We start from the raw sequence: 72,089 nt of genomic DNA, 5'->3' as shown, positions 1-72,089 counted from the left end.
AAATTGTTACTGATGTCGCTTGCCAGAGCCAAATTTAATATTCAAGTTCAAAAGAAAACTTGTACAGAAAACCTCTGTCTAAACCAAGATGGCTCATTAATCTGATTGATAGAAAAAATACCATGGGAAGGAAAAAGCGTGCCTTTTTCCTCCTAAACATTAAGATCAGTACATTTAGCGGTCAATGTTTCTGAAGTTTTAATTCAAGTGAATGAAAGGAATTGATTTTTAGAGGTTTAGAGTTGGCACTTTTGTCAAATCCAGCAGTTTTAGTTGAGGTGTCAAGGTGCATATTTAAGAAAGATGTCCCAAATGATTTGTTGGCTTTGAAAGGTACTGGCCAAGATTTGCATTTTAGTATTTGATCATTCCAAAGACTCCTAAAATGCTTTGTAACCATATGAAATTGGGCACAATTAATAACAATATCTTAGTCCTTCTGTTTTGTTATTTGAACCAATGACCCTGAGTTTGTAAAGAGAACCCAAAATCGAAAATTAAGGTTCTTGGTGCCATCAAAAAGAATATATATGACTGAAAAACAAGGTCCTTTTAGGAGATTCAAACCTCACTCTAAAATCTCTAAAATGAGAGATGATCAAAATACCATCTATTATATGTGATTCATTGGACTGGAACATAAACATTAAAATCACACTTAGAAAAAAGTTAATAACAGCTAGAAGAAAAAAATGTATATTTTCTGTGTTTGACAATCTGTTTTTACTATTAAACAGTCTCCAGAGATGCCAAAGTCCAAACCAGCCTCTCCACTAGCACCTTTAAAACTAAGACCATTTTATTTTAAAGTCCCAGAATACAAGATATTGATACAAGTAATGAAGTACAATTAAGGCAACTGCAGAAAGAGTGGCAGTGATCGATAATGATACACATAGTGTTACTTGTCAGTCTTGAGTTCAGATCCAGATGAAATGAGTAAGATAATATGTTGAGTACCCTGCTAAACTACACAGAAATTAGTAACCAGACTAACATTAGTTACTCAGTGCAGAGATAGAAAGGCATGTCATTTTAAATGGTCTCTCCAGGTCTTCCAATTCATCAACACAATTTTAAGCGTCAGGTGTATTACTGAAGCCTCAGTTTTACTGATAATAGGCCTTTACTTAAAATCACAGCAGATGCAGCAATTTTATAAGTACAGAGCAAAAGGCTCCAGAGCTGTTGCAGATGTTCCTAGAGATTTCAGACTTCAGAGATACTCGTGTCACATAACTTCAGCTGTCTAACAGTTAGGTACCCAGCCTCAGTTAGTGATTAAGCTCCTTCTCTAGTCAATGGGGGAAGTGAATCACCCGTTGAAATGCCTTTCTCTGCCTCTCTGGCCATTTATGGAGGCTATTTCATAAGCTTAGCCTGGACCTTACATCTAGATGATCGAAGTCAGCCTTCCATGACTCCACTGCTCTACAGGTACAGACCTGCACAGAGGGGGGTCTCGGAGGTGTGAAGAAAATGTCCAGGGTGACATTGCATCCCAGTGACATTGAGTTCTCCAGCATGTTTGCAGTGTATGAGAGTAGTCTGCCACTAACCAGTCAGCAGTTTTGGGTACCTCATCTCCTATATTCAGCACTTCACATAATATCATGTTGCCAACACTGACTTTTCAGCTGTAACCGGCACATGTGAAAAAAACAGATGGAATTAACTGCATAATGGAAATATTTGATTTAGAAATTACTCTTTGTTAGAAGAAGCCAAGTTTCAGAGTTAATAACATAGAGGGAATCAAACTAGCAAGATAGACGAGATATATAATCAGTGAAGTTGTGTTGATTGAAACAGTGCTTTAATAACTTCTACTTTTTAAACACTGTCACAAACAAATCAATGGATGTCAGTAAATTTATCATTTTCTGTGGTTAGAGATTAGTTTGTGGGAAATGACTGCAATATCTTAGCATGATTACACAGCATTAAATAATTATTCAATGTGAAGGAATACTCTTCACCAGCACTGCCAACAATGCTGAACGTTGTTTTGCCTAAGTAAGGACTAAAAGTCCTGGTCCATGATTCTATTATTTTTGACTCCTTTGTTCAAATGTGAGGATGTACTCTGAAGTCACAAAGGGGTTCATTTAGTGAAAGTGCCTTCTGGGTTTACCCACTGATGCCGCTGTCTCAAGGTATGGTTAGATAAGGAGATAAGGGTAGTTGACCCAGGGTAGCAAGCAGTTGCAGAGTATCCCTGTACAATTAGGCATGTACTTCACAGAATCATCTAGGTTGGAAGAGACCTTGAAAATCATCTAGTCCAACCATTAACCTAACACTGACCATTCTCAACTACTCAGTGCTATGTCTACCTGACATACAACACCTCCAGGGATGGGGACTTACCACTGCCCTGGGCAGCCCATTCCAATGCCTAAGAGATGTCTATATGGAGTTAGGCACCTAGGGCCCACTGTGGTCAGTGGAGATACTGGACTCAGTTCAGATAAGTGTTGAATGCCATCTGACATGGCTGGTCCTCAGCTGCTGCTACAGAGGTCATTAGTCTCCTACAGGTCCTGTGCCACATGCACCAGCCCACATGGATGTTTTAGATACTCAGGGACATCTCAATCAGTACTACGTACCTATGTCCAGACAACTGGATTGAATCCTGAGGAAGTACAGCCAGCAGACCCCAGAGAATAATTCAGTTCACCCTGACATATTTACCTACTGCTTGACTCAGATTTCCAGACATTAGGATTTAGTGCTGTTTGGGGTGCCATGGGACACCCAAGACGTCCACATGTGGCTGGCAGATGCCCTCATGACCTATGAGGGACCATGGCCTGCTAGACACTTGCCACCTTAAATGAACTATGCACAGGCACCCAACCAGGCACGCAGTTCTCTAGTGCCTGGCTGCTGAGCAGCTCCCTCCACCCCAGGGCTGTCTCAGCTGGGATGCCATCAGCCACAATGGGATTCTCAGCACTAGAGTTCTTGGTCTGATATATTTAGGTTTCATAATCTCAAACTGAGATGTGCCCTGAATGCTGGACAATTATGTCTTGTCTTTTACTATCTTGCTGAAAAAGCTGGAGTGGCCTCTGCAGAGTTTTATTTCTCAAGGACTTAGCAATACTCATGGGTCCAAAAGGCCTGGAGAAACTCTCTTTTCCACTCTTTCACAGGTCCAGGGAATACAAGGAGAGTTGATAGTGCCTTCAACTCTCATGCAGAGGACTCCAGGGTAAACCTTCCCTGATGTCACTTCTCCTCTGACCTGCTCTCCTTTCCCACAGCACATTAATCAAATCAGCCTTCACAACCTCATCCCAGTCTCACCTGAAAGGCACCTGCTTCTTACTCTGCGTGCTGCAAAATCAGGGTGCAGAGGAGAAACAGCAAAATATAAAGAGGGAAAGGACAGCATGTCAAGGAGTTGTCTGAGAGGTTGATGACTCTGCTAAATTAGTTCTTGCTGTAATCCCACTACATGTAATATACTGCAGAGACAAAGCCACCTCAGTGCCCAGGATCTCTCATAAATTGTCTCCTATGGGCCCAACCCAAAATCCGTGGAAATCAATGTATCTCTTTCCCATGACTTCAATGACCTTGACATCATTTCTTCTGCTTCCCATTTTTCTCCTCTATTTTTCCTCTGCTGCAAGATTTTACTGCCTTAAATATGCTCTGAATTATGGCAACCAGCTACAGAAATCTGATTCTTTCAGAAGTCTGTATTATGTTCTGCCAGATAATCCATCTGTGCAAATCAGCCTGAAAACAGGAATTTAGCTCTGCTGAAATTAAGCTGAGAGAAAACAGAAAGAAACTACCATTTGAAATGTAGATCTGCTACTGAATTTTAAAAAGATGTGGCCATGATCTCAGTTAATCTGTTCCACCTGTGACAACTCTGCTATAAATAATACCATTTTCTCTGGGTTTGCATGTCTTCATAAATCCACTGCAAGTGGATCGTGTCAAATTTTAGCTACAAACGCTAAAATTCTTCATTCATATATTGAACCAGCCCCGAGTGCCACTTTCTCATTTCAAATTTGGGGTGGCCGGACCAGGCTTATACCTGAGTAAAAGGCTAGGTCACTTCTCACGTCCCTCCTACCGCAAGGGACATGCCAGTTGATGCATCCAGCCACAACACATCCAGCTAATTTGTATTATCCAGACAACCAAGAGGCATGATAATGGCTTTGAATTAGTACAGCTGGGCATATTGCTATGAATTAGCCAAACCAAGATGAAAAGTGCTGCCCTTCTTTCCCAACCTCCTGTGTTGAAACACATTTTAACAAAGACAACAAAAACAGAAACAGGAAAAAATCCCCAACAAAATCAGAAAAAACATTTCTGTTTTTCCATAGCATAATATACTTCCATACTTCCACAGTTCCCAGTTACAGACACATATATAGAAAGAAAGATGAAGCACTGCTCACAAAAGGGAGAAGCACATAATGAAGAGACATAAATCTTCCTGGGAGTGAATAAACTGGAGGTGAGCGAGCAAGAAAGCTGTGGAAAATGCTCACAATCAGCTCAGAGCAGGTGAAGTCCTGGCTGATCCCTGCCCATCCCCATCATCCTTAAGAACATATTGGAGAAACATGTTTCAGGGATGGCATAATTACAGTTCATTTTCACTTGGGTGGAAGGACAACTAAGTGACCTGTAAGGAGCCATCCAGCCCTGTCTTTTCCAGCTATAATTCTCAGCTGTGTAGGAAACCAGCAGAAGAAAAGGGGCTAGTATGTCAATTATCACACCTGGGTTCCCATCTATTAGGATAGAAGTAGGAGTATGGCATGTCCCGTGACATCCACAGCTTTGACACTGCTGGAAAAACATCTAGTTAAAAGGTTACTGGTTCTGTTTCCATTTAAAACAATAGCAGTTAGTTTCCTGTGCTCTTTCGTATAACCTAACAAGTAATTATTTAAGCGGCTTCTTCAATAAACAGGTGAAAGTTTTCTTTGGCTGAAAGATGTTAAATATTACCATTAAATTACAATGAAAGCTGTGAGCAGAAAGCAAGCTTTGTTGCACTGATTTGTAAGTACATAGCAAGAAGCATCTCCTATGACCAGGCTGAGAGTTTCCACACTTGAGAACTAAGGTAAACTGCAGAAATAATCTACTGGATTTCTATTCTGCTATATTCAGGTAAATATTTAGCAATTTCACTGACTTCAACAGAGGTTGAAGTTAAGCTAACTAATCCATGTTAGAGCTTTATCTGTATTAGATGGAAGTCATTTCCTTGTTTTTGAAGGACCATAAGATCAGGCCTGCATACTCTTCCTGAGTCAGAATCTGGCCAGGAGAGTTAAACTCAGATTTTATACTCAGAATGTTCAATATAGTACGTGTACTACCCGCTGGACATCTGGGATAGAAGTCTTGTTCTCTTAACAGTGAAGAACTGACCTTTTACTGCCTTATGTAAAAAAATGTTGAATCATTCATTAAATTACTGTTATTAAGGCTGTCAGACAGATAACAGTAAATGACTGAGAATTTTTTTTTTTTCACCTTTGCATCCTATTTCATTGCTGCCATGCAACACATGCCCTTGCATACCAACTGAATGAGGAAATGTAGCATGGTGTAGCAGCAATGAATTATTGCTTTAAGGGACACTGCTCAATGGGGGGACCAGGATTTTGTAGGGTAATTAATCACCTTCCTTTACTTTGAGTCCTTGGCTTTACCTGATTGGCTTGAGGAGACAGTAAACATGGCAGTGAGTGTTCCTCTGCTTTATCTCAACAAAAACATAAGTGGGTTTGCTGGAAGGCTTAACTGAAGATGTTGAGGCCTTTCTATCCCCCAAGATGCCCATTTATCTCAGTCCTCTCAAGATGCAGTAATTTTAGAAATGATTAGGGGTTTGATCCCAGTTCCACTATTAATGGGAATTTATCTGCATCCCAAAAGCTGCCAGCTTCAATCAGCAGACTGGGATGAAGGGCAGACGGGCATCACAAGATAAACATCATGTCTAGCCTGCTACCGGCACCTGAGACAGCTGGCTAAACCTAGCCTATATTTGCCCTTTATGGCCATCACCCCTGAGGTTGTCTGATAGACATATTTTCAGACAAACTAAAACTATCACAGCCCCTCCAGAAGGACTCTGTGAAATAAAAATTAAGCCCTATACATCATCTTGTGGACTACAAATGTATATTACTTAGGCTTTGTGAGTAAACAGAGAACATCAACCACTAAGTTGCCATTGTGCATCAACTCGTGAGCAGACAGTGCTTTACAGATTGCCACTCAGTAGGTGACACAATATTGTTCATTATGTTTGATGGAAAATGACACTACATTTTTCACAGTGCTTGGATGTGATTTGTCCACAACACAAGTACATGGTGAACATTGCGATTGGCATTTCTCACTAATTATGTGGAAAAATCCACTGAGGGAGAAAGAAACTCTTGCACTACCTTCTTAGTTAACAAGAAAAGGAAAAGGATATAAAAGGTAAGTGTACATCCCCAGAAACAAACAGAATATTTTCTTCATCCATAAAAATGGAGAACTACTACCAGCAAATTGGTTTTTGCCCTCAAGGGCTTTGAAGAAAAGGGAAGGTTAGATTCACTGAGAAGCGCAGGGTACTGAGTCAGTGCACAGAGCATGACAAACTGTGCCCAAGGCATTGCTGCTGAGGCAAAGCTACTGGTAAAGTTGATTGAACAGGACAACAAACAAGAATGTGTTCAGGTGCTCTGGTTCCTACAAAGGGGTATGTGGGCAAAGACTTCTGTGGGGTTGCATTCAAGAGATTGCACCAGAGATGTCAATAGTTCTGGTTCAGACAGGGGATCGAAAATAACATTAATTAAGGTTTTAGCTATGTTAATAACTTTGTGCCCATAATTTCAAGGACAAAATGTTCAGACTGAATTTCCCCTCTCTTGCCTACTGTTTCTACAAATTAGGACTGGGTATCATCACAAGTAATGACCACAGGACCATTCAGAGGTGTTAAATGCAAGTAGAGTTCAGACCTGCTGCTGGAATTGACCCACCAGGAGAGGAGTTCAGCTAATGGAAAAGCTACATTTTGTAATAGGGAAAAAAAAGATTTTTAATCAGTTCTTAGGACTCACGCATTTCTCATTGCTTTTTCTGAATCCTCTTAGCAAAAAAACCTAAAGAGATAATAAATGATAGTCTAAATTTTAAAAATTTCATTTTATGTACCAATTTTTGACATCTTTGGGGCACGTTTTGCAGAAGATGAATAATGAGCACTGCTTTTATTCACTAATAGAGTTAGTGGAAAAGAAACATCCTGACAACTTTAGACTCAATCAGCTATGTCCACTTCAAGGCATTGCACTCTCCTACATTCATTTGGAGTTTATCTGAATGGTCTTTCAAGTCTAGGTAGCAGGATGTATGCAGTATAAAGTGGACTCAGAGCAAGCCCATGCAGGACAACTAACAGCAGGTCTAATCTTGACATATACAAACCAAAATGTGTGCAACAGGCTGACAGCAGTCATCAGCAAAAGACATAAGAAAAAACATTTTTCTAGGCATCTTAATTACTCTCAGGAAAAAAAAAAGAAATCCCAATCCAGTTTTAAACGTATGGTGATTACTTGCCACAGGCAATCCCACTAGTGAGTCAGGAAGGAGGAGATATCACCTTGATGCTCCTTAATGCCTCCTTGGATTTGCACATAGCTACAAAACTGCTCCTGTACTCCCTCATCCTCAGCCCTGCTCCTATAAGCCTGCTAAAACAGACTTTGCTGCCTGTTTTTGCATTTTTCCTTTGCCCTCTGAACTCAACTGAAGGTCTGGGAGTGGGGTCTCCACCCTTGGCTGAGGCTGAAATCTCTGGTGTCGGCTGCCACGCTGTTATCCCAGATCCTGCCTATTTCCAGCTCAATGCCCGGGACAAGTGCTTGGGTAAAGAGTGTGGCCTTTAGTGCAGATTAGTCCCATTTCTAACTCTTGCTATGGGGGAATAAAGTATGGAGATATGTCCAGGCAGTGGGGAGGGAGCACCAGAAAAGAATTTTTTTTTTTTTATTTTTTTTTTTTTCCTAAAGAAAACAGCACCAATGTGGAGGGGAAATCTGAGTCACAACTTTTCAGCAACTGAATCTGGTAATTTTGTGAACATCTTTCTCATCCTTTTCCCCCTCCTTTGAGCTGCTGCCCTTCAAAATAATCACTTAAAAGGGCTACTAGCAGCTAGTCCCTACTGAGTACTAGGGATGGGCAACCTGCTGTATAGAGACCAAGGAACCCAACAGGCAGGGTCCGCATGGCATGCAGGGAGCTGGAGCTCAGGGCCATGACATCTTGGAGAACAGGAGAAAGAAGGACTTCAGATTCCTGTTCCTCCAGCCCATGCTTCACCGTGACCCAAGATGCTTCAGATATCTAATAAGTGGCATCTTGCTCTGGCTCCTACAACTCTCTGCTGGCAAATTTGACCATTAATTTGTAAAGGAAACATTCAGCCTGGCCTTCTACCTTGGAAAGGATGCTCACACCTGCCACATATTTTCACTTGGAAAAGAAAGTAATTCCTGGTCTCTTTAATACAGTAGATAGCTGGGGTGACCCACGGGACAAGCTAGATGGATATTTTGGGAACAGTGATTCTTAACTAAAAGCTCAGCTTGGAAGGGCTTTCCATGTTTGTGATGCTGCAGTTAGTTTCCATCTAGCTGCTAGTGTGTGCGAGTTCTTCTGACACTAAACAAACTCCAGCACATTCCGGGCTTTAAATATTCCTCTCTCAGACCATGGTACTGCCTTTGACCTTGAGGGAGCTGGAGTAAGCCTGGCTATGGAACAAGTGCAGAATGTCCTCCAGCAGAGGACATCTTCCATTGCACACCACTCCAGGAACAGCAGGGGCCCAGGAAGCTCATGTTTGAGGGGACATTGTCCATCAACTAGGCACTATACTGGGAGGGGAGACAATAAAGACCAGAGCACAGTCATGAAGCAAATATATTGTCACTTGGCACAATAAAGTGTTGTTTTTAAGCTGTCTGAGACTTAATGAGTTATAATAATGAAGCTGTAAGAGCTCTGGTGTATGGCACATCACAGTTCAGTCTGTGTTTACATGATCAGGGGCAGCCGTTGGGCCAGCAGGGATGGAGCAGCATGTTGTATTCTTCCACTATGGCTATGTGTTAAAAGTACTGCAGGAGAGACCAGAAGGACACCTTGGATACAGAAAGCTGGTTTTGGGATGGTAGCACACTGCCTGTTTATTTAAAAAGGACTTATAAATGCTTTTCCCTATGTCAAACAAGGAAACAAAGAGTAACAACAGATAGTAACAAGAGGCTCATTCACTCTGAACAGCAATTAAAACATTCACATGCTTTACAATATAGTAATACATGCCCTTGATAACATGGTTATTTTTCTGCTATCATTTACTTTAAGGAGGATGGCTTACATGCATTTTCTTCTCCATGCTTTTTGAATGTCATTTATGCTGAGCTAGCAAGGACAATGAAGTAGAAAAAGAAATGGCAGATTCATTAAATGTAGTGCTGCAGTTAATCAATAGTGCTTAAGTATTCCTGGTAGCCACATTTTCTGAGCATCTCACAGCCTTTTCTCAATGTATTCATTCTCATAGCACTTCTGTAATACTTTCTAAACCCATATGACAGAGGAATAATTAAAATACAGATAGTGAGGCTCATTTGACTATCCATTACACCACATCTGTAAAAGTAAATAGAACAGCAGCTCAGGGACCCTTATCTGATCAACTGGCACAGTACAGCCTGCATCCCTGTAGATACCCTCCATCCACTAAAACAGAGTGGCCTCATCCAAACTGCCTGCAGGGAACAGTCCCAAGCCTGTGCTAAACTAGGCTTTGCCTGACACAGCATCAGCTGGCCCAGGCCAAAACGATGCAGGATGTTACAAACTCAGCACAAACAGAGGTGATGGTGGTACAGTCACTCTGAGCACCCTGAGCTGGCATTTGGGAGCACCCACTTCCCGCCTGGGGCTGCACACAGAGCCAGGCACCCACAGCTCTGCACAGCGGCTGCTCGGAGTGGTCACTCACAGACAGCAATGCCACCAAAAGTGACAGCAGTTGAGGGTACTTTATGCAAAAGCAACACACATCAGAGATCCTGTGACCAACACAATCTGACAGGTTATAGGATCAGTTTTCTGCAATGAGTGTGGGTGCAGAATTAACAGAAACATGACCCTGACTGGGTTGCAAGTTACCACAATAAGCCTGTGATAACTTTTAGTTTAATGCAAAACCCATTAGCAGTTGCATTTGGAGCAAACAGGGCTCTTCCCATAACCGCTAGTGCATAACCTCTGTTTTTCCCTTAAATGTTGATACCACCACTGAATTCTTTCTCTGGACAGAAAAACAGATCAGAATTTCATAAAGCCTGGATTACCGAGCAGAGGGGAAAAATAACCCTCTATCAAAATCTTTGCTGGTGAAACGACATTCATCAAATAAGGCGAAATATCTGGCAAGATAAAACATTTTTTTAATGTATTCAAAAGCAATAAATAACAGAAGCAACAGGTGTAGAACATCACATGATATGGGTAATTAATGCCACCCTCCCTGATACTACATGGATGTCAGGATCCAGTGAAAAAAAAAATGTATTCAAAAACAAACCTTATTTGATTGTTACCCAATGAATTAAAACATGGAGTTCACAGATGAATATGAAGGAAGTATATAATTTTATATTTATTTTTATATGTATATATATATATATAAAAAACCTCCCCCAAGCATTAGCTGGAGCTCTTAAAAATACATGAGCACACATAAGATATCTTTAATCTAGCACCAGCTGGAGTTACTGTAGTTTGCAATAACAAAATGAAAACTCCCAAAAGGCTCAGTTTCCTTTGCATCCCCCACAACAGAGTGGTGGAGTACAAGTGCCATCAGGCCAGGAATAAACAATGAGAAGCTGCACCACGAAGCCGCTTTCTCAGCTGAACAAGACACCTCCAAAGTAAGGATTTTGCAACTGCATCTGCTCAGTATAAAATTCTCTTTCCGGTGTAATGGTAAGTGAAGTTGCCAACAGCACAGAACTGATTGTGTTTTATCAGCTTTCTAGCACACATCATGGCATCCCAGTGTCAGAAAGCCAAACCTAGAGGACCACAGGGAAATCAAGGAGTTATTTACCACCAATACGCTATTGCTCCCACATTTATTTTGGTATCTTCATAACTATTATTATCTATAAAGCACCAGTAATCACTTATATTTTTCAACATTTGTAAACATAAACATTCTGTTTCAGAGGGGATACTCAAATATGTTCACATAAAATCTCATTTTCAATGGCTACTTTTTACAGTTATAAACTGTACTCCAAAAGACCACCAGAGGTTCACCTGAGGACTTCCTTGATATCTTCCTTGAAGGTTTCTGGAGAAAATGATGACATAAGAATAGATTTGAACCAAAATCAGAATTCACTTCAAGACAAGCAAATTTGAGGGTGAGACTCATCAAAGAACAGGATTCAGTGAGCAACCTGAGAGCTTTGCAGCTGAATGAAAAAGAATGAACCTCACATATTTCTGTGTATTTGACTTTAAATGAAGCAATGACTTTCTCACATCTTCTGCTTTAGTGTAATATACGTTTTTCAGTTCTTACTTTTAAAAATGAAGTTCTCATAGTACTAACACTCATAGTGCTATGAGTGATTTTAGGGTAGCTGGAAAAGTAGGGACAAAAATACACCAGAATTAGGTGTGATCCTGAAGAATAACGGTTCCCTCCCAGACTCCTTGGAGCCCTAATAGATAGTTTAGGTGTCCAGGAGTGGGCACATGTGAGCAGTCAGACTGATGCCAAGTGTTGGTGGCATGCAACAGTACAGTGGGGAAATTCTGAGTCACTAGAGCTTCCCCGAAGTCATGCTGTCAGCTTTCACAGCTCATTCAGGGTACCATGCTGGCATGTTGAAACTGCCAGTGGCACTTAAGCAATCTAGTTTTAAACCTGCTCACACACACTACTGTTAGCTAGAGTGAAGTTATAGTCTTAATCTGTTTAGAGAAAGCTAAACTGAGTATTTTACAAATCTCTGCCCTGTATGGGTGAGAAGCCATAGACCAAGAGGCTGCATTTGCACTTGTTTTAAACTATAGCCTTCTTCTGGACACATAACTCTCACCCAGCCAAACCATAAATCACATTAAAGAAGGAAACATTCATACACTCTCAAATAAAAAGAGGGTTAATTGCAGGGTATGACACTATTTGAATCAAATTTAATTCATCCTCAAAATAAGGACTGATATGGGGAGAGTTGTTGTGACATCACAGCAAGGACCTGGAATTTTCCTGATATAGAAGACTGTCACCTATGTAAAAATAGCAGATTAATTATACTGATTAAGCATGATGCAAATATACATGCAGTAATACTAGCAGATGATCGTGAACATGCCTTAACAGAAAATAAGGCAAGAACAGGAAGCTTCATACAGGTTTGCAGCAGGCTCTGTTCAGGTAACAGGTTACAAATGTGACCTTTTGCAACCCATTACTGGAGCATCATCCTCCTGCAACCATAACCTTCAGCAGCACATTTGGAGAAGCATACAAAGAGTCTTGGTTCATGCAGCAATATGTCTAGAGCCAGTCCTGGTACATATTATGCTAATATTTTGGCAAGAAGCTTATAAACTGTTATCAAGATGGCTAAGCCAAGCCCAAGCTGCAAGGTTCTAACCTTTGGTTAACAATGCTCCTTGCAGAAAAAGGTAACACTAAATTCATGGCCTGACTGATGTCAGGCAACTGTCTCATGTTAAAGTCTCACTGCTACCTACTAAAAAGAAGCAAATATGAGAAGTGATTCTCTTCTGAGTAAGAGGTAGAGAAGGCAAAGATGGTAGCCTTGTGATTTCTTTTCAGTACTCTCTTGGTTCCCTCTAACATGAGATTAGATTGTTCTAGGAACACCCAGCTCTGTCTCTAACAGGTTATAGCTCTAAGAAGCAGCCTGGGTGTATTGGGATTGCTTGGCAAGGTTTTGGTAGTGGGGAGTTACAGGAGAGTTTTCTGTGAGAAGCCACCAGAAGCTTCCCCCGTGTCCAACAGAGCCAATGCCAGATGGTTCCAAGATGGACCCGCCTCAGGTCAAGGCCGAGCCCATCAACAACAGTGATAGCGCCTCTGTGATAACATATTTAAGATGAGGGAAAAAAACCCTGTGCAACAGCCACCAGAGAGAAGAGTGAGAATATGTGAGAGAAACAACTCTGCAAAGAGGGAGGGGAGGTGCTCCAGGCACCAGGGCAGATATTCCCCTGCACCCCATGGTAAAGACCATGGTCAGACAGGCTGTTGCCCTGCAGCCCACAGAGGACCACAATGAAGCAGATTTCCACCTGCAGCCTGTGGAGAACTCCAGACTGGAGCAGGTGAATGCCTGAAAGAGGCTGTGATCTTACAGAGAGCCCACGCTGGAGCAGGCTCCTGGCAAGAACTGTGGACCCATCGAGAGAGGAGCCCACACTGGAGCAGGTTTGCTGGCAGGACTTGTGACCCTGTGGGGGACCCACACTGGAGCAGTTCATGAAGAACTGCAGTGCATGGGAAGGACTCACATTGGAGAAGTTTGTGGAGGACTGTCTGCTGTGGAAGAGATCCCACACTGGAGCAGGGGAAGAGTGTGAGGAATTCCCCTGAGGAGGAAGGAGCAGCAGAAACAACAGAGGATGAACCCCTTCCCTGTTCCCCTGCACCACTGACAGGGTGGAGGTAGAGAAATCAGGAGTAAAGTTAAGCTGAGGAAGAAGGGAGGGGTAGGAGAAAGGTGTTTTAAGATTTAGTTTTTATTTCTCATTATCCTACTCTAATTTGATTGGTAATAAATCAATTTCCCTCAAATTGAGTCTGGTTTGCCTGTGACAGTAATTTCATTGTATTTTCTCTCCACTGTTCAGCTGAGGAGGGGACTGGTGGAGCAGCTTTGGTGGGCACCTGGCATTGAGCCAGGGTCAAGCCACCACACTGGGGATTTGTTTTTACCATGTTATGAAACCATTCCTCTGCTCAACAAACCAACATAGTTTTGTTCTTTGCCAACCAAAATCCCTGTGGAGAGAAACTACCCAAGGACACAAAGTGAACATAAACCTCATGCAGAACACCTAGGTACCAGAACCCTGAACACACCCACTCCATAGGACTGTTAGCAGGGACAAAACTCACAAATAGACGTGAGCTAAAATCAAAGCTGTTTCATGTTGCCATCAAGCAACTCCTGACATCCCCAACAAAAAGGACGCTAAAGCATCATGTGGATCTGGGACACCAAGCAGCTCACTATTTTTCCCATCTATCCCAGGAAGAAAGTGGCTCTGCACTCATCCCCTCAGCAAACATCAAGACAGATTTGCCTCCAGTAAGACAATATTCAGGATTTTGCAGTAGAGGCCTGTCCTAAATCGGCCCAGATTTCAGTAAACGCAGAAACACAAGTGCTCTGGCACCAAGGCATATACGTGGTCCAGACTCTTCCCACCACTCTACTTTCTGCTGGATTAGTAATTTTACTAATGTTTCAATACCAACCTGTATCTCTCCCCAGGACACAGCATGGATGTTTCTGGTATATGGTGGAACCTCCACCACTAGTTGCTGAGCTCTTACACATACGATCAATAAACAATTCATTGAACTACATAACCCTTTGAAGCTGAGGATACGCTTGTTAGCCAGACCGTGCTGTGGCATACATCCGAGGTGTATTGCTCTTGGGGCCATTGGCACAGTGTGCAGTGTGGACTCTTAGCAGTTCCCAGAATAGTACTCTTAACAAGTGTTCATTTTTGTTTGAACAGTTGCTTCAAGCAGTGAGACAGACAAGCCTCCCCCGTGCTGTGAATGTTTATGTATAAATGTAAATCTTTCTTACCTTTCATCTGTGAAGGCTGAAACATCACCAAATGTCCTCGTTTACTGAAAACCCACAGGCTGCTGCTGATAGAGAAGCAGCTTTCCATCCGGCATTAGGTACATTCCTCTGGATCTGCACTAAATTAATTTTGGCTTATAATAAATAATTGCAGCTTTATTTTTATCTGAACCAGAGTGGCAATATATTGTAGTTAATGAGTTGTATAGACAGTGAAACACAAGAACACTTTTGGGAACTTGAAGACATATAAAAGACTAGACATCCCTTTTTAGGTTAGGTCTAGCATGGGGCAAGTATATTTGCATTAGGAAAGCATTTCTGAGCCATCTTTTCACCTCTGCCTAAGATGTCACCCTTTCAGAATGTGTTTACTTTGCATAAGTAATTTTGGCAAATTGCACACACAGCAATAAAGCCAGCAAATTTTGTAGTAGGACATATTAAAACATCAAATTGGAAATTGTTATGCCTCTCTAACGTATTAATCTTTTCACACTATCACTTGTAAATAGATGGTGAGATTTCACCCCACAACAGTGTGTCAAAACAATAACATATTGTCTGCTAACACAGAATCAACCCTACTTAATGTCACTCTGCCTTAAGTTCAATAGCCTGCAATGCTCAAGCAAATCCAGACCAACCACAGATAGAACAAACACCAAGTAAAACCAGTTGTAGTAACAAAAACTAACCTGACATTTGACAAGAGAAAAAGAGAAACAGTGTTGGGGCTTTTTCCACATCCTACTTCTCAAATGCTAAGCAGTGAGCCACGGTTTCAGTTTGTTCATAACGCTGCTTCTCACAGTGCGTCTAGAGAGCAGCTGTCCTATAACACAAGTCACCTGTAACATGGTTAACTCTACATTTTGAAAACCATTAGCAGCATGTTTAGTAGTTTCTATTAAGTATTACTTGAAATAAGACAAAATCAGGGAGATTGACTATAAAATTACTTGATTTATTCTATGCATCCTTGTGTTAGTGCAGGCTGTGCCACAAGACCCAAAGAGCCTTCCCTCATCCCACTTTCCACTGGGGAAGAGGCAGATGGGAAATAATTTTCCCACCTGGGGAAAACTTTCAAGAACTGAAAAAAATACTCCACCCCAAACCAGGATAAATATGGAACTGTCTACACATAAATCTTGATATATGTCATGTCATACCTCCAAAACCAATGGTTATTCAGATCACATGCTCTGACTGTGGCATTCATCTATCTTCTCTTGTTCTAAGTTAGGTGCTATGGAGAGGACAGAGATCTTCATTCTCTGAGTGTTGTACAAACACTCACTCGGTGTTTGTACAACATCTAGAACAAGTCCTCATTCTACTACTAAGCCTTTAAGTGAAACAATAATACAAACAATAAATAGTAACTGAATAACTGGAAGAAGCAGGTTGTCCTTTATGTCTGCAAGTTCTGATCAATGTGAAGCTTTATAAAGACAAAACTCATACCTGAAAGGCCATGGAGAAACTCAGAAGAAGTTAGTACATCACAATAAACTGATTCTGACTTGCCAATAACTTTAAAACTATATCAAGTAGCAGTAAGAATAGTAAGAGAATACTTCAGGAGAGATTTATTAATGAATAACTATGAATTCAAAGCACTTTGCAACATATGGTGCGAGTGAAAAATCTTACGTATTATTAGACAATATCAAAAAGCAGAGGATATCAAATCAATATCTTATATCTTGATTAGTCTTCAACTTCAGAATCGCAAACCCAACCAATTCTCGCAAGGTTTTTAACAAAAAAGCCTTCAGTCCATGTGTCAGGTCACATGCCATAGTTGGGATTCACCCAGGATCTTGACTCTTCTTCAAAACAACCCATCAGAAAGCCCACTCCAAGCCTCTAGTGGGCTCTGCCCTGAGGATCTGGAAGTGCAAGAACAGTTCAGACTCAAAAATATAATACAGCTGTCTCCACAGAGAAGAGGAATGTCTTATCTTTCCTCTCAGGTGAATTTGAACCCAGAGCATCAAAGCAGTAGAATCTAAATATGATGTTCCTAGATGAATGAACAGTGGAAACAGCATATAAAGTAAATTTTCTATCTTCTATCTTGGTTTCTATCTTTCAAATTGTGATGATTCCTCTAAACCAATAATATTCATGTGAAATTCAGAATCCCAGGTTACATGTGCATTATGGTCATTATTAGTATCATAATGCTATTAAAATCAAGGTATGATCAAAGCGTTATGGATTTGCTACAAATACTCTTTCAAGATATTAATGAATTCTCCAACAGTCCTAATATCAGTCTGGCCATTTGTATTTTCTTTGTATTTCCTCTGACCTCAGAAAACTTTCTCCACTTGAAGTTTGTTCCGTTATTCTCAAAAAACTGTTCTGAGTTTCTTATAGACTGATTGACACACGAACAGTTAGAAGATTCAGAAACAATTATCTCCCATCATATGATGTCCTATAGTAATAAGGAATTTTTTAAAGGAACTATTATAAATCATTTAAGCTGTTTATAAAAATAGAACTGAAAAGAGTAATATTTCTGAACACTGAGCTACAATGGAGCATATTTTTAGATGAACTTGCTTTTTAGATATATATAAAAAATCCTCTCAGTATTCCTCCCCCACAGGTGAACTTGAAAATTTACTCCACAACTTCAGGAATGAAGGCAATACCTTCTTAAACTAGCGATTGAGATAATAAAGTTTCTGAAGAGCACTTTTGGTTTCTTATTTTTGCGAGCATCTTTTTAAAAGTATCGTAGACATGAATCATCAAGAAACAGCCAGCACACTTTTGCTGATGTGATGCCTGCTGATTCTGATACTCTCTTACCAGGCCTTGTGGCTCCCTGGTATCCAGCGCTCAGCTTTACAGTAAGTATGGCCTGAAGTGAGCTCTACACAGCTGCATGTACTGCTTTTGCTTCAGTGGTGATGTAATGGAAGAGAGATTTTTCTCTGATTAAGTTCCTCACACACTGTCCTAAAAGATAAGCTGGGGTTCACGCAGTGTACATTTAATGCCATGCAGTCTCTCTTTCACCACATGTTTAGTTTCGAGATCCTTATTATGAGAACTATGTAAACCAGCTGGAAGGAGTCCAAAGAGGAACAAAAAGGATGGTTTGAGAATAAACAGTGTTTAAAGAAGTAGTGGACTTGTTTAGCCTACAGAAGATGACAGGCGTCATGATAAGGGTAAAGGGTACAGTAAAGAGGAAAGGAATAAATCACACTCTGTGCCTGTCCTATGGTTGAGACAGAGCGAAATGGCTTTCGATATAGGTGAGATATTATGGGTGCTCTTTCCATCTAGATGGTTCTAAACACCTATCTGTAGACAACTGAGTCAAGATCCAGATCTCCACTTCTAGCAGAAACTTAGAAACCTATAGTATTTGTAGATATATGCCTGTAGACACCTACTCTTAGAGAATTAATTCCGCAATGACTATTTGAAATACATTTCCCAGGAAAAATATTCAAACAGTACAGACCAGTCAGTGCTGGAGTGTTTTGCCTAGAGTATATGCTCTCTTTATCACCAGGCATTCTCAAGAATAAGTAGGATAAACACCTTCAGGACTAATTTAGGTGGAGATGATCCTGCTGTGGAGTATACTGATGGGCCAAATGATGTCTTTTCTCATACTACTTTCTATGATTCCTATGATTCTGCTTATAGAGACATACAAGGGGGCATACAATGGGAAATAAGTCCCAAGAGACTCAAAGACTGGAGCAAATGAAGAGGTGAGTATATAAAGTCATTATGACCTCCCAACTAAAATAGACACTGGAAACTGTTCTGTTTGTTCAAAAATTGGAAAAGAATTCAAAGTGAAACAAAATCTGAGAACATGGATGTTCAGTCCCAGCTATCATAGTATTGCTATCTCAAATGCAATGAATAAATAAATACTGAGACAATTTAATGCTTGTTTGGTTTCAGGGCTTTGTTCAAAAAAGGGAGGCAGGAAAATTATATAAATGGAAGGAATAAAGAAAGTAGAGATTCTAATCTCCCAGGAGATAAGGTATAAAAAACAGTAACCATCAGGAGAGAAGATATTACTGCTATTTCATTAATGATATGCAAAACCACTAAGAAAATGGTAGCGTGTAGTTAGCAGCTTTTGGCCAAACTGCATAGTTCCTGAAAAAGATGAATTTTCACTGCAGCTGAAAGCTGTTTTGTTCATTTGTGGTAACTGTGGTGTTCTGTTCACTTCTGAGACATCATGAAGCAAAACTATGTATGAATACACACCACCACCACCACCCCCCCCCCAGGAAAAAAAAAAACACAAGCATTTATTCTTTTTTTGCATTAGTAAGATCAGACTTTAACAAAATGAAGGAAGCAAAATGGTATCACTTCACCTTACAAAAGCACCAACTAACCATGGCACTGAGCTATGAAACTTACGATAAAAAATACTGTCAGGTGAAACAGCAGAATATGACTAAGAGCCATACTGGCTGAAGAAGGACAGAAAAGAGCTTGTTCCTCTGTAGTGCTCTGCCAATTTTTGCCAGCTGTGAAGAAAATAAAAGAGTTAAGGTTAACATTTGATGATCTAAAAATTATCACACAAGTGCTCTTTAATTTTTATTTTTGGCATTTAAAATATTTTCAGATAAACTAAAGGAAATTTCAGAATGAAATTTTCTTCCTAATCAAGGAATCAAAAAATCCAAATAAGGACAGAAATTATTTTGCTTAGTGAAAATTCTGTAAAATGTATGCATCCAAAAATGCTTAATGTTTTAAGGTATTTGACTCAAAAGTTGAAATTTTGTAGGAACTACTTTTGTTTGAACTTTCGTTGCTTCGAAATACAAACACCCAATAGTAAATACATAGGATGAAGGCATTTTACACTCCTTTATCTTTCTCTCCCTTGTTCATTAAGCCACAGCATGACAGTAGCAATAGATAAATATATGGGGTAATAAAGATCTTCCTAAAACAGGGACAAAATTATTTTTATTATGCTAAGTTTGGATTTCTCTATCACACTCTCCCAGGGCTCTTCTCAGGCTAAAGGGAATCACAGGTATGAAGAATCCCTCAGCACTGACCTTCTTCCTCTGGCTATACAGTGTCTCACAGTACTCCAATAAGCTGCCGCTTGAGGTGACTTCTATCCTTCCTGGTCTCCAGAAGCCAACATGTATGCATCCTGCTAAGTGAAAGCTTGTTTAATATTCCTGTCAGTCAGACTTCTTCAAACATTAAATTCTTGCTTTCCTGTGCTCTGCTTGGAAGAATATTCTCATGCTAGCTTTCAGTCGTACCTCTGGATATGTTGACAGTGGATAATTCTTGCTGATGCTCTGGAAATCTTGAGAGCAGCGAGCACAACTCCTGCCCTGACCCACTTCAGGGATTCCCCAAGTGATGTCTACCAGCTGCAGAAAGTAGGTTTGCATCTGCTTGATTCACTCTGGCAGGCACAGCAAAGGAATTTCTTCACTGCTTCCCCCACCTCCAGCATTACTGACCCATTTTGTGGCTTTAAAGCGCCTTAGGATTTTGCTTGGCTTTTTCATGATGAAGGAGAAGGTGCTAATGGAGTCCAGCATCTGTCCACGCTTGTTTGTGTCCACAGATGTGGGAGGCAATCTTTTTTTTTACTAAAAAAAAATAAATTAAAAAGCACTCAGACTTATCAAGGGCAGATTTCTGCCTCCTGCTTATTCTTTTGATCACTTCTCAAGCTAACTGTCTCCCTCAGTGCTGCAAGGTTGCAGAAGCACAGCCACAGACAAGTCAAAAGGTTTCAGAGTTTTCTCAATGAACAGGCTAATAAACAACAAAGAATGCTCACACTGGAACATGTATCTTGGTCCAGCCCAGGACCTCTCTCTGACAGTAGCCAGCTGAAGATGTCCTCTGCCAAACACAAGAACTAAACAAACATATAAAGACTCCATCAGGGCTGGAACTCGGGGCTTAGGGCTGTCTTAGGGACAGGCTGAAAGAGAGATCTCTGTACTTCAGTTTTTAATGGCTCTAGATGGACTTTTTACTCCATGAACATACCCACTTTCTTCCTGAAAACATTGGTAGTTTCAGGGAATTTCTCCTTTTGTCTCTCTGAAACCTGACATCTGACTATTTTATCTGATGGTCCCTAAATCCTATATTAAGAAAGACAAGTACTCTATTCATGGTTTTGTGCCAGCTGTGGTTTAGAGACCCCTCTCACACTCTCTCTTTGCTGTGTCCTTTCCAGGCTGAAGAGTCTGTCTATTCAGCCATACCTCATGGAGAAGCTGTCCCATATCCCTGAGCATCCGTACTACTCTTTTCTAGTTCTACTGTATCTCTTTTGAGATATGAAGGCAGGAGCTACTTGTGGCATTCAAAAATATGGAGCACTATAAACAGTGGCATAATGATGCTTTCTGCTTCCTGTTTTTTCTTAATACCTATTTCTTTCAGGCATAGCTGAACACTGACATTTTCATTACAACTCAAATGTCCTTTGCCTCACATGAAGTCAGTGGTTCTTCATTGTAGATTTTAGCCTCAAGAAACCCAATATTATATTGAAAATTTTCCACTTTATTACCCATCTCTTCTTACCCATTACTTATGAATATGTTGATCAGCACAGGTACATGGGCAAAACATGTTCTGTGTAGAAAAGCACACTATTAATCTTTAACAAGAAATCAGTACAGGATAAAAATCCTCCTTCCCTGAAAGGTTAAAATCACTATAAAATCTTCCAAAGTTGACCTTAAGGGGAAAAAAGGTAGGTTTAAACTCCTGATGGAAATTGTCTTTAAAAGCTCGACAAATAATGTATTCCACATTGGCAATGACTGCATTAGATTTTTTATTCTAGGGTGCCCAAAATGTACATGGGTCTGCTCTCATAGACATGATGCTTTAAGACTGTAACAGCAAAAGTTTGTAGAAAAAAGTAATACCTAATTAGAATAGATAACATGGCTGGAAAAATAGAAAACCTATCACAAATTCTGTCTGTTGATCGGATCTGCCAAGTAAACAAATGCCAGTTGTTCTTGGTATAAGATATTTAAAATTGAAATGTAGAAGTGAGTGTCAAGCTACATTTTTTAAATATACAAGACTTTTCAAAATTAAATCATGCCTAGAAAATAAGTAACATAGTACAGTTCACAGTAAAAACTTCTATGGGTTCCTGTCAATGGAGATCAGAGAATTTAGGATTATATGTATTACGTAGGTCTGGAATGCAGTAACATTTTATGAATTGAGCAATTTTATCTAGTATATGTCTAAAGAATCTCAGATTTATGTTAACATTATGTAGGGTTTATGTAGAATGTGTTTGAATAGACTGACAACAGTCATCTAAACCATTTTTATCGAACGCTTGACTCACATAAAATTATCATATTTGTCTCAGCAGCTCAATGCAGTACAACTCACCAGTCTATGTGTGTTGCAGGCTGCCAGGACAACAAGAAAGGCTTTGGTCTTCGACTAAACTCAGAGAAAAGTGGGCAAAATATTTTTTGTCTTACAAAGAACAGAGGAATGACTAGGGATCCTACTTGAAAAGAAAACAAGATGTACAGTGGGACTGGATAAAGGAATTATGATTAATGAGAAGCCTCAGGTTATACGTAATCACAAAAAAATAGGTCCAGAATGGACCTTGATTGGGCACCTTGTCCATCCTCCAATTCCAATGCCAGATCAATAGTACTTGCTGCTTGCTCAGTATGTACTTAAAGACATTCAGCAATGGAGACACGATTACACCCTCTGCAATATAAAGCTCTGTCTCACTAATGCTACCATAAAAAAGCTTTTCCTTCCTGATGCAATTTAAGTCCATTACATCTTACCCTACCTATCAAGAATAGATTATTCCCCTTCTCTTTGCAATGGCCTTTTAAGTACATAAAGACTCTTAGCATGTCTTTCTTCTGCCTTCTTTTCTTTATCCCAAACAACTTCAGCTCCTTTAGTCTTCCCAGTCCTCTGTTCATTATTTTGCCACTTGCCCTGTCTCCTGTTGGTCACATACTTCTTGAGCTATGGTGCTCAAAACTTCCCTAACCCTTCCACTGATGTCCTACCTATACTGCATAGAGCCCACAGACTGCTTCCCACACATACATCTTCCTGGGACATGTACTATTTTTGCCATGAAAACACATTGCTGACTCATGTTCAGCTTGTGATTTATGATAGATTCCAGATTTCTTTCCAGAATATTAATTTTTCACTAATTGTTTCTTTTCCTGAATTTGTGCAATTTTTTATACCTGCCCAGGCTCAGCAGCTTTCCTTTGTCCCCACAACACGTGACTTATGTTTTCTAGTCCAGTTTTGTATGATTCTAATCCCCTACTCCAACATGCTTGCAATTCTTCCCAGAACTGAAAAGAACTAGATTCAGATTCCTAGAGCACCCTACCTGGTAAACCCATTTTGACACCAGCTGTTGACACCTACTCTGTAGGCATGGTTATCTACCTAGTTAAGCCCCAGCTCCATAGCACCTCTACACAGACTACGTTTCCCTAGCTTTTTATCAGAATACCAAGGTACAGTACCAAACAACACATTACATTTTCACATGACTCAGTCACTGTGGTAACATAAATTAACAAAATGTACGTTGTCGTAGCAGCTTTGTTATATAAAGTGTGTAGGCTTTTCTACGCAAATAACAGCAGGAGCAGCACAAGATTCTGACATAAAGAAGTAACTGGACAAAATGTGGTGGCTGAAAAGGGAAAATAATGGCACATGGAGGCTAAACAAAGAGCTGACAAATCATCTAGACATTTTGAAGATGTGAGTTTAGAACCAGGGACCATAACTGTGGCTAAATAGAAGGAAAGTATGAAGGTCTACCTGCAAAGGATACTCAAACAACTGAAGCAGAAAGCCAGCGAGAAGTAGACTTAAGGTTTAGGAACTTTAAGGAAAGCAGCAGTTATTTATGAAGGTAAAGCAACAGGTACTAACAGTAATGACATTCTGCTGAAACCAATTATCTGCTCTGGCAGATATATGATATCATTTGATATATCATAATCTCAAGAACAAGCTGGATCAAGAGAGTTTTGGGCAGGGGTTACTTGAGGAGTGGACTATTGTGGATGGAGGAATGAAATGCAGGTTTCCCAGGTCAAGACAGAGAGTAGTAGGTTCAGTTACAAGGGGTGGCCAGCTGTTGGACTGCTCTATGTCACAGGCAGAAAATATTAAAGTCATGGAAAACAGCTGTAGCTCGTAAGGGTGAAATGGAAATGGCAGATTAAATGCACAACATAATTAAAAAATAAAGACATTTTGAAAATATGTGCATCTTTTTATTTTAAAAAAAAAGGTAACTGATGCAAAGCTCCTAAAGCAAGTCTGACTTGGCAGAGATTCATAAAGAAGGAAAATCAGAAATAACATGTATAGGAGGCCAATTTTACAGAAAGAGTATTGTCTATAAACTTTTGCTATTCTGTATTGTTACATCGTAGTTACGCAAACAGACATTCTGGAAACAAAGAGGTTCTGGTTGCAGAATGGGACAGCTGGTCCTGTTTTCCCTCTTCTTGCTTTTAAGCACTGATTAATCCCACGAGTGCATTCTCATTTATTATCAACTTTTTCCTCCATTTGCTGACCAGGAAAGTGTTATGCAATGTGTGAAAGTCCCAGAGAAGCTACGGAAATCCTGAGTTTCATCAAAACCTGAAGAACAGTGATGTGGGAAAGACTGTAGACATACAATGGGGAACCAAACCCAGAGGAAGAGAGAGATGTGGGAGCCCCTGTGACTGTCCTGCCCAGTGAAAGTCTTTTAACACTTACAACTCTCCCTTCCAAGGTACTACTGCGGTATTTGGGCTTTGTGGTCACGGGACAGAAAAATCCTGGATTCTGACTCCCAAACGTCTGTTTTAATGGGAAGAATTTACTTTCTAAGGCAACAGGAGAGGAAATGAGGTTTTAACAATGAGCAATGCAGTGACATCAAGTAGCTCTCTTCATTTTGGGTAAACCGCACACTTAAGCAGACTTAACTTGTGCTTATAACTTGTACATTTCAATCAATTGCAAAGGTACTACAGGTTTCCAGAACTGCAATCTCTTCTAAACAAGTGATGAGGTCAAAAAGATCCTTTAGACAAATTCAGCAGGAACTATAGTATACTAAGAGAAAAAAAAAGTTAATGTGAAACTCTCTTGTGACTTTAAGTAGTTTCAGAACCAGTTCCACTCCATATTATTCTGTTCTCTTTTTTTCTGATAATTGAGAATAATTTTATCCAGCACTGCAGTACTTTTAACTGACTCATACGCTCCTCAATCACCAGCAAAGGCTTCAATAATAAGCAGCAAAATAGCACTGCAAGTGTCTAATTCTTTAGTCTTGCTTTCACTGATTTCCTCTATTAAACTAATATTCATAGTTGCATTTGGACACCACTCTGACTCTGAAACAGCATCAGCATGTCTGGGACTGAGGGAACAAGCATTTATATTTTTTTAATAGAGGTCTCAACTTATTCTGCACAGCTAAGTAACTACGCAGAGGAGAGAGCCATCCTCCTGCACCATGAGCTGAAGCTTCCAAACTCATGCCTCAGGATGGGGATGAGATACACCAAGAAATTCAACAGACCTTGTCCTGAATGAGTTGAACGGACAAAACCATGCTATTGCTCTTACAGATTATCTCAGCTCTAAGAGGGAGGGTTTATTGGAACATATATTGGAAAGGAACATAACCCTGTTCCTCTACAATCTTTTGTCTGGGCAAAGCTATCACTAACTGGAAAAAATTTATCACTTACTGGAAAAATAAATCCTGGAGAATGTCCCTTCAGGCTCGTATTTCTGTGTGGAATTTGCATAGATGAGATGCAAAACTTTAAAAATCTAGCCCATTTTTTACTGGGTACCAGAAGAGCTTTTAAAAACATTAATAGTAGAATATGAGCAAATAACAATTGTATATACACACTTCCAGTCTGTGAGTAGCAATAGCTGTATGTCATATCTTGTATACGATACGCCCAGCCGGCTCACCAGCCGTAATCACACCACCAGAGTTTCATTCATAGCTCCCGAGCAGCCTCCCGGCGCTCACCCGCCCCGGCAGGAGCGCAGAAGGCAGAGTGGGATGGTGAGAGGTAGATTACTTCATCTGCATAAAACTGCGGGGTGGGAGGAAACATCTCATAATTAGAACACGGGACGGAAATTAAGGTTTCTACCAACTCTGCCACAGACTGAGTTTGTTACCCTTGGCAAAAAGCTCTCCGACCTCTCATTCTCCATCCGCAAAGATGGGGGCAGTAAGGTCTGAGGAGATTTGAACTGTAAAACCTCCATAAGCACCCAGGCGCTTCCTCAGATGGCAGCAGGACCTTTGCCGGGCCGGGAGGACCAGCTGCCCAGACCGCTTCAGCGCGGTGCCTGCCCCAGCCGGTAACGTTTTGCTATTCCGGGAGGGTGCTACTACGGCGGCCCTCGCCCCCCGGGCGGGCATCCACGACAGAGCGGGTGACGGCGGTCCTCGGCCGCCCACGGCCGAAGGCCGCTGCGAAGGCCGGGCCCTGACCACACAGCGCGGGGCGGGCGGCTCCCCGGCAGGTTCCGTGGCGCCCCGGCAGCAGGTGCCGCTCAGCCCGGCCCGGCCCGGCCATCCAGAGGCGCGGCGGGAGGCGGGGAGGGGGCGGGAGGCGGCGAGGGGGCCCGGCGGGCTGCTCGCAGGCCCAGCGGAGCGCCTCTCGCAGCGCCGCGGGCATGAGGCGGGCGGCGGCGGGAGAGGTGAAGGCGACCTTGTCGCCGCTCCTCCCGCCCGCAGCGGCGGCTCCTCCTCCTCCTCCTCGCGTCGTGCGGCTGCCGGCAGGCTGCAGGTGGGTGGCTGCGGAGGCGCGGGAGACCCGGCCCCGGGCGGGGCGGGTGCGCGGCTGCCCCGGCCATGGCGGCGAGGGGAGTTGCCGCGCCGCCGCCGCCGGCCGCTGCCCCGCTCCACGCTCCCGCCCCGGCGCCGCCCATTGCCGGGGCCGAGCCGGCGCGTATGTCAACACGGGGCCGCGGCGCCGGCCCTGCCCCCGGCGCGTCCCCGAGGTCGACCCGGCGGAGGTCGCCCGGGCGGCGGAGGCCGAGGCGCGGCGGGAAGGAGCCGCCGCCGCTGCCGCCGCTCGGTGCTTCCCGGGGAGGTAGGACACAGCGCCGTCCCTCTGCCCTGCCACACCGGGGGGCCGGCGCCGGCCGGCCCGCGCCTCGGCAGGCCCCGCGGCCGGCCCCTCGGCGGGCCCCGTCCCTGCGGAAAGTTTTTCTCGACGCGGTCGCTGCCGAGCCCGGCGGGAGCCGCGGGCCGAGCCGGCGGGAGCGGCCGTGCCTCCCCGCAGCGCCGGGCTGGTCCCGCGGCTGTTCCGGAGCCGCAGCTGTCCCGGGGGACACCCGTACCCGCGAGTACCGGGCGCCCGAGAAGGAATTTAAAAGTTATTTCAGGTACCCTACCTACCCTGCCGTTACCCTGCTTCTAACTTTTGGGGCGGGGGGGGGGGTTGCTTTGGTTGTGGTGTTTTTAAACAATTCTGTGAGAACAGTGGAGATTTATTCCCTGCACTTCGGGTGAGAGAACCGGCTGCGTGAGTTGGCTTTAACCGAACCGTAATAGGCAGAAGCCTCTAAAAGCCCTGACTGCACCGTTATCAGATCTAGCTGTGGCTTTTAAGTTTCAATTTATTTTAAAAATTAATTTTCATTCACCTTCGTGTTTTGGACCTAATTCTGCAGGTGTGTCCGAGTAACGCCGGCATGTACGGTTGTATTTGTGGAGCGGTGACGTTATTTTATAATGCCCCCGGGGGAGGAAACTGCTGGGCTGTGTTTGTACAGCACCTTCTGCAGCCGGTCCTGGTCCTGCCTGGCACTCCCGTGCCTGACTCTCGTTCTGTAGTTTTGACAGGGCCGAACAGCTCTTCTGCGACTGTGTTGCTGAAAGTTGGGTTAAGTAAACCCATCCCGCTGAACAGAGACCACACTTCTTTAACAGCGGATGTATTGAAATGTCTTATCCTCTTGGTCTGTGTTTTCAAAGCAGAGGCATAATTCATAATTGCGCCTCTTAGGGTTATGCAGTTAACAATATACTTAAGATAGCAGTAGCATAGTCTTTTCATCTGGAAAGAAAATAAACCATTCAAGTATGTCTGGGTTTTCAGAGTGGCAGGGTACTTCTTCCACCATCTCCTCACCGCTTAGCATTTGCCCATATAGCGAGACGGTGAATTCATGGTAACGCTTCTTCCAGTACTGTATTATCTAAATCTTAATGAACTAAATTTTCTATCTGGTGATGCTCTAGGGTGAGATTATACTTCAGCAGAGTGTACTGTAGTGAATGGATCAAAATTCAAGCATGTTGTCATTTTAAAGAGAATTTGTTATGTCAGTATAAAATACATTTGCAACTATTTTAGGAAAACAGGGAGAGGTTTTTGTGTTTTCTCTCTCCTCCCCTCCCCCTTCCTTTTTATTAATTTGACCAATTAGTCGAGAAAAAAATTCTTTTTTGTTGTTGTTGGTTTTTTTCCTAGTGGAGGTAGTTGAACAAATTCCTCCCTCCACAAACCTTGCCGTATTTATGGTTTTAGTCCAACATGGGTATTGCACCCTTATTACTGCTCCAGACTTCCATAGGGCTTCAGTCACTCAGGGTCTTGGAATTGACACTACTGTTTGCAGTTCTTTTAAAAAGGCAGTTACTATTTATGAGGTCCTGATGGAGCCCCACTAACAATTTTTTTATGCATATGCAAAGCAAAACATGCTTTAAAAAATGTCATCTTATACTTAAATGCAAAGAGAAGTGGAGTTTTTTGAAGGTATGCAATTTAAAAACAAACGCCATACTCTCAACCTGACAGAGCATGAAGGGATTATCCAGACTTGACTCATCTGTGTAGAGTGTGCATTTCAGACTGACTGTTGAACTGAGCAACAGTCTGCTTGGAGTGGTTTCACTGCCTGCTTCTCTGGGTTGTACCAAGCTTTAAAAACATTATTGGTGTTCCAGACCTGTTTATTTTTCTGAAGAAAACTAGGCTTGAAGTTGATGAGACTTGAAAAGAATTGGAGATTCAGTTCAATGTTTGATGAAACCTATTTACCATTCAGTTTTACATAGGTAAGTTGAAAACCTCATGAAATTTTCTCTGTGAGATCTTGTATTTCCTACGTGCAGTTGAAAATACTCTTTAAGGGAGCTGGAAAAGGATAATTCAGAGTCAGCGTGAAGTGAAACGAGGAACTTGCTTGGCTCAGGTCAGTTTTTGTTGTACGCAGAAATGGCTATGTCTAAGCAACTCCATGTTTGGTAGATAGGACATGTGTAATTTAGGTTTTCTTCTTTTATTACAGAGGTCATAAAATCTTGTTTGGTATATTCTGCATCAGATTCATAACTTCTGGCTTGAGCCAGTAATTAAAAAAAAATCAAATCTGTCCTTGAACACTTAAAGTCTGTGTAGTTTTTTCACTGGTTGCACTTTATTTTTTTAATTAAAACAGATCCTAATCTGAATGTAGCCTCAGCTTCCAGTCATGGATCTCTTCATAATACGTATTTTAAATAATTTTTAAAAACTGAAGTGCTTGAAACAGAGTGACAGTACTAAGGGGGGTGGGGTGGTGTGTGTGGAGGGGTGTGTGTGTGTGTAGTAACCAGGAGGAAGGTTAGAAAATGTTTGGTGTGTAAGGTTATGGTGTAAAACTACTATTTTTCCCGTTCTGTAAATATTATTCTGCTGCTTTTGCTGTTCTGTGAAGCAGTGTCCCACATGTAGCTAGGAAGTAATGGATAAGGGGTTTTTTAAGTTATTCAAGAGATTTCATCATTCACTCATTTCCGTAGTGTTTGTTACCATGGCAGCTAGCCAGTGGCCTTATTTGTATTTAAGGTGGTTATACGTCATTTTTGTCTGTGGTACTGGAAACTATATCTGAGGTACTGTAAGAAACAGATGTTGTACAAAGACTGCAGTGAGTTGTTTCTGTCAAGAGACTGAAATGTTTTTGTCCTCAGACTGAAGTTATTGTATAGTGATGCTTTATATCTCTTATTCTGTGTAGTTATGTTTAAAATGCCTCCTGTCTTAAAGCTTGCTAAATATTTACAATAAATGTACTACTTCTACCATATGTTTGAAGGAAGAAACCCATTAATTGAACAAGCCTGTATTTTATGCTTGAAAGAATTGACATTTACTTCATTTTACTTACTAAATTATATGTTAAAGATAGAATATAACAAAAGCAGAGGTGAGACAGTGTAACAAGAAGCAGAGTCATTTTTCTTACCTCCTGGTCTCAAACTGTAGTCATTTCCAGTTAGCACATAGATAGAAAATCAATTGTGATCTGCTCATAATTGCCTTCCTGGTAGAGTTATGAGGCATTTCTCCCCCCCTGTCTCTTCCTCCCCACCTCTTTTCTCCTTCTTCTTTTTTTTTAATTATTTTTTCTTTTTCTCTCCATATTTTTCCCTCTGCCTTGTGGAATAGGCAGCTCTCCAGAGTTAAAGGAGAAAAGTACTGTACAGGTATATTTCACTGTAAAGCTCTGCATCTTTAAATGTTTTTGTGTAACAGACTCTGTCAAAAAGCATGTTTCTTACCATGTTGTTTAGTGATAAGCAGAAATTGAGGGAGATTTTCATAACCATGGGGCTTTCTGGTTAGATGAACTAGGCATTTCTCTCTTACCTATCAGAACTGATTACTTCAGGTTAAATCAGATTTCTTGTGTGAAAGGCTGAATTTGCACTACCAAAAATCCAAATTGTATTTTGCGTAGTATGAAGTGCTGAGCTTGACACTTGATACTGACTTTCCCATTCTGCAAGGATATTGTATTCCCCAGTTAAGGAGTCATTTAGCTTTTTGGTGAACTCAAGCTCCATTCGTTCTTGAATCATAGCTGCAGAGTGAGAATGTTTTGGAAGAGTAATTTTAAGACTTGTACTTCTGCTGTCCTGATTGGAAAGGCACAAACAAGAACTTTTCAAAGTTTGCCCTGGGGAGTAATGAAGCTCACCCTCTGCAACTGTGAGATTTATGGTTCTTCCAGGCTCACCTAACAGCATGTGCCAGACTACCTCTCCCGACTGCCTGGCCATTTTAAATTTGAATTTGTTTGATTTATGGCACTAGTGTAACACTTTAAAAATTGACATAGGTCATCATTCTCCCTGTGATGGGAGATGTCTGTTTATGTATATATATATGTACATCTGTATATGTGTGTATGGCTAGATAGATACAGGATAGAATGATAGACCATGCCAGGGTCTACCTTGTTTAAATGTGGAAAGCTCCTATGTGCTCATGAATATAGTTCCCAATGCCTCTGTTTTAGACCGAAGTGATTTGGTTCTGAGCTCTTTCAGGGTAACTATGTTATTTGCATAAAACTTCTGCAAGATTATACAAAGCATTTAAAATGTGTTCTGTGTTAAAATTATAGTTTTCTTGAAGGTGGATAGTGAGGAAACTAAAGCTATGTTCAGGAGGAGGGATTTTACTTAATAGGAAGTTGGTATTTTGAGAAAAGAGTGGGGAGAGAGGAAGGAGAGGCAAAGCAAGACATGTACTGCTTGGGAGTGCAGAAGAGTTTAACGGACGTTAATAATCCTCCCAGTGGAAGAAATACCGTAATTTCTTTTGGTATGAAAGGAATGTCTTGGGAGGTGGTTGAAAATTGCAGAGAAGTGCCAGAGATTGGGGAAGTCAGTGAAGCTGGAGGTGTTCAGCAGTAAATGTGACACGGGTTGTTGCAAATACCTGAAAACAAACCTGCTTGCTGCCAGTAGGTAAAGCTCAGATGCTGGGAAGAGTCTTAAATCCTTGAGTCCTTTACTAATTGACAAAAACTGACATGATTATTCCTAAAAGACTATTTGTGTGGGCCATCCTCCTCTATGAGCTGTAAAAAGTAGTGTGTTGAGTTGCAAAATCAACGGATCAGTCCCATCAAACTTTGAAGCTTTGTGATGAGTTGAAAATTTCTATTGTGTTGTGACTTAGACCTTTTATTTTAGGACTAATGAAATTTGATGGTTTGGCAGAGATTGGCTGGAAGAAGAACAGGTTGAATTTCCTTTAACAGAAGCTACTTTCCTAGTCTCCTTTTGTTCTGCAGACTGTTAACATAAGTAGCTGATATATATATAAATCCCCATTTCTGTGCTTTCCTAGTCATCTTTATCATTGGTGCCCCGACTCTGAGAGGTCTCTTCAGTCCTTCCTCATCTGTAAAGCTAATGTTTGAATCACTGAGTTATGTAATCTTTCCAGCATCAATGCATGGCCTCATACTTGATGAGAGATGTTTCTCTTGTAAAAAGTACCATCAATACTTTCAGGGAGATCTGCACTTTATCTAAGTGGAGGGTCTGAGAGCCTCCTACTTTGCAGCAACATCCCCTAAGGCCTTTCCACCTTAAAACATTCAGCTGATTTGAAAACCTCAGTTTATTTCTCCTTCAGCAATAATTCCGATACATACTATTTGTAATGCCAGATACACCTCTTGGAAAGGGTTTGTTCTGGCTAGGGAAGGGCTATGATGTACAAGTGCCCAGGGCTGTGCACCTGGGTTCATGAGTCTCTGTAGCATCTGCTTCTGGGATTGCTGCTGCCATTCTTGCTGGGCTGCCAACTGGGCCTTTGCTGCTCTTGCTGAGCTGTGAGTTAGGACTCATTAGTGTTTCTGGAACTGTCGCTGTTGGGATTACAGTTTCTGGGTTTCTCAAAGTTGTTGCTGAGATACAGCCCATGCTTACTGCTGAAAGATTAAAATCAGAGTTTTTTGCTTCAGCTGTTGTTTCCCCTGCCACTTGTTCGCTTGTCTGTTAATAGCTTTTTATTGTAACTGTTGTGTGGAAGAAAATAACATCTGGTATCATGCATACATCGATGTGACTTTCATCCGGTTCCAGTAAAACACTGCATGGCTCAAACGTGTTTAGGTGGTGCCCACTAGCTTAAGTTTGACCTTATCACCAAGACTCATTCAGAGTTGTGATTTTCTTGTGAGCTCTCTGCTGTCTTTTCATATTATAAGTGAAACTTGGTAAACCGCCCTTGTCTGACAAGTTAGAAGTTACACTACAGATCTTCAGTATGTGTTTGCATTGTAGAATTAGGCATCCAGTCTTTTCAAGACTCAAAATAATTGCTCTTTGGCTTTGGTAAGTTTAACTGTGTTGGTACCATACCTATGGTCTCTCCATAAGGTTTTGTTCAGTATTTGGTGATGGTCTTCCACCTGATTTGTTTCATAAAACTGGCAGGTCCAAAGTTTTGTGAGGCTGTATTGATAGCAGTCTGTAGTTCACACAGGACACCTTGCTAAATTTAAGACATTAGCATGTTAAAATTGGTTACTTTTTGATATATACAGCTGTCACAAGAGAGACCTCAGATAAGCTTGTGAAAACAAGCATCATCATCTTAAGGCTGATCTTTCTTGCTGCGTACTTCTGTGAGCAGTTTGAATTGTTCATCTGCAGCTTGGATATGCTCATGCGTATGCCTGTGGGAGCTCTGGAGAGAAAATGTTTGTAGTGGGCAGACTGAAAACAGATGCCTCCAGTGGGCATTGTAAATAGAGTTTAGTTCATCTGCTGACATGGAATGCTTTTGTGAAAAGTAAAGCCTCATCCATTGATAAGTGCAAGATGATGTTGCAAAAATATGTAATAAGGTCGGATAGGCTGTATTAGCAAGACCACAGCCAGCAGATCAAGCAGAGTGATCATTTGCTTCTTTTTGGCACTGATGAGATTACATTTGGAGGACTGTGACCAGTTTTGGTCTCCAAAAGACGGGAGAAATCACTGAGTTACTGGAGCAAGTCCAGTGGATGGCTCAGGGTGATTACAGGGCTGAATTACATTACATACAAGGAGAGGCTGGGAGAGATCAGTTTGTTCAGCCTTACTAAGGGAAGACTAAGGGGCATCTTATCTCTGACTTCAGCTGCCTAATGCAAGGGTATTGAGAAGAGAAGGACTCTTGTATGCATGCAGCAGAAGGACGAGAGACAGCAGTTGCAAGTTACAGTGAAAAAACTCTTGCTGGAGATGAAGAAAAGTGTCACCATGAGGATACTTAAACACTGGGATAGGTGCCTGGAAAGGTTGTGGAATCTCTGGCCTTGGAACTGCTCAAACGTTGACTTAGAAAAGGCACTGAGCAACCTACTGTAGTTGAGTGGGGGTTTGTTGTACTAGCTGACCTCCAGAGATCCCTTCTAAACTAAATTATTTAATTCTACACGTTAATAACATCACCAGTTCTGAACGAAGTCTTCCCTTTGCATCTGTCATTCTCATATCTAACTTCATATGAGGTGGGACTCTGAAAAGTAAGATGTGAGCTCTGGGGGCCAAAAAGGGATGAAAATGTTAACCTTAATGAATGAATCTGTGCAGGTATTCACGGGACTAAAATCTAGTTGGCTTTCCAACTGAAAAAAAAAAAAAAAGATTTGTAAGGTGGTGACTAATCATAAGGCAATTTGGTCTGCAATATTTATTTCTACTTTAAAAGTTGCGAACTTCTGAGCTCAGAATGAAGTGACTCTGAGACTCTGAAGACCTAGAAAAATTAACGTGAAATCCCTAACAGATTGTTTGTCTCTTTTTGATATGTCAGGTAATTAAACAAAAGTGAGCAAGCTGTTTTATTAATGTGTAAGATACTAGGATTTCAAAGTCTGGGGTACGTAGTTCAGTGTGAGGACTTACTGGTGGTCTCTCCTGGGTTCAGGGAAACAGTAAATCTGAAGAAAAGCCATACCTAAATGATAGGTAGTAAGATAGACTTCTGTGTAATTATTTCCTTTCTATTTAATTTTGAACTAGTATTTGCAGCTACAGTCACCCACTTTCTGTGAGATTTGGCTATTGTTGCTACTTGTCAGGTCTATTAAAAACTTCCCCAGAAAGTAAGAAACAATTATATATTAAGTGTGTCTTGACAAACCTCATGACCATCTCTGTCTTCCCTGATTCTTAATTTACTAGATCCGGGTAAAAAATTGGACCTTAATGTGTTCTCTGGCTCTTTCATCCTGGTAGAGAGTAAATGGCAAGGCTGAAAGTCTTACAGAAAATCCACTTCTGGCAGCTCTCTTGCAGAAGGCTCCAGTCCAAAATGACAACTGCAGCCATGTGGTACAGGCACAGGAATTGTCTCTCAAATAAGCATAACCCTGTGAAGCCATTTAGGGCGACACAGAGTCCAACCAACACCTTGAACTCTGTCCAGGAACCCTGGAGATTATGGAGCTCTGTTGCCAGCAGCATGACCTGAAACACAACCTGGCCATGTCGCTAGGCAGTTTGAGAGGCCTATTTTCCTCTGACGAGCCTTTCAAACTCTTAATAATAGTTTGTAGCACAGATAAAAGATGTTAGGTTGACTAGCTAAGTCTCTTAAATTTGTATTTAAATGAAGAGAATACTTTTTTTCACATAACCGTGTTAGTTTTGTTAGAGGATTTTCTTCTGACAGAACAAATTTGAATAAAAGTACTTTGCTAAGCATGACGGCGTACACTTTGTACAGTTGTAGGCATTGTCTGGCCGCCCAATATTGTCACAGGGAAAGTTAATTAGACAGTTCAAATTTTCGTGCTCAGAAAGCATCCAGACAGCGTGACTCATTCTGGAAGTGGGAAGAGATCAAATCTAATATGTATTGCTAGAAACTTTTTTTTTTTCCTCTAGAGTACTTTGTATCTCAGTGTCTCTGCTTCAATTCATAAATAATAAAATTAAGAAAAAAAAAACAAAAAACAAAACAGAATGCCCTCCAGAGATAATCTTAAAATAAGCACTGTTCCCCTATTTGTTACAGAAATCAGCAGTGTGTTCCACACTGCCCTGGTATTGATGAGACCAGTTGCTTGACAGCCATCTTGGTGCACGGCAGGGGTTTTCCATTTTTTCTGGCTTGAAAACCCCTGAAAACTCTCTGGTAGAGCTTGAAGTAGCTCAACTGTAGATTGGATTTTCTTGGGCTTCTTTGGCAAAGTGTGCAAAATTAGGATACACCCTTTGGTGGAATTTGAGAACCGGTAGCAGTGATTTTCTTTTTAAAGATTTTTATTTTGGGTAACTTTCTGAATAACTTAAGATGTTTTAGGCTCTTGCATCCCCCAGAAGGGTAGACACAAATAAAAGATATTGTATTAAGTGCAGTTTTAAAGAAAGCTAAAAAGACTGTTAGACCTACCTCTGTGCTAGTGGCAGCTGCTCTATTTTTTCCTTACATTTGCATTTTTAAGTAAAATATAAAGATTTTTTTTCAGACAGGGAACAGTAACTAAGGCCTCGGTCCTAAAGGAAGACTCACAGAATGGGGTGGGTCTTACACGTGGCTGTATCAGAGCAAGTAGTAAAGGGATCTACCCCTACACACACAGGCATAGTTACAAAATTGAACCTTAACATGGCAAACTGTGTAAATGGTCACATTATGTGCCTAGTGAAGGAAGACATACCCTGACATGTTTAGTGAAGTCCTCTTGGGTGTCTTTTCCAAAAAAAAAAAAAAAACCCCAACAAAAATTTCTGCCCGGGTGTCTTGCTGCCCTGGGAAACAAGACTTCTGTGATCATGCCATCTGTCTGTTTGTGCTCTGGGGTACTTGTGCAGGTATGGTTACAGTGACTTGTATGTTTGTGCCGGGTTTTAACCACACTTAAGTTGTAGCATCCACTTAAAGATGGGAGAATCCTTGAGCCTGTGATGTGTCCTTGAGCCAGTGGTGTCCTGGGCTGCCTTAGGAAGGGTGGTGCAGCAGGTCAAGGGAGGTGATCCTTGCCCTCTGCTCAGCACTTGTGAGACACACCTGGAGTGCTGTGTCCATTGCTGGGCTCCCCAGAGAGACATGGACATACTGGGAGTGAGCGTAACAAAAGGCCACAAAGATGATTAAGGGACTGGAGCATCTTTTCTATCAGGAAAGCCTGAGAGAGCTGGGACTGTTCAGCTTGGAGAAGAGAAGGTCCAGAGGGATCTTACTGGTGTGTATAAATTAGGAAAGGGAGGGTGCAAAGAGAGCAGAGCCAGGCTCTTTTTGCTGGTGCCTGGGGGCAGGACCATAGGTGATGAGCACAGACTGAAACACAGGAGGCTCCCTCTGAACATCAGGAAACACTTTATTGCTGTGAGGGTGACCAAATGCTAGCACAGGTTGGCCAGGGAGGTTGTGGAGTCTCCATCCTTGGAGTTGCTCAGATGCTGTCTGGACAGAGTCCTGGGCAACTGGCTGTAGGTGGCTGTGCTTGAGCAGAGTGGGGAGTTGGACCAGATGACCTCCAGAGGTCTCTTCTAACCTCAGTGATTTGGGGATACTGTGGAAGGAGCGTTGCTTAGGGATCCACACCTACGATGGATATCCGAAGTTACAGTGTTGAGGCAACTCCTTTTTCATTGACCTCTTAGGTAAACATAGTGGGTTTTCGTTTTGTCACATGATCAAAACTATTCACTTCCAAAATTAAAGTCTTTGCTTCAGAAAATGTATCTCATTTCAGGAGCTGCTTCTCAGTGTGGTACTGACAGGTTGATGCCAGTGTTTTTGCAGATGCAGAATGCTGCTTTATGCTTTCTGCGTGATTGGCCAGTATGGCTCAAGCCTGTTGGGCTCCTCACACAGGCAAACTGCAGTTAGGTGCAGCTGCAGGCGGGCACCTTGTCATCTCATGATGAACAGCTCATGGTCATGGCCTTTGTCTACCCACAGACAATGAAAGATTGGATCTGTTTATATCCACAGCTAGCAAAAAAGTAGTCACTACGCACAATAAAACTTAGGGGCTTCCTCTTCTCTTCAAAACAGAGAATGTCATGATAGATGTTGCAACAGTTTGTTCACGTCTTTCATGCAGTCAGTGCTGATGATCTCATGGGATCGTACTAGAAACTGTAGACCTTCTAACCTTCTTTTAAGATGATGGCCTGCTGGAAAATGCATCTCTGCTTTTTTAAATTTAAGGATAGCTACAGACAGTGGAGTCTTCTTTCAAAGAGTGAAAGAACTCTTTGCTGCTTTGTTTTAATGCATTTGCAAGTGCATATTTTTCTACAGAGAAATTACCCTGCATTTGAAAATAGAATTGATCCTTTTAAAATATTTTTTTTTAAAGGCTAGTTATTCTCTAGGCAAAGAATTACTCATCTTTAGCATAATATCTGTTGTTTTTCTGAATTCTAAGCACTTTTTACTGGTCACTTAATTCACTCCTCTGTATGGCTGTAGAGTGGTGGTGGTTTTTTGTTTGTTTTTATGACTGTGTGTACATATAGTCTAGAGCACCACTTAGTATTCCTCAAAACCAAGTAAACTTCTTTCAAAATGTTCTACTTAATATAGTTTGCATGTCTTTAACTGGAAAAGAATTTCTGTTGTATTGCCACCTCATAATTAATAATCTTTCTTGCAGATCCCAAGTCCAACAGTAACCATAGGATATTTTTCAATGGCACAGCAGTGAGTTTTGTCTGTATCATAGAACCTTCATTTCTATTTCATAAATGCAGTGATACTTGATAGATTTATGCATTTGCAAGAATACACTGCACCATTTATTACTGGAGGCTTAGAATAAAGTTCTACAATAAAAGATAATTAGATGCTTTAATGGGAGAAGTTGTCTTTCTAATTGCTGCCATAATACCACTTGAGTTACAGAATGACCATTCTGTATGCTTGCATAAAATAATTTCTTTTTAAATAAGGCTTTGTTTTCAGTGTGTTTGAAACAACAAGAGTTGGCTGGAACTGACAGCTTTTTCTTGGGGGGGGGGGAGTGGTTTTTTTCTCTTATACTAGTGCTTCCCTAATATCTTCAGCCTACGCTGTCTGAATTTCCCAGCTGCTCCAGCTCTCCCTCCTTTGGTCTTTCTGATCCTCCCATGCGTGCCTTTCATACCAAACTGGGCAGAGGGGGGAGGGGATGCTCTCCTTCCCACCCCTCGCCCAGCTGAGAGGTTCACCCTGGTCCGTGTCCCTTTGCAGCATCCCATTACCTTTCTGTGTGCTTCAGAAATCTCCTTCCACCATGGAGTCCCTGAGCCGATCATCTCCAGCCAATGCAGGATTTTGTGTTGGTATGCTGTTTAATCAAGTGACATTGGGGACCGGAGGAGCACTGTACGTGATGTCTGATCTCTAGGAGCCACAAAAACAGGTTTTTATAGCTTACAGATCTTGCAAGGCCAGAAATTTGAAGAACTGTTACATTTCCTGTATTTTGGTGTCTGGATTTAATTTACTGACTCTGTATTTTAGATATGGTAATATGAGATTACTTAACTAGTTGGGTTATTGGATTTGAAGGTTTTAGCACAAGAAGTAGAACTTGCTTTGTCCATATGAGCTGTGTACATTCTGGTGATGCAGTTACAGCCTCTCACAGATAGGATGGGAGAGCTACAGTGTTTCTTACTAAGGTTTTGTTGTTGCACTCATCGTTCCCCAAAGGAACCCTCATGTGCTGGGTTAAACCTTAATACTAATGCTTTCTGTCATCACAAGCATGATTTAACAGGGTGATCTGACACCTTGTAAACCTTGGACAGGCCAACTTCTTTAAGGGAACAGCTGAGAAGGTGCTTCCAGAGCAGGCAGCTGGTTTAAGAAACAGACATTGTGCACAAGGTAGAATTAGAAAATGTCTTCTCAATTCATGCAATTACAGCTTGCTAGAATATTTTCTATATACAACATAATGTAAATCTTCAGACTGTATCTGTTCTGACTTTGGTCACGGTCAGTGCTGCAACATGGCATTAGCATGCACATTAATCAGCAACTAAAGTTTAGACCTGGTTCCCTGAGGACATGCACTTGGAGTATGGAGAGCTGGGAGGGGGGGCGGTGCTGTTACTCTAGAAGGCATTGAGGGGGCGGGTCTTCACAAGTAAACTTCCTACAACCTTATTTTTAAGGCAGACTTTTAAGCCAGATCATACACTTGCCTTCTTTGTACTTGTAGAGCCCTAAGTACAGCACTTCTGTGCTACGGAGTTCTCAATTTGTTACAGATGTACATAAAGGGTATCATACATCTCCTCTGCGAAACAAGTATTTCTGGTATTGCAAAAGAAGTGCCTGGCTCTAATCACGGAGATATTCAACTAATGAGTAGCCAAGTGATCCTGCTTGTATTTAAGGGCAGTTCTTGGACGTAGGTGAACTGGACTGGCTTCCTATTTTGCTTACAGAAGTTTTAATATGCTTAACATTTATCCAATACCAGCAACTGAGGTAGTCTAAATACCACAGCAGGGACTGATTAGCTTTTTCAGATCACTGCTTTTATTCGCTGTTTGCAAAGAGGCTTAATCCAGTGCTGGAGATCAGGCATCCCACTGTGCTCGTGGGTAGCTTTCTCTCACTCTTTGTGTTCACAGTGGCAGAAATTAGTGAGGAGTCTCCTCCTGCCTCCGACTTAAAAGCTCCAACATAGTGGGGTTAGTAGTTGTTCTTAGGAGTGTTTAATGGGCAGTGTAGAGAAACTGTAATTGGGGTTTCTGCTTTGCAGCTTAATATCTGGACACATGATAAATGCATCAGTGTGATAGCATGATGATATGTGATTCCATTTACTATGTTGAATCATTTTAATCTCCACATAAAGCTTAGGAAATTACTCAAAACAATTCTAAAAAATTTCTTCTTTTAAATCACAGTAGATGTTTCCCAGCAGATTGCTTGTCCTCCCAAGAAGGGGAGAACAGCTGCCTCTGTGGTTCTCAGTATTGCTTTTAGTAATGTATTAAAGCTGAAGTTCAGTAAACACGCTTTTCTAGTAATCATTCAGATGAACATTTGCAAATGTAGAATTCCCCCCCACCCCATGCTGAGCTGTCTTCACTGAAGTTACCAGCAGTGGCAACTTTTTATTTGAAAGTCCACATTGCTGAACTTTTTTTATCAAGCATCAAACGTTGCTGCTATTACATTGCTAAATGTATGTGTCACAGAGCTTGGTGGTACTGGAAATGTTGGGCAGCAAGGAGAGGGGAGGTGTGGATTTGTGTTGCCACGTGGCTTACTTCAATAAAAATAAAACCAATAAAAAGCTGTCAGTGGCCTAGCTCCTGACTTCTGTTCAAATATTTCATCATTGCAGAGACAGGAAGATCTTGGCATCTAGAAGAGATTTGTGAAATAAAAGGGAAAGAAGTTCTGTTGCAAAGAAATATGAGTGACTCCAGAACAAAGAGTGGTTCATAGTTCCTTTCTATCAAGTGCCCTAATGTTTCAGTGCTATTGCTTAAAAATATCTATTATTGCACGTCTTAATATTATGAGATTTGAGTTTTATCAGTTTCACCTTCCATTGAAATTACCCACAAGTACTCTCTTAGAATTGTGTGTAAATACAAGTTTTTTACATTTATTGACTGATGTACAAAAGTGTCAGAAGATTCAGAAAATGGTTTCTGAATACATTTCAGTGTTTAGTGTAGGCTCCTTTCATACCTCCTTGCACTTTATACCACTGTGATTAATTTTGCTAACAAGAAAGGGAGACTACAATAGCTACTGATAGATTTATTTCTCTTTAATATTTTTCCTTACAAAGAACTTTTTGTTTCCATAATAGAAGGGATTATATTCCTTAAGACTGATATATTTTAATAGGAACTCACAACTTTTACTACTTAAAAATAATTCCTTTCTTTGTTTCATGAATTAGAAACAATGAGGAGAAGCTGAAGTCTGCCCAAGCCAGGTGTTTCTTGTTGGCAGCCTGCTCCCTAATGACTCTGGCTCTCATACAGCAGCTGCCTGCTAGTCTCTTTTGTATGGCCTATTGTTGCTGCACACCCCTCGTTAATACACATGCTGCCCGGGGCAGACCCTGAGAATGACATCAACTTGCTTATCTTAGAAACCTCCGAACCTGATGCAGGGTGGGGAGGTTGCCTTGCATCTGCCCGGCCAACTAATTGTGAGCTCTGCGGGTCGTGATTGGCTCTGCGTCCGCTCAGTAATAGGTTAAGCAAAGACATTGCGGGTCCATCTGTTCGTCCATTCATTGTTCTGCTTGCTTGCCTGAAGTCTGCAGCTGAAATCGTGTTAAGGAGTTGCTTCTGGAACAGCTACAAGAAACCAATGTCTGTGTGTTTTCCAGCGAACGTAAGTATATGGGCTTCTCTCTGCAGGAATGGGAAGTTTCACCTTTCTGGTGTTTCAGCATATCAGTTTGCATTTGGACAACGTAGCTAGCATGTGTGTTGGCTGAGATTTTCACACTTCGGGTGTCTCTTGTAAAAAAAAAAAAGGAAAGAAACAGTTATGTCTGGAGACTTAAGAATATTAAAGAGCAATGATTTCACCCAGTGCGTTGTATTGAAGAACTTTCAAAAGCATCAGTAATGGGTATTTCCCAGAATTTGAAAACGATAGGCAGTAGTCATCAACAGAACAAATTCTCCTCTAGGCCCCTGGGGAGAAGGGGAGGCTTCAACTTTAAGTTACAGGTTTTAGCATTTATTGCAAATAAGCTATTATTAACTTTAATTTGTGACTGGTAGAAAAAACTTTTAAGAAAAAAAAAATCAAACACCTTTTCCATTATACCATACGATGGGTGAAATTCCCTGTGTTTGTTAAAATAGGAAGAGCTCCATTGTGGGCTTATCTGAAGATACTGTAGTGCAAGATAGAGCATTAGGATGCTCTCAGATGGGAACAATCAAAGGTTTTGTGCTTTGAAAACTATTCATAAGTGTGTCAGATCTAGCCTGGCTATTTTTGTAAAGTTTCTAATCTGTTTTGTTTTATGTTTTGAGTTCAGATGTTAGGCTGAAGAACAAACACTGTATACTCCATGAGCCTGTGTTCCAAGGATCCTGTAAAGAAAAAATCAAAACAAAGACCTTCATATATCAGTTGGGAGGGAAAGAGAGCATATAAAAGGGTTAAAAAGAGGTTTGCATTTCTACCACATGCCCTATTGTGTGAACATATGCATGAGTCTATTGAAAGTTTTCAGAAGATGGGCAGGCCACCAGTTGCTGGTCTCCTGCAGTTCCAGTAGACATCTGTTGCCCCAGAGCATTAACCAATCTGTTCAATGGGACATCCTTCCTTTGTTGGATAGAATGATGCAGACAACAGCACTCACTGAAATACAATGGTAATTAAATACATAGAAACTACAGCAGTAGGTATTTATTACATATTCATTATTTTATTTGCATTGTTGTAGTATCTTTATCATTTTTTCTTTTCTGATCAGCTCTACACTTCTGTTTGTGACAAGTAATGACAGTGTTTCAACAAACTGATTTCAGTATTTTCCATTTTGTGTTTAGAAGACTTAGGAAAAAGTCTGCCTTTGTGAAAAAACATTGAACTATTTCTCTGTAGAATGTATCTTCAGAAATTTTTGATGGTCTTTTGAGAATATGTATGCCACATGACACGCTGTTTTACTCCTTGTTATTTTCCTCTGAACTACATTTGCATTAAATTGCTTTTCTTATGCTCAACTGTAAGTGGAAATAATGTCAATATGCATTAAAAGGTTAGATGATCTACTTGCCCACATCCCTTTGAGAAATATTTCTGGTTTGTGTGAAAGTGAATTAATAGGCTGATTATTGTTTAATGGTTAGTGGAAAACAGTGGTGACTTCTAAGAAACGGGAAAAGATTTCACTTCTACAATGTGGTAGCACAGTGCTCGTGTGGAGTATTACATTTATACTTGATAAATATCTGACTCAGCAATACAGTACTTTAAGCCTTTAACAGTGAACCCAGTGTGAGATACTGTACTTTTAAACAGGCTATAGTTTAAAACTTATGTTGTCATAACTATGTCTAAACTGGGAGTTACCTGTTTTATTAACTTTTCATAAATACAAATTCTGTTACTCAGCTGTGGTGAGCATAACCAAAAGTTGAAGGTTTCCTTGACAAGATTTTTTTGGATGATTTTTGTTCGGCTCTCAGAATTCATAGAGGATATTTTTCTTAGCTATACTGCATTGTATCAGTAAGCGTAATTTAAAACCATATGGGCATAATGAGAGTTCCCTGTAAATAAAGAGGACAGAGTTCTTATCTGATGCTACTTCTTGGATAAACGTGACCTTTTCTGGTTTTCATGAGCTTCATTGTCCTATATATAGGTACACTAGTGTTTATTTGGAATACAGTTTCATTCAAATAGACTGTCTGGCATGATGCTCTTCACTAACCGAATCAAGATAAAATAATCCCAGCAGCATTCAACAGTGACATCTGATTTTCATGGTTCTAATCAATGAATCTCATAAAGGACATAATGTTGGGAGCTCTAAAGTCTAGCATTTCTAAGAGATGCTGCTGACCACAAATAGGGTGTACAGAGTTCACAGACATTGTAAACATTTTTCTGAAAATTAATACAGTTTGCATGCAGGGTTTAAGCCAAATGCTATGAATAGCGTACTGCTTATGCAAAACTATTTCAGAAATCTTACCTTTGGGTTTACAGTGTAAACATCATTTTAACTACCCTTTTAAAGCAATATTATGGTCACTGTATACTATCTGTGGCAGGTTTTAAAGCTGCTTCTGTTATTACATTATTCTTTAAATAGTTTCTGAAAAACAGAAGAGCTCTGTGCAAGAGGAGCAATTATATGTCGGAGCAAGATGGAGATTGACAGGAGACTTAAAGCAGATAGATGTGAGGCTGATTATATATACATTCCCAACAATGGACAAAACTCAGTTTACGGTCATTTTTCATATGCAGTTAATGTGCAAATCATCTAAAGTATGTTTCATATAATGGCTGATCTTCAGACACATTCATATGCTAGTGACTTCTTTGAATCCCACTGGAGGGTGTTACAATTGTAGTTGCTGTAAAGCACTTAAACTTCAAGGAAGGAGTGATTGGAGGATGGCTTAAGTATTATTTTAACTAACACTAAAAAATCCTCTTTCTGATCTATGCACTTCAAGCTTTGTTTACTCCGTGCTGTTAATATGCAACCTCCTCTTTCCCCCTTCCAAAAAAATCCCTCCCTCTACTTTTAGTTCCATACTAAAATGACATTTCACAGTACACGGATTTAGTCAGTGACCCATTATCTCCCTGTATTCTACGGCTGCGGTACATGAGCCAGCTCAACTTTTCAGTCCAGCTTAAAAGTGTTGCCCATTAACTAGACTTCCTCGAGTCAGAGCAGATTGTGGGGTTGGTGGAACAATGATGTCGGGGCTTCCAGATCGGTTTGGCAGCTGCATTGTTCTCCGAGGGGAAACCAGACGCACTTAAGTCCCGCTCTCTTTCATGGGCTTTTGTTCATACCAAATTATTCTTTTGCTGTGCTAGTATTCATGATGGTATGTTAAAGGAGCGCATCCTAGCAACTAAAGGCTGGTTGCTAAGCAGCCTCACTTCCAATAGCAGTTTCTTGTTTGAGATTTTTTTTTTTAATTTGTGTGTATGTGTGTCAGTTCTGTGAAGACCACAGTGTTGTTTTTTTAACTGTATCCTTTTATTGGGATATTGTTGTGATTTGTTACTAGTGCTGTGCTATCGAGTGCATTACGTTAGTTAATAAATCACTGTGTGTAAAGGTTCATTTCCTAAATTCTTGTGTTTAATCTTTGGTGTTGCTTGAAATCCTACAAATTTGAGTTAAAAGAAAATAATATTCATTGATACGCTGCCTAAGAATTATAGCCCTACTGCCTTCTAACAAGACCAGATCTAAATAAAACTTTATATTTTCTTTCCTATCAGTCTTGCCTGGATTAAGGTGTTGGAGATTAAAATGCTGATGATAGATTTACTTACTTATTTATTTAAACTATAGATGCTTAGGTAAAGTAAGTTTCAGATAAAGTAACCTAAAAGCTCCACCACAGTGGTGTTCTCTTGGGACTCAGCACCTATAGAGTCTGCTTTTACTGAACCACAGATTGGATTTTTTCCTTGATTCTCTCAAGTCTTAAACCTGGATGAACAACTTCTGTATGTACTCTCAGTTCTTTATCCCAAGAAGAGGAAAGTATACTGTACTTTTAAAATACTGGTCATTCTTCAATGCTATACTGTAAGGGGATGGGAGAGTTAAAGTATTTGCTGACAGAGATTTTGGCTGTTTGTGAGACATACCTGTAACTTGTATTAGTGTAGACCAACCAAGAGAGTTTGTTTGACATTATGTTTTTTCTCGGTATATGCTCCTTGATGAAAATTGTGTCTGTTCAGTTCAAGTGAAGTCCTTTGCCTCTATATCTTGCCTTTATGTTCTGCTTTGCAAGATGGAAGTGTGAAAGAACTCTTTGTTTCATAGTCTTCCCTTAATGTAAATTGTTCTTTTTCATGGTAACCTTGCAGTACAATTAGTCCATATGGTCCATTTTTATCTATGAGAAATAATTTATCTTTTACTTCTTTTCTTGAAGCTGTTAGCAAAGATTCCTGTTTAAAAGAATGAAATAAGGGGAAGAGGTAGCAATTTGCCTTTTAATGTAGATTGTGGAAATAATCATTGTGATGAAATGGGTTGCTAACTTTTATATAACTACTGTTATGCAAAATTTCTCCAGAAAAACTGATGTGGTGAGTGTGTGAAATCAGAAAACTGCAACTTTTCTTCCTATGTGACTTCTATCTCTCTGTCTCTAGTTTTGATTCAGCACAAGGTTTGCATAAGTCTAGTCTAAGAGTTGAAATCAGCTTTTAATTTTGTTGCCTTGATGAATGGTCTGTTGCAATCGGTGCAAAGACTTACATTGGCTTTATTGGCCATTAGATCAATCCATGTCTCTAAATACTGTATATGTTAGTAAAGAAGCACTTTGCTGAGAGCAATTAGTCTTTCTTGACTTGATTATCACTTTATCAGGGAATTCAGAAATAGTTTGAGTGTATTCAGTTGAACTGGTAGTGTCTTTTAGGGCAAGTATGTTTTTATTTAATCGTGTTTTCTGTTACTAATTCATTTTATGTGTTATCATGCCTTATATTTGTCTAGTAAGCCAGATAATCTACTACTAGGCTAATTTCTTTTTTTTTAAAGAAAGTTTAAGGTTTTTAGTTTAAAAAGCTTTTCTAGTGCTTGTATGTTATAGCTGCATTTTTTTTTTTCATTGTTATGACACTGTCTTAAGCTAGAAGAAATAGCTCAATTCCTTTGAATCATGACCAGAATTCTGCCTCTGCCTAACAGTAAACTTGCAGTGTTTGGTTTCCTCTTCTTTCATAAACCCATTTCTAGCAATGTTTAAGTAAAAGCTTTTGATATACTCAGAAAACAGATGATCGGTTGCTTATCTACTTAGCTATGGATGTTCCTTAGGAAAAGTTTTTCCCCAAAAAAGTTTTCCATGTTAAAAAAAAAAATAAATTGTATTTATCTGTTGAGAGAGAATAAATGCAGTTCTAAGGAAGCAGAAAAAAAAAAAAAACAAACCAAAAAAAACCAAACCAAGTAATATGTGTAACCAGTTGCAACATTTTTTTTTTTTCTCTTTTTAGGAATACGGAACACTTTATATTCAGGAATACAAGAAAAACAGCAAAGTGGAGTCAAGTACATGCAGCAGCTTCATGGGCTTGAAGGATCATCTGGGGCATGACTTAGGCCACCTTTATGTGGGGAGCACTGGAACACAAATAAATGCAATTGTACCTTGGTCAATGGTGGAGAAGCCAACTATGGATAAGGTTAATTCTAGGAAAGAAGATGTAGATAAGGAAGCATCTGAAGAGACTTCTGGAAGCTCCAGCTGTGACTCTGAAGAAAGCACAAATTCTGATAATGATTCAGAGAGACTGAATAATTTTGTATCAGAATCACATTTATTGCCTAAGACTCACCGACAGCTGTGCCGATCTCCTTGCTTAGAGCCTCATATACTAAAAAGAAATGAAATCTTGCAAGACTTTAGCATAGAAGAGGCTCAGATAGTACCTAACGAAGTCAAAAAGCCCCCTGATGTGGTGAAAGAATATCAAACCAAACTGGAGTTTGCACTTAAGTTGGGTTACTCTGAAGAGCAGGTTCAACTTGTACTAAATAAACTTGGTACTGATGCTTTAATAAATGATATTTTGGGAGAACTTGTCAAACTTGGGAATAAAACTGAGACTGATCAGACTGTAACTAATGCTAACACTAGTGTAATGCGTGAAGCATCTTCCGTAGAGTCTCAGAGGTCAGAGTCTCCACTGCAGGAGGATGTGACAGAGGATGGTGACAACCTGAGGCCAATAGTTATTGATGGCAGCAATGTTGCAATGAGGTATGTGACCATGAAGCTTTTGCTTTTGTATTTAAATGGAAACAGATGACCTTGTCCTGTTTAAGCACTGATGTTTGGTATGATAACCTTAAACTATGTGCAGATTCTCTCACAAGCATCTTTGTCAACCACACAGTATATCGATCTTGTAATCAGGCTAGAAGTCTGTAAGAATTCAGTGGTTGGTACTCACTGTTAGAACAACCATAGATTAATGCCAGTCTTCCCTTGTAGGCAGCTATAAAATCTCTCCTTCCCACTGCCAGTCTAGTACTTCATTAATTTTTGGTAGGCACCATTGCTACGGGCGATTTCTGTATCCAGTTACATACAGGAAGTTAAAGCAAATGTAAGATTCCTTAAGATTGTAAAATAGTGATTTAGAATTAAGTGGCTTAATGGATACTTCTCCTTGGTAGGCTATTCTATGATAACTGTAAAATTGGTCTTGGTTGTCAGATTTGGAGTTAGTTTTTATTGCCATTAATTCCTGAGATTACTATGCTTTGGACTTTCACTTACATGCCCACAGATAACACATTTATCTACAGCATTCACCCATTCTGACCCCGTCATCTAGGTGCATAGTAAGAATCTTGTCTGTGGGGAGGCAAGAGGTTCATGCTTCATTGGTGATTAGAGGGAGAAGGAAATGGCAGACACATGCTGAGACATGGAGGTTTTTGGCTATCTAAATGATTAAATGATAAATTGATTAGTAACTAATTGGGTAACTCATAAGGTTTAATTGATTTAGAAGGTCAGTTTTAGTCTTCTGATGACTTGTTGTGGTTTTCATTAGCTTAGTAATAAAAGTTCATGCAAGACATTTCTGGGCTAAAGGCCCAAGGTTTTTTTAGCTCCTAATCAAGTCAATTACCTTTAAATGAGGCTTTTAAAACCAAAATTAAATACAACTCTTATTTATGCCAATATGATAGGTTTTGCTTATATAAGTAGATGTGTTAGCCCATAAAGCAAGGATGTTACTTCTTTGTTAACAGGGTATTCCTGTGAGTTCTTTCTACCTGATGTGTCATTCTTAATCTTTCTGTTCAATTCGAGCTGTAAAGGAAGTATGTCCAGTTGAACAAATGCTATTCTGGTACTCAACCAGGAAGTTATCCAGACACTTCTAAAATGGGTTTGGATTGTATTTCACATAAATCCAAACCAGTTGTGTGTTAGCTAGTTAGCACAGCTCAGGCTTCGTGGGTGGACTTAGGGTCAACTTCTCTCACAAACTCCACTGAACACATTCCAGAAGTAGCTCAGGATCAGTCACTTTTCTTTAATGTTTATTCAGCTATTAGCATAAATATTTAGAACCTGCCTTCCTATGCTCAATTTAGTTTCTTGACCACCTACATAAAACAAGCCAAATAGGAATGCATGATATGCATGCTACATGGCCTTAAAACAGATTAAATCTATTAATATAACAGTCTTTCTGTATCCAAGAATCAAATTAACAGGTCTTTACTTGTTTTATACCAAACTTAACCATTCAGTTTGGAAGGGATCTCTGGAGATCTTCTAGTCCAATCCCCTGCACAGAGCAGTGTCAATTCAAGGCCATATCAAGTTGGGTTTCAAATGTCTCCAAGGTTGGAGACTTGACATATTCCCTGGGCCAGTGTTTGAATGCTCTCACTGTAAGAAAGTTTTCTTTGTTTAAAGAACATTTCTTGTGTTCCAGTTTGTGCATGTTGTCCTGTCACTGGACACCAGTGAGAAGTCAGTTTCCATCCTCTTAATTCCCTACCATCAGATATTTATACACACGGATAAGATCCCCTCAGCCGCCTTTTCTCCAGTCCCAGCTCCCTCTACCTCTCCTTGTATGACAGGTGCCTTGGTTAACTTTGTTGTCCTTCACTGGATTCTCTCTAGTTATTGTCCATGTTTGTTTTATACTGGGGAGCCCAGAACTGAAGCCAGCCCTCTAGGTTGCTGAGCAGAGGGGAAGGATCGCCTCCCTCAATGTGCTGGCAACACTTCCTAACACAACTCAGGAGGCTGTTGGCCTTCTGTGCTACAAATGCACATTGTTGGTTCATGGTTGAGCTTGGTGTTCATGAGGACCCCAAGGTCCTTCTCTTCAGAGCTGCTTTCCAGTTGGTTGTCTCCCAGCCTGTACTGATGCCTGGTGTTAATCCTCCCCATGTGCAGGATTGGCATTTCCCTCTGTTGAAATTGCTGAAGAAGTACCTGGTTGGCCCATTTCTCTACCCTGTCAGGGTCCCTCTGAATAGCAGTACACCCGTCTGGTGTACTCCTCCCAGTTATGTGTCCTCTGCAAACCTGCTGAGGGTGCACTCTGTCCCACTATCCAGGTCATTAAGACAGACATTAAGCAGTGCTTGATACAGTATCAATCCCTGGGTATGCCAAAACTGATTCGCCTCCAGCTAGACTTTATGCCACTAATCATAACCCTTTGAGTGTAGAAGTTCAGCCAGATTTCAGTCCACCTCTCTGTCCTCTTACCTTGCCCACACTTCATTAATTTGTCAGTGAGGATGTTATAAAAGACAGTGTCAAAAGCTTTGTTAAAGCCACAATAAACAGCATCCACTGCTCTCCTAATCTACTTGAGCGAGTCATCATCTCACCATAGAAGGCTGAGTTCGGTCAAGCATATTTCTGCTTCACAAATCCACGTTGACTGTTCCAAATTGCCTTCACCCAGTCTACATAATTTGTTAGGAAAGGGCTTCCAGGAGGATTTGCTCCATCACCTTTGCAGGGATCAAGGTGAAGCTGACCAGCCTGTAGATTTGCTCCTTTCTAGTCCTTAGGAACATACCCAATCACCACAACCTTTCAAAGATTACCAAGAATGGCCTCACAATGTCATTAGCCAGCTCTCTCAACACCCTTGAGCAACTTGGGAATGTCCCATCTCAGTGTTCTGTGACCTCCACTGAGGGAGAATCTTGTCCTGTCATCTTTGCCCAACTTCCTGCACATCACAGCGGACCAATCTTGAGCTTGGTGGAGGTGATCCTTGAAAATCAACCAGCTCTCTGGTGCCCCTCTTCTCTCCAGGGTCAGTTCGCATGAGATTCTCCTGAACAGGCCAAAGTCTGCTCTCCTGAAGTCTGGGGTTGTGATCCTGCTTTTTGCCCTGCTCTTTCTTTGCAGGATCCTGAATCCCACCACTCACAGTCACTGCAGCCAAGGCTGCCCCTGACCTTCACATCTCTGACCAGTTCTTCCTTCCCTTGTTGGGTCCTCAATCACCCATGTTAAGAAGTTATCATCAGTGCACTCCAGAAACTTCCTGAATTGCTCATGCCCTGCTGTGTTGGCCAGTCTATTGGCAAAGACATTTCTGCTTTGGTTTTGGTCAGCCAGTTGGCAAAGATGCTTTTGTTCTGCTTGGTCAAGTGGATCCCACTTTTTCCTAGAAATCAGTCTTTGATTATGAAAGTTGGTCCAGTGTTTGTAAAACATGAGTCCCTGTTGCCGGCACCAGCTGTGCAGCCAGTTGTTTACTGGTGGGATCTGTCCTTTCCCCTTCAAGAAAATAGGTAATAGTAAATAAGGACTTTAAATATTTAAAAGGAAAGATTTCAGCTTTTACATGTAAAAGAGCTATGTTCAAAGCAGTGGGGGAGATATAGGAATTTACCTGCAGTTCAGACAATCTTGTTCAGATTTCTGTATCTAAATGTCCAGGGTCCTGTTACGAGTAACTTAACTATAAATTGGCACAGTCTATTTTTTTTTTCTTTCTAATTTGCTTTTCCAAGCTGTGTCAAATGAGTTCACTTTGGAGCTGATAAAGGAAATGTGCCTGTGCCCTAAGCAAGACTGTAAATATTCTTTTGATAGATGTTCTTGGGAGCTCTCTCCTACATTCCCACAGACATGGGTAGCCTCTGATCTATATTCTTACTCCCATGTTGTAATAAATGTACTTGATGGTACCATTTACTATTAGAATTATTCTAGGTAAGAACTGCTAATTTGCCTTTAAAGGATGTATTTGATAGGGGGTGGGGGAGGAAGTTTTGTGGAGAAGGTTTTAGTGAGTGATGTCCAGTAATAGAAGTAGGATGAGACAGCTGTCCTCTTCTGGAAGAATCAAACACTCTATGCTGCCCTGTCTCTCCTTTGTATGACTAATTATGATTGAGGTTTCACAACACTGAGAGGCACAAGAGTGCCTTACTTTCAGCCTTGCTTCTATCTTACTGCCAGGGATGCTTTGCTACCTTCATCTGATCTAGTGACTGTATGGCTGCAAAATTAGTTGATTCAGCTTCCTAATTCAGAGGAAAAAACAAGATCAGAAAGGATTGTTTTTCCATTAGACCTGTAAATGAAACATGATATTTTTGTGGTTGGGAGGTCAGCTAGGTCTGACACAAAGGAAGAAGGATGTGTCTGATTGTTTGACTGGATATTCATATTTGTGTAGCTAGTTGCATCTAGTCATCTGATGGTGAGTGGATTTGTGAGTTCCTTGAGGGCAGCACAGAACAAGGTTTGGGCCAGAATAACTTACTCCAGCCAGCCAGAGCCAGCATGGTCTAGTCTGGTAACTACTCCTGTTCCAGACAAGCTGCTTTAGCAAACTGTAGTTTGTAGTTTCTGCCTTGTGGTAATGCTTGGAAAGCTTTTCTTATACTTTGAGATGGCATTGCTTGTCATTTGTGCCTTAAACTGAAGACAGTTGATCAGATGCATCTCTGTATTTCAAGTGTAAAGCTCCACTATTGACTAAAGAATATGAATTGGTTGAAGGTTTGGGGTTTTTTTGAAAAAGCAAACCCCCTCTTTCAACTGAATAGCAGAAGGGTGACTTTTGCAGGCTGTGACTTGAAGAGTAGCTGTTTAGTTTCTGTGGGATACTTCAAATCTGGTCTCGTTCTTTCATTATTCTAGCTTTCACACACAAAGCCTAACACACACAGTCTTTTGTTAGAACGCTCTTACAGATGAGACCAGTCTTTCTGTATGTATTTGTAAACTTAAAATCAGAGCTGAACAGCAAATTAGATAATCCCCTAGAGCAGCTCTGGAGCTCCTGATAGACACTTGATGGACTAAGGGATAGGACCCAGGATTTAGTCATGCTATACCTGAGCAGTGGCCTGTGTTGACTTTCCAGGGAACCGGAAACAACAACGCAGCTTCATGTGGTGTTTTTTTTTTTTTTCATGTAGATGATGATGTTGTAATGTAAAATCTTCATTTAGAGCTGCAGTCCATGCAGGTAAGAAAGACATTTGTCCACTGATATAAAAATGCACTCAGGACTCTTGCTTGGTCAGCACTTATTTAGTGTAAACTGCACAGCATAGATACCTGAGAGGTAAAGCATCTCAGTCAGTAGTAGTTCTGTATCCCTATGTGATGAGATTTAAACTACCCTAAATTTTCCCTTTACATAAAGGCAAAGGGTAGGTAAAGAATGTGATCTCTGCCCATCCAGCAACAGCAGATTGTCAGCTCTTCATCCCTACATCTGTGTTCTCCATTGTGTTACTGGACCTTCTCTTCACGCATCTCAAACTTCCTCAGCTGAACCTCCGCAGTCTGGAGTGGAGAGGAGAAGGTCCTGTTTCTCCATGAGGCAGCAGAGGCAAGGTTTTGAGGTTCTCTTTGTCTCTTCATTTTAAGACTTCACTACTGAGGTTGAGAGAGAGGAGCACCTTCTGAAGAGAGAAATACACTGCAGCATATTTACACAGTCCTTTTCCTTTGTTTGTCCTTTTCAAGGATAAGGTTGGAATGCTGAAAACTGCCTAAAATTGGTTATTGCCATGATACTTTTCTGTACTGGAATCAAACTCAATCTTTTGCCACCAAGAAGTAAGGAATACGAAACCAGAGTTGTTACAAAGACAGTGGGAAAACTTCAACTATTTTATACATTTGCTTCCATTCCGTATTTGCTAGTTTTCCCTGTCTACCTTGGGTGCCTTCAGGCTTTCTTTGCTAACGAAAAAAAAAAGTTTGAAATTTTATGTAAAGGTATATAAAGCTTCATGTTGAAAACATATAGGCAAAACAGAAGTCTGTTGTGCTTACAGAGAGTGCAACATGAAGATAACATCTCTGTTTAGGCAACCGAGTTTTGTCCCTGTTCAGTAACTGGCCATAGTAAATGGTTTGCTGATATCTTGTCTACAAATAAGTTTTTCCACAACTGCAAATTGTGTCAATGAAAGGATAGTTTGATTGTCTTATCTCTGTCATATGTAGTTTTCATATGGCAATTTAATTGCATATGTATTTTAACAAACTAACTATTTAGCTGCATAGCCTCTTCTCAGATTGTGTGTTGCTGAGCTTGGTAGACGTGACTGTATCTTGGTACCTTGATTCAGATGTTAATTTTTCAGTGGCACTGGCTGTCTAGTTTCTTAGGTTATTTTGAGAAGTAACTTTGAGGAATAGATAAAAATATTTTTCCAACAAGTAATGATCATGTGGATAGAAGCTTGTCACTGGCAGCTTTGAGCATAACTTCTCTTTGCCTGTTTTGACCCCTGACTGCTGAGTGCGTGACTCTTGCTTGGTCAGACACCCGCATGCATGCCTGGCTGGTGACCACATTTGCCATGCTCCCCAGAGTTGGAGCTTCCTTGTGCTGGAAGCCCTACAGACAGAAGATGCTTTGAAAGATGTTCCAGCTTCCAAGGCTTTTTTTCCTTCAAAGACCTCAAAGCATTCAAGTAATTTGTCATGGGGTAATGGAAAAAAACGTTTGGGAACTGTTTCATCTGTTTCGTGTTGGCACCAAAATATATATATAAGGAGCAAATACAGGACTGATAGAAGGCCTGGGTTACTGAGAAATGCTTTGGTACAAATTATTTCTGTAATCAGAAAATTAGCAGAGCTTTAAAAAAATGCCGAGGCTAGTGACAAAACCAGGCTGCCAGGCTAAGGAGTCACTAATATGGTACAGGGTGGAAATTCTTATCTCTCTATGCTATGGACTGAACACAGGTTTTTCTCCTATGACATGATAGAAGAAGAGAGTTTGATAAGTCTGAATTTATCAGGTGGATCTGTGTTTTAGTTTTGTTATTCTTGTTTTTAATCGATATGCTTTTACATGGGAGTACCTTGATGTGTCCAGATTTCAGTTGTATAAAAACCTGTGTGTGTATTGCAACAGACATTATTGTAGACCTCAGCTCTAATGTTTCTTGCCATCAGTGTGTATGTTTTCCTTAGCTTTCAAAATCTGAGAGTTCTGTGTTGGTTTGAATATTGCATTAGAACACACCAGAAGTGTTGCAACTATTCTAAGTAGTCAGTATTTTAGGAGTGTATACCACAACTCTTTTCAAGACAGTCACTTGAAAATCTAATTTGGGGGCTATGAAGGTAACAGAGAACATGAAAATGTTCTCATCAGATGTTTTACCACTTTCTAACTCTCCTAGCCTAGAAAATTTTGATTGATTATTGCTCGGGAAGTGTTATACTACTCTTTCATTTAAAAATAAAACCACAGCTATCAACAGGCTAAATATAAAAGTGGTGATGAAAACAATCATTCATGCATGATATGAAAGAGAAATAGATACTTTGTAAGGAATATACTTTATTTTCCCTCAACTAAGAGTGGTAGATTAAACATAGTCAGCAAGCAGACCCACAGCAGTATACACCAATGTCTCACCCAGGGCTATAGCTGTCATCCTTAATTTCACATAGTTCTAATAATTGGGAAGATGTTTTTTTAAAGACAGTTTCTTGACAAAGAAATACAAGCATTTCTCCTCTTTTTTTCCTTCTGATTAGTTGTCAAAGTCAGAAGAAGCAGCATGATTTCAGTCTTTTCACCATATGATGTATCATAAAGCTGATGAAGCACAAAGATCACAAAAAGGAGAGCATCAAATTTGCATGACAACAAAACAGAATAAAAGAACAAATTTTAATTGCACATCTTTTTCACAGACTTTCTCACTAAATATTTAAATTTCTTGAAATTCGTATCCACTCAGATACCAGCTTAGGCTGTGTCTGAAAAGGAGTGGAAAAAAACGTGAAGATTTATATGAGCTATAAATCCACTTACTCAGCAATGCAGAAAAGCTAGCATGTATTGTAATGCATTTCCCATTACTGTTTTGTAGCGTTTATTTAAAATTTATGTTCTGGATGAAAGAATTTTAATAGTCTGTGTTAGGCAAGAGAAAACTAAGGAGCTGAAGTGCCTGGTCCTCCCCCTGCCTTTAAAAGCGTGGCTTGAATTCCAACCTGATGGAAAGCAATAGGCAAGAATGTCCATTTCTTTCAGAAAGGCCAGGATTTCATTCCAGAAATGATCTCTCAGGCTTATGGGAAGAAACATACTGTTACTAAAACATAGTCTAACAAAATGCTTGTTCGCTGTCAGGAGTGAAAAGTAGTTTTATCCATTTGAAACCATGAAGATTGTTTAGAGTAATAACAGTACAGTGATTCCACTGGAATTTAGTAGCTGGAACAAGCCCTTCCTGACTGTTTTAAAATGGATTGCAACATGGTTATGGTTGCACATGACCTGCTGATAGCATGAACAGTAACTTCTTGTATCAGGCTTTGTAAAGGAGGCTTTATGGCTGCCCACTGGGTATTGAATGAGCACCATGTGCCCTGATATTGTGTTGCAGAGAGATGTAATTAGACTTGCCATGGCTGGAAATACTATTGGCCATTCTTTCTATGCGTGTGTGCATGTGCATTATAAATGTGACATATCTGAGTGTGGTTTAGTTTCTCATTCCTGGAAAGATTTGAAATACATGAAGATGCTACTCTTTCAGCCAAACAAGCACAGGAATAGTGGTATAGTTAAAACAAAGCCTAGAAAAAATAGTGCTATATCTTTTATTATTACAGTGTTATTACTGTGTAATACTGTATTACATGATATTGTCATACAAACCAGGGAATGTATTATTGCAGAAGCCTATAACCATAGCTAAATAGGATGAGATACCTAGATGTCTTGCTTCTGTTCTTAGTGTAGCCCTACAGGCACAGAAGATGGACTTAAAGTATCCTTGGAGTACCCTGTGCCAGTTAAAATCTACAAATGTATATGATTATGTTTCGAGATCCTCACTCCAGCATCATTAAAGAGGAAGTAGTACAGTTCCTTATTTAAATACAGATAATGGCAGTGAGCTATTTTTTCCCTCTTCCCCCCCTCCTTATTTTTTGTTTGGGGCCTGTGACCTTCAACACAGCCTCTGTTGAGGATGATGCTTTGTGAGAGGTGTTAGCCATGACTACTTCTCTCTGGACACCTAGACACAGGTGAACGTGTACACCACCACCATCACAGGCTTCTGGAATCTGAACACTGTTTCAAAATTTTTCTCACTTTTACTGTGGCACTTCATCCATTGCACAATTACCCAAGCTCCCTCAAAGCATCAAGGAACATACAGCAGTGCTGTGTTTTAGAAAGCTGGAAACACTAAGTACTTCAGAATGGTCCTACTAAAAAAAAAAGTTTGTCATTTTTGGTGTTTTTATTTACCTCAAAACATGCAAGCAGGAGGAACTTTTAGGATCCCTGATGCTATCCATCATCGTATTGTCCCCTTCACAAATCACTCCATGGTGGAAGAATTGTCTTACCTTTCTGGTAAGCAGATTGTGGCATACCTGCTATTATGCAACAAGCCAGCCAAGTGAAAGGTAACGGCTTGCTGCCATGCCCCTGTGTTTCTTCTGCTACATAGAGCTGTGGGGTTGGGAGAGACCTCACAAAACTTGCTCATCTCTTCCTGTGCCTGGAGAACCCAGGCTGGCCCCAGAGGAGCTGTCTGACTTGTTTTGCGAAGTGTCTGGTGAGGACACTGCCCAAAATCCATGGGCAGACTGTCCCACTGATCAGTTAGAAAGCTTTTTCTAATGTACTGTTTAACTGTTCTTTACGCTAGTTAAGGACTTTTCTGTCCTTACCCAGTGGGACTATGGTGGGTTGGCTGTGGTTCCCACCACTAGCAGAACAGGGGAGAAAACAGAAAGAACAGGAGCAAGAAAACTTGTGGGTCAAAATAATGACAGGGAAGTCACTCACCAAGTACTATTGCATAACAGACTCAGCTTGGGGAGTTTAGTTTAATTTATAGCCAGTTAACATAAATATTTAGTTACTGATTCAGGTATTGGGAAACAAAAAAGACATTAAAATACTTAGGGGGAAAGACATCTCTCCTTTTCCCAGGCTTGCTTCACTCCAAACACCTGTCCTCTCCACTTTCTTATCACAGTCTCACTCCAAGACACCTCTCCTATGCCTTGTCCTGGCTGCAGGTGACATTCAGTGCCTTCAGAGAGGCAGCGAGGGGTGCAGGGGGTTGGAATCAGGACAGCGCAGTTTTTCTCTGCTGCTCCTTCCTTCTTGTAATTTTCCTGTTCCCCACAGACTTCAAGTCCCTCTGGGGGGAACCTGCTCCTCATGAAGCACCTCCTCCTCCTCTAGCCCTGATGTTCCCTCATTCTCTTCACCTCCACTGTGGAGCTGGGTACCAAAACTTTTCCATGGACACTCAGTGATTGCTGTTTTCTATTTTAATTGCCTTCTGTATAGTAAAGATTGTTTTGTTCATCCACAGGCTGTCTTTTTTCTCAAGATTAACTAAATGTACTTCCTTCAGCCTTTCCCCATAAGTCTTGGTTCACTTTCTTTTGGATTCTTTCCAGTTCGTCTGAGTCTTCTGTAATATGTTGTGCCTGAAACTGGATGTAGAAGTTGGCTGTGGACTCTTTTGCCTTTAGAAAATGACATAATTGCGTCTTTTGCCTTACCTCAGACAGTTATTGCACAACAGATGCACCTCTTTTGTTTTGCTTCTGTCTGATCGGTTTCTGCTTAACTGTCTCACCACGGCTTTTTTAATATACAATTAATTTCTTCTGAAGTGCAGTATTAAGCAAATTCTTTGTTTTGTCATGTTGATTTTGGACAGTCTCTCCAGTTTTTTCTAACCTGTCCTGCAGAGTGCCTGCCATCCACTTGGGCGTGGAGACCACCTACTCTATCTTTCCCTGTCCAGATGGGACCTCGGAGTTTCTTCAGCAGGGATCTGCTGTCTCTTCTCCTGCCGCCATGCACACTGGCACTCAGTACTCATCTGCTGGCATCTCCTGAACACATTGCACTCTTTCATGTTGGTATTTCAGGCCTCCTGCTTTCCCCCATCAAGTCTCCGTGGTGCCTGTTATACTGTGTACTTTTGGATGGGCTATGGGGATTTTTAATACTCCCTACTTATATTTTTCCTTACTTGTCAAATCTCTGTGTAGATGATGAATACTAAATCTACCAGAAGTTTTTCTCTCCCACACCGTTCTGGAAGTGGTGGCGATATTTGGGCAAGGCTCAGACTGACTCCCAGCTGCCTTTAGAAACCATGGAGCAAGTGAAGAGCGTGGCTTTGAGATCTGTGCTTCGCTGTGCTCTGTTTACAGTCACAGAAAAGCAAAATCATATAATAAGGGATTTTTAATGTGTTTCAGCCATGGAAACAAAGAAGTATTTTCCTGTCGAGGAATCAAATTGGCAGTAGACTGGTTTTTGGAAAGAGGCCACAAGGATGTTACTGTGTTTGTGCCGGCATGGAGGAAAGAACAGTCAAGACCTGATGCTCTTATCACGGGTAAGTTCTGTTCCACCTTCACTGGTTGGTTTGATGCTTTGCACAGCATGCTACTGCTCAAATGAACAAATCATTAGAAATGAAAGACTATAATAGAAAGTATCTTTGGTGCAGTTAACTTCATTGTGATCTTTGGAAGGAAAAAGACAAGCAAGGCTGTTCCCACGTCCTCCTGTTCTGCTTGCCTGATAGATTTTCCATTAACGTTGCTGCTTATTTCTTGAAGAATGTAATTGCCATTTTTAAAATCTGTTACACCCATGTAGCATTGGCAGCAAAGAGGTTTGTAGTTCATGATTCGCTGGGTGATCTAGTAGTGAGCAGATTCTGCCAGGCTGGCCTGTCTGCCAGTCACCTGCTGTGAGTCACTGCCCATGCTTGGGGTATGGGAATTATCCTGACAGAAAGGGAATGGTTCCCCTTTTCATCATTATTATTAGCAAGTGAGACACCTTTTGAAAATTTTAATTCTGAACATTTTTATCTAGAAAAAAAATGGTGTGGAGGTATTTATTTCTTGATCAGATTAATTGATTCTGTATGAAGGCTGGAGAGCCATCCTCCTTCTGCCCTGAAGGTGAAGCAGAGGAGAATTTGGGGTAAAAAAACCCTGTAGAATTTAGATGGGAGGGGGAATTAGGGTTTTAGGGGTTGTTGGGGTTTTTCTAAACATGGCTACCTTTAAAGGGAGGGAAAACTTTTGAGAGCAGTAGCTATGGCTTCTAATAGAGTATGGAAGCATGTTTTGATTACCGTGTGCATTTTCAAATATCTGGAAAGATCTTCACAGCATTTCATTTGCTTAATTGCTACTGGAATACATCATGTTGATGCAAGAAAATGTTTGGAAAGCTGCTGTTCTCCCCTCATCACAGGCAGCATGGAGCCTTTCTCCTGAAGCCTTTCTCTTTCACTGTACTAGTGTTTGATGTGTGAGAAGACCATTGGCTAAGTAATAAAGATTTGGCTATTTAGAAATAAATTGTGACATCTGCTAGAGCTGTGGATAAGGCTAGAAGCCCCAAAGGAGTTTCAAGAAAGTAGCAAGACTTAGAATTGACCAGTTGTCTATCAATGAAAAATCAGTTTGCTATGTGTCATCACGGACCCTGAAAATAGGAAGAAGATCAAAGCAGCTTATTGTATCTTCTGTAAAACAGGTTCTTCAGTTTTCTTATTAGGATGTAGGGAACCTGTTTGCTACCAGTCTTGTGAAATACATTTGTGCTGACACTCTGTTTCCAGAGATATACATCTGAAATATGTGGCCACTTGAAATTTTGAAAAAGTCTTAGATGACTAACATGAAGATGGTCCTAGACTGCTGATATTCATAAGAAGCTTCTTGGACTAAACAACAGCTGTATCTTTCTTTTTATTACTTATTAATCGTCACATGGCAGACACTTTTTATTATTTCTTAGTGGGGGAAAAAGATCACCTTCCATCACACTCTTATTCATCATTTTCCACATGGCAAGGGGGGATTACAAAAAGATTGGGTTTAATTTAAAATCTTGTGCACATTCTACTCAGTGGATAAATGCTTTTATCAAATATATTGCTTATATGTTATATTAATGCATGTTTCTTCTTGTTGAAGCCTTTTTCTTTTTCTTTTCTTAGATGGAACATGTCCCCTGTCAAGTTTCTTGTGCTACAAAACAGTTGAGTTATTTGAGATCTCAACTGTTACTAGGAGGCATGACTCATATTTACTTCACAAGCATCTTCTGCCATTTTAGATGTTGCCTAGCTTTTTTGTTTATTTTTCTTTCATAGCTTGTCTGTTCTGAGGAGTTTGACAGCTAGGAGAATCAACGCAAGGGGTATGTGCCCCAGTGCTGGGTACAACCCACTTTGTAGTCTGAACCCATCTTGTAAAGCTCCTTGGGATCTCCAGGTTCCCCACAGAGAAAGAGAAAATGCTTTTGGATAGGTGATTGACAGACTGTGTAGGACAAGAAGGAATTAAAAATGCTAAACATGCTTGTTTAGCGGGATTAAAGAGAAATCTGTTTGGATTTGATAAGACTTTATATATAAATTTGTAAACCCTTCATGGAAAGATACATTCTGAACTACTACCAGAGGTAAAAAAACCAAAACCAACAACCACATTTGCTGGGGGTTACAAGAGGATATCAGAGGTCCTTTTAGGGGATGCTGTTAATGTTTGTGAAGAGTCTTGAGTGTTTGTACAGAACATTGTTTTTTTTAGTCCTGAATACTAGTAGCAAACCTTTCTCTTGATAGGCAGAGACTTCAATGAGACAGACCCATTAACATGAGCCTACTGGATTTATTTCAAAACATGTTTCTTGCTGGGTATCACAAAGATGGAAGATGTTGGACTTTTCCAAGGGGTTCAGTTATGGGAAACCCTTGGCTGTACTTGGGTGTAGCCCTCCTATTCACTGAAATGTTCAGCAGTGCTTAAAACCACCCCTTCAACCATAGGAGTTTTTCCCAATCATTTTGATAAGTACTGTTTCTTTAGAGCCACAGAAACATGAACAAGGTTCCCTGTGTTAGTCTTAGAGAAATGGAAAGGAGCAGGAGGTTTTGATTTGTTTGTGGGTTTTTTTGAAAGTATTGCCAGTTGACTGCTGACTGTAATTTCAGGTATCATATATCAGACACATTCTGCTGGACTATAACCATTTAAGACATGTTTAGTCCTAAGCACTTGGGTTTCCTTCCTCAAATCTACTGTCTTTGGAGATCAGGTAAACGTCTTTTTCTTTTCTTTCTTTTTCCTTTTAAACTTTTGATTCTTATTCCTTGTAGATCAAGAAATCTTGCGTAAATTAGAAAAGGAGAAGATTCTTGTGTTCACACCATCCCGCCGAGTGCAAGGGAGAAGGGTGGTCTGCTATGACGACCGATTTATAGTGAAATTGGCCTTTGAGTCAGACGGCATCATTGTTTCTAATGATAACTACAGGGATCTAGCTAATGAAAAGCCTGAATGGAAGAAGTTCATAGATGAACGCTTGCTGATGTATTCATTTGTTAATGACAAGTAAGTCATTCTATCTTTATACATGCCACTAAAATAATTGAGGAAAGGACAGTTTGAAGACCTGTATGAATTTCTTACCTTACACCCAAATCATTAGGTACATGTAGGAAAACAGGAAGAATAGTCAATCATAAATTTGGTCTTCTGATTAAAAGTACTTGAAATGTGCTTTTTGCTAGAGCTTTTTTATAATAATCGCTTTATATCTTTTTATGCTGTTTTTTCCTTTTTTGGTATATGCCAATGTATATTTGATGTACACTATGGTATAATATTCCAATTCTCCTGATATACCAAGCCAGCATTTTTGAGTGCCTGTGGTTAGGCTCCTAAATCCTAGAGTCATAGAAAAACCCATGTTGAAATGAACCTTAGGAGGTCTCTAGTTCACCTGTCTGCTTAGATCCAGCTATGGTATCTTCATACCCCAGCATATGGATCAACTGCAGTTAGTGCTGGTGGGCAGGCAGGCTCTTGTATTTGAGTGCCTAAATACTGATGCAAGAGTCCTAGGCAATCAGCATGGTTTTGCAAAGTTAGTTGTGGCATTTTAATAAATCACTGCCTGTACTGCTGCTCTTACTTTGATTTAGGAATGGTCTGTGTGCAGCCCTGCTTTGCCACAGAGCAGTCAGCTGAGCTAGACTAAAGGTGTCTGAAGCAGACTAGGGATGTCCACACAGTCTATTTCTATGACTCATCTCTTGGGCAGCACCTGCAGCTGAAAAGTGGCCTTTCAAAACAGCTCTCAAAGTACCCAGGCTTAAAAGTGTCAGCTTGGCAGGTTATGATGGATACAGTCACAAGGTTCTTGGTCATTACACGAGGAATATGAAAAGTCTTGTTTGCTTCTCTAATACTTCCTTTTTTCTTTATAGATTTATGCCTCCTGATGATCCTCTTGGCCGCCATGGTCCAAGTCTGGACAATTTTCTTAGAAAGAAGCCGATTGTTCCAGAACATAAGAAGCAACCATGTCCATATGGTAATTTGATTTAACTTGACAGTTTTCTGTACTGCTGGGTCTGGGCACCAAACTTCTGCTTTATTTTACACTGCCAAAAATAAAAGCTTTTTAAAAGAGGTTTTTACATTGTTGTCTTAGCCTAGCAGGGGTTGACATGCTGAGCTGATGGTGGACACTGAAGTGATTTTTTTCATGTGCTAGTTAGAGAACATTTCTATCTGCTAGTTGAACTAAAAGAACAACTTTATTAATCATTCATGGGAATAGATCCAAAACAGCACCTAAATTCTGCAGGCTCCAGAAAGCCATTTTCTAATGTTATTTGGTCATAAGACATCTAAGTTTTCTTCCAGAAAATTGAGCTATCTGAAGTTTAACTACTGAGCATCCCTACAGGCACACCACCATCTTGACTGAGCTGAACCCTGCTGGTCTTATGACTCTGTGGGACTTTTCCTGTTAAGTTTTCTGTCTGTATATCTACTTGGCCCAATACAGCATGTGTGTACAGACACACTGATGCTGTCATGTTCAGCTCAAAATGTGGTTGGTAACATTGGTGTGCATTCCTAGACTGCTAGGTGCAGCACACTGCCACTGCCCTTTTTTCCCCACAGTACAAGAGAGGACATCTTAGATCTCACCCTGTGTCACACAAAACCATTTGCAAGATCTTTCAAATCATTGGTAAAACTTTAAATGGGGGGCATTTCCATTGTTTGATGATGAAATCCTTTTTTTTTTCTTTTTTTTTTTTTAATCTGATTATGTTTGTATTAACAGGGAAGAAATGTACCTATGGACACAAATGCAAATACTATCATCCAGAAAGAGGAAATCAGCCTCAGCGATCTGTAGCTGATGAACTTCGTGCCATGTCTAGAAGCACAGCTGCCAAAACTACAAGTGAAGGAGGACTGGTAAAAAGCAATAGCGTTCCCTGTAGCACTAAAAATGATGGCACTTCTGAGCTGAAGCGTGCTGCTCCAAAGAGGCAATCAGACCCTAGTATAAGGACTCAAGTCTATCAGGACTTGGAGGAAAAGCTTCCCACCAAAAACAAATTGGAAACCAGGTCTGTACCTTCTTTAGTTAGTATACCAAGTTCCTCTGCTGCAAAACCCCAAAGTACTGCACCTTTAACTAACGGCCTTCCATCCGGAGTTCACTTCCCACCTCAGGATCAAAGACCACAGGGACAGTATCCTACAGTGATGATGGCAACCAAAAATCACGGAACGCCAATGCCTTATGACCAGTATCCAAAATGTGAGTCTCCTGTGGATGTAGGGTATTACTCTATGCTGAGTGCATATTCAAATCTAAGTATATCTGGTCCACGTAGTCCTGAAAGGCGCTTCTCCTTGGACACAGATTATAGGATCAGCTCTGTAGCTTCTGACTGTAGCAGTGAAGGGAGCGTTAGCTGTGGCAGTAGTGATTCCTACGTGGGTTACAGCGATCGCTCTTACATGAGTTCACCTGACCCACAGCTAGAGGAGAACTTGAAGTGCCAACATATGCACCCCCATGGCCGCCTTAACACTCAGCCCTTCCTACAGAGCTACCACGAGCCTCTCACACGAGTGCAAAGCTATAGTCACGAAGAACCAAAGCATCACCACAAACCTCCAATTCCATACATGGCTGTGCATCTCCAGCATCCAGCAGTCGGTGCTCGTTCTAGTTGTCCAAACGACTACTCTACATCTCAGAGTTCGTCACATTCAAAGACCATGCATCTGGGGAGAGCCCTCGTGTCCACGAGAATAGACAGCGTTTCAGACTCGCGTTTATACGATAATTCTCCATTAAGACACAGAAAGCCTTATTCTGGCCAAGATGGGCTTGGAAGTTGGGATAGGCAGAGTTACGGGATGGATGCATACGGCTACCGCCAGACCTACTCCTTGCCAAGTAACCCCACACAGCCATGTTATGAGCAGTTTGCCTTCCAAAGCTTAGCTGAACAGCAGGACCAGACCTGGCGTGTACCTTACTGTGGAGTCCCTCAAGACCTTCCAAGGCACCAAGACACCCGGGAGAAGGTTTACATTAACCTCTGCAACATCTTCCCCCCCGATCTTGTGAGGATCGTTATGAAGAAGCACCCTCACGTGACGGACGCTCAGCAGCTCGCTGCAGCCATCTTAGTGGAAAAATCTCAGCTAGGTTATTGAGAGATGATGCATCTTTGTGGTGTCTAGTAGTTTTCAGCTCAGCTCTGATGCTGAGGGAGGTTTGCTACAATAGCATTTGGGATCTCCTTCTCAGCAAGGAGGTTATATAGTAATCCGTTTATGTGAAATACTGTATCCTGGAGTCTGTATGTATAGCCCCATGCATTGGAAGTACCAGATATGTTTTGTGTTCTAGTTTAAAAATTTTTAAATGGCTATTTTAACAGCTGGAGAATGTTCCACTTTAAAATAATATATATATATATATAAAAAAAAAAAAAATCAGTGGTCTCTGGTTATAATCTTTGGTGCATCAGGGGTTTATATGCAGCACTTTCTATCCTTATTACATGTTGGGATTTTTGGTTTTGTTTTTTAACTTGCTGGATGTTTGTCCTAGAGCTGCATGGTATTAAAACAACCTGCAGAAAAAGGATTTTGCTACTTCTGGCAGACAATTTTCAAGCCAAGTTTTTTAACTTTTTACAACACCATAAGTATGTATGTATGTTTGTTTGTTTTGTGAGCTTGTTTTGTGCTATAATCATCTATTTATAGGAAGCAAAGATTTACTACGGCACTGACTTCATTTTTTTTAAACAAATCATTGTTACCAGTTAACAGTGAAATGGGTAACAATATATTGGTAATTTATAGTATGGCACTTTTCATTGCTTTCTTTGTTTTGTTTAAATAGTTACATGCTTTGTTGATGCAGTTGATTAGTAAGATCAGATGCAATCAGAGGAGGGGAAAAAAATTTTTTTTTTTTAAACTAATTTATGGATAAGGTAAAAGCCTTATTGCCTGATTTTCAAAGGTGCTGAGAATTTGCAGCTGCCTTTGAACTAACAGAAGCTGCAAACTATCAGAACCTTCTCCCCAAACCAGGCCACCCTGTTTCAGTTCCCATCTGTTGTTACCCAGCTCTGTGTATTTCTGGTCACTAGAAGGGGGCCTGAAATCATAGGGTCCCATTTAGTTGTTTTATGTGTTTTTTCTTTGTATTGCTGCACAAGTGTACTGGATAAAATAAGCTTTTCATAAAATATTTACCTGTTTTTAAATGAATTTAATTATTTCAATGCAAATTTTGTATTTAAGATACTGTTTGATTTTTCTTGCTATTTATCAAGGCTGGCCTGAAAAGGTTTTGTGTGTTGAGGATATGCAACATTTATTAACTGCACTATGGTAATGATATTGTAGTTCAAAATAATAACTTAAACTTTTTTTTCCTTTCCTGTTTCAGTTGGGGAGGGGAGGGTTGCGGGGAGAGAAGATACCGTATGTGTTTCTGAAATTAGTTTTTGGCCTGTTGCATCGTGTAGGCCTGATTCTTGCCACAAATAGTGTAGTGTTAGAAACAGACAAACCAAGTCTGTTTTAGTATTAGTAAGGGATATTTCTGGTTTTAAGTCATGGGTTTTACTACACCTCATAAGCTTTTTTATATATATAATAGAAATAGATTTTGCAATTGATGTCAGATGTACTTATGTGACTGCCCACAGTTTTAGGTTTCCATCCATTGTAACAATGTTCAGTGTTTAAAAAAAAAAAAAAAAATCATTAGTTTACACTATTACTGCTGATAATTTTGGTACACTTGCTGGAATTTAAAGTAAGGCCCTGAAGAACCAGAAAGTACCTTTTACTGTTGATACAAATTGTATCTTTTTAACTGAGAAGTATTTTGATTTGTAGATTTAGTAGAGACACAAATGTATAACTATAACTAGTCTTTTGGGCAACATTTTATCCCTTATTTAAAAATTAGAGATTTCAGAAATAGAATAGACTTAGACAAGTAAAAGTAGATATTTATTTAGGTGTCTGTCTCAATTTCACATATTAAAAAGAAAAAAGAAACTATTGGCATCTTCTTCCTTCTAAAATCTTTGTAGTGGGAACTCACTAAAATAAAGGTAAAATGCTGCCTGAAAATGATGTCCAAGCACCTTTGAATACGAAGACGTTTTCTCTACTTGTGTGACACTGTGTGTTGCAGTAAGTAGGATTTGGGTATACAGTAAATGCTTCTAAAGAGCATTGTGCTTATAGACATATCCAATAATCTGAACCATGTTCAGCAAACCAATTCAGGACATAGTGCTCATGCAGCTTCCACTGCTGATGTGCTGCAGGATCTGCCGTCGCCTGTCCCTGCGGCGATACCAGAGGGGCTCTACACCATCTGTCCTGCATCTGTTTAGGGAGAGGACCTCTTCACCTGTGGCAACAGTTTTTCCCTGGATTTGGTTGGTCGCCATCCGTAGAGCATGTTTTAATGTAGGGATTGATGCAGCGCTGATGCTGAGGTGTGGACTGGGAGATGGGTCTCATCTTAGTTGTACACTAAGATTTTTTTAAATTGAATTACACTTAAGTACTACACCATAGTGTAGATGCAGCTGTTTTAATAATGTAATTATTATATTTGTGTTTTTAATGGGTTTCTACATTTATTTTTTATGTAGGAATTTACTTCTGCCAAAAGTTGAATTCCTTTAAGCATGAACAGAAATGTATATGTAATAGAGGTGTTTCATCTTTTTCCCTATCACATGAGCATCAGAATGCTTCCTACCTTGTACCTGTAGCAGTCTGGCCTAGAGTATTGGATCAGCAGGCTTAATTAACCACATTGTTAAAATTGTGTGAGGAGACACATGAGACTGTGCTCTAGCACCCAGCCCTGGGTTATCAGTATTGATTGCCTCCACGTATGTTTAATGCAGTATTGAATCCCTGAAAGTGTGTTGATTGCTAGGGAATTCTTGTAATAGGTTCTGTGCTTTGCACTCAAGCACTGAAAATGCTTTAAAAGTATAAGAATAGGAGTAATATGGTGGTTTTTAATGTTGTGCAATGATGTGCTAGTTCCTCTTAGACTCTCTTATGTTGAGTAAAGTAATATTGGCCTTGATATTTCCTTTGGGTTTGCTGTGATAATAAAGAAAATGAGGAGTTGCATGTGAACTCCTCCACAATGAAGAGATCAGTCTGTATATTTAACAGTCTATTTAGAGAGGACACCACCAATAAACATAAATGCAGTGATACTGATCAAATGCTACCTTTGCCAGTGTAATTGTGTTGATGCAAATAACTGAACTGTAACATCCTGTATTACTTAAACAGTAAAGATAGTTCAGTGATACTGTCTTTGCCCCAGCTGTATGCTAAAATTGCAGTGAAGGATTAAGTGCCTTCAAATTAGGCCTGTCCCACCACTAAGAGGGCAACACTTTCCCTTGTCTTCAGTACTTGAGAGTTGTTTTGATACTTAGCAGAAACTTCATATTTTTAGGTACAATCCCAAGCTATTATAGCTGCATCAGTAATGGTAATAGATACACAGTCTTTTGAATGCACGTTTACATTCGGCATCTGCCCACAACTGTTTTGTATACAATGTGTTGCCAGTATTTAGAGTTTTTAATGATGTCCCATGGACACCTAATTTGGAGCTAAATATGCCCAGTCTATTAATCACTTTGCTGTCTTTTTTTTTTAAAAAAAAAAAAATGTATGTGTGTGTGCATATATATGTGTATATACACACTCACATATACTTGGCAAGTGGGTTTAAGGCTACTGCTAATAGTCTGAGGTAAGATCATATCTTTTCAGATGTCCTATTTCCTTTGGTATGTCTGAATTGTATCTTGGTCCTTCACTGCAAAATAGCTCTGGGGAGAGCCAAAAGCCTGATGTGTTCATGTGACACCCCAAAAATAAGGGGTGCCAGGCTGGTGAAGCCCTTGAAGAGGACTTTTGCAGCCTTGGAATATGTGGACTGTTGTTGAGCTATTGATGGTCATCTGCTGTGAAAGAGCTAGTGGTGAACACTTTTCCAAAAATATCAAAGCAATCAGTGTAAGCCAGAGTACCTCACTTGGAACGGAAAGACAGAGGTGTTTGCCCCAGCAAGGTGAGCACCAGAGAACTAAATGCCTTGGCTGAGAGATACCGCAGCATCTTGCCACAGTAAGAGACTACCAAAACATTTATCAGTTTTATCCGTTGATGGTTTGACCAAGGTATTTTCACGTGTAAAGCTTGAAAAATGAGACACAATGCTTTCATACTCTCTGGAGCATTCATAAAAATACCCAACTGACTTTTCATTGCTACTGAAAATATAAAATACTGTGCAATTAAAGAGACCATTTTTTAAAAATAAAAATAATTTAGAAATTATTTATTTTGATTTACAGTGTGACTTGCTAATTTATTCCTTGCATTATAAGGCCGTGGTGGAGTGCTGTTTATATTTTTTATTTATCATAGGAACCAAAACTGCTGAGAAGGAAAAACAACAGATTTAAACTTAATACAAAACTCTATGGCCTTGTTTTGTTTTTTATAAAAGGGTTGAGATTTTATAAATGTTAATTCATGTGTTTTATATACTTTGTAAATTTCAGAGTTCAAGAATTTTGTTCAAATTAAATATGTATGTGCACATCATTTAGACTAACCTTGTAACTAATCCTAAAATCATCTGTGTTAAGTGATTGTTCCAGCTAACCTTTTGCTAAGGAACGTGAGAGATGTTCAGACTTCATCTTTAGATGTTATAGACATTTCATATATCTTAAGGTTTCATCAGAAACTGGTGATCTCTTTACCTAATCCCATGTGGAAGGTCTGTTTGCATGTGAATCATCCTACTGTATGCTGGCTTTTCCTTGCAGTGCATTACAAGGTAATAACGCTGGTACATGTGAAGGATGTGGTAGATGTTTATAAAGACACTATCAAATACAGCGTGTTGTTCATAGTTATGAGTAGGCTTTAAATAACTTTCCAGCTTCCATTTTCAGGTCTTAAAAGAGTTGTCATAACTTGTGCTTGAACTATTTATTACTCTGTCTACCCTTTAATCTAAATGATGGCAATAGTTTTCGTCCCCTCTCTTAGACTTAACGGCTGTTGGAGGGCCCAGTCTCCTGAACACTTACATGTCTGCCTGGCTTCAGAACAAGTACTTGCATGGTCCAATTTTAGTAGCATTAGAGAAAAACCTGACTAAACTGCTGTGTGTGTAAGTGTGGGAGGGCTGGGGACTTGAGGAGCAAGGCTGAGGAACCACCTGCTCCCAAGAAGAGGTGAGATCTCACTGATGCTGACAGGTCATTTGGCCAGGATTGCACTTTGTGGTCGTTGGAAACACCCACAAACCAAAGCCACTTTGAGGTTTAAGCACATCCATCCTCTATGTTTCAAAGATGTAACAATCTACTCTTCACCTTGTAAGACAAAACCTCTCTGCTTTTTATAGAACAAATTTTTTTTTTGTCTCAAATGAAGTCTAATTTACCACATTAGGTTGGCTGGTTGCTTACTTCTTATTTATCTGAATGACATTCTTAATGAAACTGATATTTAGAAACTGTTTTACCAGCATATTACAGAACATCCTGCAAGGAAGCAGAAATACAGATACAGCAGCAATAATTGTGTTTTGTAGTTCTTTTTGCCTAATTATCTCTGTACATGTGTTGAGTAGGTGAGATTTAAATACTGTCCCGAAGTCCTCTCCAGCAAAAAAAAAAAAAGTTTAAAACGATGTTTGGACTGCTTGATAAAGCAATTGTCAAACTGGCTCTTTGTTCCTTCACTGGTTGTTCTGTATTATTTCTGTGATGTGACTATTCACATCTTAAAACCACCTTCTGAACCATACAAAAAAACATGTACATGGATTCTGCTTTTAGAGAAAAAAAAATAAAGATTCATTTTCCTCATTGATGGGCTGTTTTTTTAATTAAAAAAGTAATCTCAAGAGCAGGTAGCAGTGCATTAGAGAGAGCTTTGTTTTCCTTCCTGCACAACAAAACTGCTTGCTTTAATTTACTCAGTGTTTCAAGCATATAAATGATTACATTTTTAATGTAATAGTTCATATTTAATAGGCTGTTTCCCATCATTTTGCTGACTAAGAAAACTAAAACTCTGGGGTTAAGTAGCCACATGGGTCATTTAGTAGCAAATTTGGA

At 40.4% G+C, this 72,089-nt stretch overlaps 1 protein-coding gene across 2 annotated transcripts; it reads left to right on the top strand.

The window, feature by feature from the left end:
- The first annotated feature begins 27,074 nt into the window (after nucleotides 1–27,074).
- ZC3H12C (zinc finger CCCH-type containing 12C) lies at nucleotides 27,075–71,828 on the top strand. Of its 2 annotated transcripts, none has more exons than XM_074915930.1 (6): nucleotides 27,075–27,437; nucleotides 47,510–48,276; nucleotides 59,770–59,909; nucleotides 62,700–62,934; nucleotides 63,813–63,919; nucleotides 64,685–71,828. In XM_074915930.1, exons 2-6 carry the CDS (start codon nucleotides 47,582–47,584, stop codon nucleotides 66,079–66,081), a joined length of 2,574 nt encoding a protein of 857 aa, XP_074772031.1. In that variant the 5' UTR covers nucleotides 27,075–27,437; nucleotides 47,510–47,581; the 3' UTR covers nucleotides 66,082–71,828. The 2 variants fall into 2 exon arrangements, with proteins under 2 accessions (XP_074772031.1, XP_074772022.1); XM_074915921.1 differs by lacking the exon at nucleotides 27,075–27,437 and adding an exon at nucleotides 42,131–42,154.
- Nucleotides 71,829–72,089: the final 261 nt, after the last annotated feature.

The sequence above is a fragment of the Athene noctua genome, chromosome 1 (genome assembly GCF_965140245.1).
Source record: "Athene noctua chromosome 1, bAthNoc1.hap1.1, whole genome shotgun sequence".
Lineage (NCBI taxonomy): Eukaryota > Metazoa > Chordata > Aves > Strigiformes > Strigidae > Athene > Athene noctua.
This window is presented reverse-complemented; position numbering and strand designations above follow the sequence as displayed.

What these genes read in the sequence shown, in the direction of transcription:
- ZC3H12C (XM_074915921.1), top strand. Translation starts at nt 42,131, where the DNA reads ATGTCTGTGTGTTTTCCAGCGAAC. An exon ending in ACCTGATGCTCTTATCACGG is followed by an intron (nt 59,910 to 62,699) that starts GTAAGTTCTGTT and finishes TATTCCTTGTAG; the next exon opens with ATCAAGAAATCTTGCGTAAA. An exon ending in TATTCATTTGTTAATGACAA is followed by an intron (nt 62,935 to 63,812) that starts GTAAGTCATTCT and finishes TTTTCTTTATAG; the next exon opens with ATTTATGCCTCCTGATGATC.